Source organism: Suricata suricatta, chromosome 15 (genome assembly GCF_006229205.1).
Source record: "Suricata suricatta isolate VVHF042 chromosome 15, meerkat_22Aug2017_6uvM2_HiC, whole genome shotgun sequence".
Classification (NCBI taxonomy): domain Eukaryota; kingdom Metazoa; phylum Chordata; class Mammalia; order Carnivora; family Herpestidae; genus Suricata; species Suricata suricatta.
Window position 1 is genome coordinate 13,139,217 of NC_043714.1, and position 58,896 is coordinate 13,198,112.

At 42.1% G+C, this 58,896-nt stretch overlaps 1 long non-coding RNA gene and 1 pseudogene across 1 annotated transcript; both read right to left on the minus strand.

The window, feature by feature from the left end:
* Nucleotides 1-15,149: 15,149 nt before the first annotated feature.
* Nucleotides 15,150-25,126, minus strand: LOC115278783 (annotated as a pseudogene).
* A 3,384-nt stretch (nt 25,127-28,510) lies between these two features.
* Nucleotides 28,511-29,929, minus strand: LOC115278684. The gene is made up of 2 exons (XR_003903031.1): nt 29,659-29,929; nt 28,511-28,687 (listed from the first exon to the last, which is right to left on the minus strand). It is a non-coding gene; the product is annotated as an uncharacterized LOC115278684 (long non-coding RNA).
* Nucleotides 29,930-58,896: the final 28,967 nt, after the last annotated feature.

Below are 58,896 nucleotides of genomic sequence, written 5' to 3' on the forward strand. Positions count from 1 at the left end.
AAAGAAAGGTTATGATAAAATGATTAGTTCATTTACATTCACTTGTAGCAATTACATGAGAATTTGAATTTTGTCGTGTTTGGGTTTGTTCATTCCTGTGAATGATGGTACAGTTAGGTGAGATTTTCTGTTATGGTACCCAAACTCACCATTTGGTCCTCTTTAATCTTTGAGGGTTTCAATAAAAATTGTTCACTCATATCTGTGTTTTTCCCATTTTATCTTCAAAAATATGTATTGCTTGCCAGAAAACAGCATTTTTGTCTGTCCTGTTACGGGTTTCCTGATTGACATCTCTCTCGAGTACAGATAGATTGTATCTCTCGTTTTAGTTGGCCATTTCAATTAGGTGGGGGAATTAGAGAGGGAGGATAACCGTTTATCCCAATCTTACCCACTCCAGTGAGCTTATTGACTTATATGCTCTTAGTACTAAACTTAGAGGAAAGAGAGAAAGTTCTATTTGTTTTCATGTAATAGCAGCAGGTGGTGGTGCCAGCTGTCTAATAGCCCTAATCCCCCATTCCTGGTACCAAGGAATGCTTCTCTAACAGTCTGTATGTTGTCCTTTGGGAGAGATCGCGCTTACGGAGATCCGATCTGTGATGAATCTGGGTGGCGCATTGATTATTGGCCGGGCTCTTTATCTAAGGTACTTGTCCTGATGGGGAAAACTGAAGAGTTTAGTTTTGTGCTGTCAAAACTTTCCAGATGCACTGTTGGCCTGTGCACACGGCACAAGTTTACAGAATCTCCCCAGGTGTCCCACACTGTGGCATCAATTGGAACCTCCTTTTTACCAATCATTTCCTGAAGGGAGTGTTAGCATTTCATCAGCATATTTATATTTGAGGCTACTCATTTGTTGTTGGGGCCCTAATTCTCACTAGCCTGGCTGTATCTTGCTTAGTGATAGTAACTAAAATATTCTTTTTTTTTTTTTTAAGTTTATTTATTTTGAGAGACAGAGCACGAGCAGTGAAGGATAGAGGGAGAGCAGGAGAATCCCAAAGTAGCTCCACACTGTCAGCTCAAAGCCCGATGTGGGACTCAAACTCATAAAACTGAGGTCATGACCTGAGCAGAAACCAAGAGTCAAGATTCTTACCCAACTAGCCACCCAGGGGCTGTGGAACCAAAATATTCTTGCATTCGGAAGTTAACTGACCCACTCAAGGTCATTAGCTTTCTAGTTTTATAGTACTTGACGACTGCGTAATCTTAAGGTGTGTGTGCTCTCATTCCTCTTGGTGCAGTAGTGAGAAGTAGAACAATATATCCCATCACCTCCATGTGGTTGTGGCGGTTGAAGTGCAGGTTATGTATACTGCAGAAGTTCAGAATTTGTCTACTCCATAATTTGAGTTACCTGCGCCACATTGGGACTAAACGTAAATGAAAAATGTTTTGTAAAACTTAACATGCAAGGAAGGTGTAAGTGTGGAGTTCATAATGCTGATGGGTTCTCCATCCCTTCCTGCCAGCCCGCTTGCCTGCCCAGATACCCCTCCCCCCTTACATAGAACACATGTAGGGATGTCGATACTTGAATGTCATTTTAAAACATTGGCTCTATCTGACACCTCTGTAATCAGAATGGAATTAGCATATAAGGGAATGTCTTAGAATTGGAAGTTGAAAGACCAGATTTCGAGTTACTTCTAAGCTGCTAGACTGACCCTGAGCAAATCATTTCCTTGTATTCGTGCACTTACCAGGAGATTGGTATAGAATGCATCTAAGGTTCTTTGCAGTTCTGAGGTTTTGTGATTTATGATTTAAATAGCTTTGTAGGCTATGACATTCTAGCAATGGTGAATGTTTGGTCTTTAGAAAATAAGTTTAGAAACGAATATAATTTTTAATAAAATAATTTTATTTACAGAATATAAGTAACGAATACCTCAGATTTCATTCATTGTGTGACAACTTTCCTTCAATGATTTTTGAAATTCTCTGGTACAAAATTCTCATCTTTTCCATAGTGCTGATAAAAAGAGACAAAAAGAATTATGTGTTCCAAAGAAGTCCAGGGTTTTTTTTCTTGATTATCCCGTTATTTTATATTATCCTTATGGATTTTTTTTAATATGCTTTATTTTTTTAGAATAGTTTTACAGAAAAATTGGGAAGACAGTACAGAGTTACCACATACCTGGAAACCAGCTTTCCCTACTATTAACATCTTACATTAGTATGGCAGGTTTGGTACAATTGATAGACCAGTATTGATAGATTTTCATACTTTTTTCAAATTTTTAAAGTTTTATCTCGCGTCAGTTTTTTATTCCAGGATGCCATTACTTTGTTGCTATGTCTCCTTAGCTTCCCCTTGGCTCTGGTGGTTTCTCAGACTTGTTTTTGATAATCTTGACAGTATTGAGTACAGGTCAGCATTTGTAGAATGCCCCTCTGGAATTTATTTTGTGATCTTCTTAGGACTAGACTGAGGTTATGAGTTTTGGGGAGGAAGACCCCAAAGGGAACGCACAGGCATATTGATGTTGGCCGAGGTTGTGTTGGGTTTGTCCATTGCAAAGTCCCTCTTTTCCTCCTTTCCGTACTGTGCTCCTTGGAGAGAACCACAGTCCGCCTTCGAGTGGGCAGCTGTGTTCCCCCTTATCTGTGGGTTTTGTTTTTGTTTTTTTAAATGTTTTATTTATTTTTGATACAGAGAGAGACAGAGTATGAGCAGGGGAGGGGCAGAGAGAGAAGGCGACACAGAATCTGAAGCAGGCTCCAGGCTCTGAGCTCACTGTCAGCACAGAGCCTGACACAGGGCTCGAACCCACAAACGTGAGATCTGACCTGAGCTGAAGTCGGAGGCTTAACCGACTGAACCACCCAGGCGCCCCTATCCATGTATTTCTGAAGAGGAACATGAGCATATGTTTATTACGATTTAGCCTCATGCCAGCAGGCTGTGTCAATACATTTTCTTTTTTCTTTGTATTATTTTAGAACGCTTTTTCCACTTTGCCCCTTCCTCTTCTTTTCAACAGAACACTTGTGTAGTGGAGGAATTCTAATGGAGACTCCTATCTACTCTTAAGTTCTAAATGTGTATGTAAGATGATTTTAATAAGGGGATTGAAGATGTATTAATAAAAGATTTAGATGGTGGCAAAATATCTTGGTCTTACATGTATAGATAAGAATTGATGGTCATTCAGATTTGGCTGGGCTGAAAGCCCTGAGCTAGGAGCTAAACAATTAGGGTTACAGTGGTTCTTTCCTTCAAAAAGAAAGTGATTTAAATAGCTTGGTATCTGTTTTTTGATGGAATTCTTTTGAGATACTTTTTTTTAAATGTTTATTTATTTATTTCTGAGAGACAGAGCACGAGCCAGGGAGGGGCAGAGAGAGGGAGACCCGGAATTCGAAGCAGGCGGAGCTGTCAGCAGAGAGCCCATGTGAGTCTTGAAGCCATCAACCATGAGATCATGACCTGAGCCGAAGTCAGTCGCTTAACCGACTGAGCCGCCCAGGCGTCCCTTGAGATACTGAGGCTGCTGCATCATATTTTGGTCAAGAGCATGGACTTTGGAGGCCTCAGACCTGTCCTGGAATTCTGGGTCCACTAAACTAGATCCAAGCCTAGATTTTCCTCATCGATTTAAAAATTAAAAATGAAGACCAAATGTAGATCCTATTTCACAAGGATTAAATGAAATAACATTCATAAAGTGTGTAGCACAATCCCTGGGTTTGTTGCAAGGCTCTAAATGTTAACAGTTCTTTCCTCTTTTATTTCTTAGAGAGATTGTCACTGATTGTCCCTGAAGATTTCTCAGGATATCTTCTCTACTTACAGGTACTTGAGAGGTGGAAAGCTGATTACTTTTCAATTCATATTGTTATATCATTGAGATCCTGAGAAGAGTCACTTCCTAAATAAAGCTTACATTATTATTTCTCTTCGTTTGGCCAACTCTTAGTTTTCATACTTTTCAGTGACTGTCAGTTACGCTTTTTCTAAATAAGTGAAGTGTTAACAACATAGAGTTAGTTGGGCTAGGTTCGAGCAGGCAGACCCAAAGGCAAGTGAGACCAAAAGGAAAGCAAATATGGGGGAATAACATGAGAACACCTATGAACAATAGAAGAAAAATGAAGCCAAAGATGAAAATTAGGTCCCAAGAAGAAAATTTTTGCTTTGTTACAAATGCTCCTTAATAACGATACCATTTAAGTGTATTTGTATCAAATGACAAATGACGAAACTTAGCAATGAGTTTGAGGTCCTTCCTAGAAGGGAACATAATCCATGGGTTGGTGAGTACAGTGCTTCCCAAGGAGACTCCACTCCACTCTCCACTCTTCCTGAAGGGGGTTGTGCAGGTGCCGGGTTCATAGAATGCTGGCTTTGGCAACACGGAAACGGGTCAGGAGTGGTTAGCGGCTCCTCTTTTCTCGGGTAAGGTGCGCTAGCTAAGAGGCTGACTTGGAAGCTCGGGACTGGTGGTGTTGGGTTTCCTCGATGGGCATTTCAGGCAAGTGGAGGCTGACGTAGGTTTAGTTTTGTGACGGCCTGGCCCCCGGGGCCGCCTCTATTTCTTGGGGACCAGTGTACAAATTGCCTTTATCATTAGTAAATAGTAAGAGTTCGTTATGAATAGTAACAGGTCAGAACGCGAACACTAATGTGGATGTGTCGCCTCCACATTTCATCCACGGTATAGTGCAATTTGGTAGCAAGAGGTACTTGACATCCACAGAATAAGTCGGCAGTTTTAATTCTTCTAATACATATTTGAAAGATTCTATTTTGTGGTAAAAAGTTTACAAATAAAAATAGTGTTGCATGATAATATTAAGACTATTATCTCCAACTAATGTATGAAGCTTATCATTTCTGCTTGGGCTTGCTGTGCAGACTGACTGTTGTGTTCCTCTGTGAGGTACTCACCCTTCGTACTTGCGTCCCGTGGCTGTTTTCCTGTTTGTCCATCTTTGTATGCTTCCCAAGGGTCACTCTGCTTCTTTCCAAACTTGTTTATTCCAGTTGTACCTGTTTCTTTTATTATGTGATTTAAATATGTAAACTTATTAAAAAAATGTGACCGGAAGAGTTGTTTCTATGAAAACTAAATTGACAGTTTGGAAGTACCTGATAGACGTGAGTTGTCTCATTAGGTATAGATCAGAAAACTGTAAAAACATGTCAGGAACGTCATAAAAATGTGGAACTTCGCACATATTTGCAAATGGATTTTCAGTTCTCCAGTGGGAATCTTAGGCGATGGCTTAGAGGTAGGGTATGCGTCGTAGACAAAGCACATCGAGGCACTTGAATCAACACAAAGTCTTGGTGAACTAAAGGATATGTCTGTTTTAAATTAAAATGTTTGAAGTTTGTATCACTTCTTATGATTCTATTCCATTATTTAACACTGTTCATTTTTAAGGTTTTAACCTAAGTTACCCTTTTTTAAGGCCCAAAACTTGTTTCCCTCTGCATTAAACAGATTAACCGTTTTTGGCATGTGGTGGCATGTGTAATGATAAGCTGTTATGATATCTTGGCAAATAAATGTAATAAAGAGAAAGAAGTACTCATACCACTTAGAAAATACAATGTGCTAGCACTTACATATGTATTTCAATATCTAAGCTGTAAGGATTGTTTTCTGTATGAAATGTGGGAGAGAAGAAGTATACCCAGTAACAATTACTGCGTCTACATTTAGAGGCACCGAAACCTTGTCAAGTCTTGGGAATTGCCTCCGTAAACCATTTTTCTTTTGGAAAGGCACATGTTCAATTTCTGAGAGTTTGTATAATCTGATGGGTTTTCCTCCATTTCTCTCTCATTTAAGGAAAAAATTACTAAGGAAGAGCAAGTTAGCCATTAAATAGTTATATTGGAATTATGTAGCCTAGGCTTTCCAGATAGGCCCGTTTATTTGATTTTGTTTTTGTTTTTTAATTTTACTGCTTACAAGGCAATATTTGAAACACATTAAAAACAAAAGGAAAACCAGTGGAATGCTTCCCAATAGCATGTAGTTGCAGAAATAAGCTACTCATTTGCATCAGTATTTATTTTCAACTGGATTTTAATTTTTTTTAAGTTCATTTATTTTTTTTCTTGAGAGAGAGGCAGAACTCAAGCAGGGTAGGGTCAGAGAGAGAGGGAGACACAGAATCTGAAGCAGGCTCCAGGCTCTGAGCTGTCAGCACAGAGCCCGACACGAGACTCAAGCTCATGGACCACGAGACCATGACCTGAGCCGAAATCGGACACTTAATGGACTGAACCACCCAGGTGCCCCTTCAACAGGATTTTAAAAAGATTTTTACAGAAGACCCTTTGAACAGCTTTCTCATGAAGGTTAAAAAATTTTAAAGACATTAATACCAAATCTTATTCACATATGGGTACCTAGCTTCTCCTTTTTTAGTTGATGTTTATAGCTTGGTAAGGAAGCCCTATTCCAATTACAATGAAGCTGTAACTTACACTATTTTCTTTTCTTTTTTTTTTTCCAAATAAATTGCCTTAAAAAATACTTATTTTTGAGAGGGAGAAAGCACATATCAAAGCAGGGTCCGTGCTGCCAGCAGAGAGCTTGATGTGGGGCTTGAACTCACAAGGGAGCAAGACCTGAGCCACCCAGGTACCCCAACTTGCAGTATTTTCAAGGAAAACTTCAGATGATCGTTATTGTAGATTTTTTTTTTTTTACACAATTCAGGAACATTCCACAGACCCAACTGTAGACACACAGACTACTTACTCCCTTAGAGTGGTTTTTTGAATGATTTTGATATCTGGCTCTACTTCCCACTACTTAACGGACACTCCTAATACACCAATAATACCGCTACCACCAGTAAGTGTCATATCTGTGATACATAGTATCCATAATTTGTAATCATGTCACATTTACTAAAGGTTGGGAAGCAGTACTCAGGCGTCTCAGTGCCCCATTACACACATATTATTGAGGAACCCAAAGAGCTTTTGTTCATGTGGGTTCTAACTATATTTACCATACTGGAAGTTAAAAATTAAAAATTTAAAGCAACTTACTGTTTCATCTAATAGCAGCTATTTTTTCATCTTTTTTGTGCTCAATCGTTGCGGTATCACCACGTAATCCTCTGGAAAACGGGACTGCGTGTTTACGAAAGAGAGGAGTGTATGATTACGAGTATACATTTGGCATTGCAGACGCGTTTGGGGAGCTGCTTTGGGGGACTACACTTTGCTGATGGTCTAGGGGCGTTCATATTCCTCGGCGTACATAGGTGGCCGTGACAAGGTCGGGCAGGTCGCTTCTGGGGGAGCTGTACCGTGGCAACGTCCCACCGTCCCTCTCCCAGGCCTCCCTTACCTTCTTACAGACGTTCACGTCTTTTGCCTTCTTGATCTAGGGTCAAGTACACATCTCAACATATTCATTACAAGGGATGTATTGACTCACAGCTTTTAGTCATCATTGAACTTCTGTCTTTAATTTCCTATTTCTTCGCCTTATCAATACTTCCTTACCTATAAAAACAAGAACACGAATGGTTTAACACTAAAAGTTAGTTTTGGTTTGTGCCACACAATTAGTTCTGCTGTGTGTCTGTAAAGAGTTTTTATGAGGATACTTGTATCTGAAAGGCAATGCTTGTCTTTACTCCCGGTCTTCCTTCCCTGCCGTAGCCCCCGCCACCCCCACGCAGCCAGCATCCTCTCACTGCCTTTTTCTTCTGCTCTTTGTCCAGTGCCACTAATTGAACGTAACACGCTTCAAGCACAGCTAGTGGTGACCAGAGCAGGAGACATTGCCAAGTAATCAGTGATTCCTCTTCTCCGCTTCCCTCTGTTGTATCTTCATTCCCGTTGTTAACGCCTGGATTCTCGTGGTGGCGTCCCCACCTTCTGTCTGCCTTGTCACTCTGCTCCGGCCACACTGGCTTTCTTGTCCTCCCACAAACTTAAGATTTATTCCTACCTCCAAGTTTTTCTGTCCTCTGCCTGTATTGGATATTTGCCCTCTTTGCCAAAATAACTTTCAGAGAGTTTGTCCCCAATTCCCATATCTGAAGTAGTTATTCTTGTCACTGCTCTCTTACCTTCTATGTTCTTTATAAAACTTACCTAAAATTGTTTGTGGAGGGTCTCTGTGAGGTGAAGGGACTGTGTGTTCCCTCCTGCAGCACACACCGCCTGCCCTGGAGAGGGCTCACGAGCTGCTGGTTGCATGAGTCATGGACTCTTCCAAGCCAGGACTTACATTGTGATGAATGCAAACATTGCCACCAATGGCAGCCTTCATTGTTTGGGAACCAGAAGTTCTGGACAAGTGAGGCCTAGAGTAGGCAAAAGTTGGTGCTGCTGATTATTGCTTGAAAAAAGGCCATGCGACATAATTTTCCTTATCAAGGAGCAAGTTGACTGCCTCATAACATCCTCACTTACCTTTATTTTTTTTAAGTTTATTTATTTATTTTGAGAGAGAGGGAGAGAGAGAATCCCAAGCAGGCTCCATGCTGTCAGCACAGAGTCTGACGCGGGGCTTGAACTCATGAACCATGAGATCAGGACCTGAGCCAAAACCAAGAATTGGTTGCTTAACGGACCGAGCCACCCAGGTGCCTCTCCCCAATTTACCATTAGTGATCTCTTTATGCTCCTTTGAAGTCCACCTCCCTCCCTTCTTTCCTTCCTTGCTTTTTCCCACAATTTCCCAAAATTTCAATTCTCATTAAATCAGATTTTCGCTGGGTCAGATAATGCATTGGGAGTCCAGGATGACTTACTTGGAGATCATTTAGACTGCTGGCGGGGACCTGGGAGACGATTTCATCACCGTTTATACATGAAGAAACGGGCTGGAAGGCTCTGACTTTGTAAGATCCCAGTGAGTGGGAAAACAAGGGCTTCAAGTCCAGAATTTCTAGTTTCCACTTCAAACACTTCTAGCTCTGGGCCCCAACCTTTCACTTGACTGTTGACGGACCAAACATTTAAATGCGCCTGTTCATTGTCTTCTTTGTCACACGAGAAATATCCTCACCCAGATTTGTTAGAGAATGAAAGGCACACTGCATGGCATCTTGAAACCTCAACAGGCGGCTCTTCCCCCTCCTTCCCGCCTCTCTCTCCAGCTACCTGGCTGTCCTCACGAGGAAGACCATGGTCATTGCACCAAAATTTGGCTAGTGTTTCTTCCCTTCTCTGCGTCCAACTGTACATCCTATTCAAAGCCATTGGCTTTCCAGCCTCCACGCCACCCAGCATCGCCGACACCAGTGAAACTTTAAAATTTTTACTTTTAAACATTAGTCTTACTTTTAGAGATTCGTGTTTCCTTGTTATTGAAGCAAATATATCACCTTTCACTTCAGAAATGTAGTCCCTTCTTTAAATGACACTAACACCTCTACCATGAAGAACAGGTTTGATCATAAAATGATCATTATTCATGACACAGGAGGGATGCTTTCAATTGTAGGCAATGTGGTAAGGATTTTATCCACTGGTTTTTATGCCCCCCAGCTTAAAGTGGTTCCAAATTGAATAATTAGGAAATTAAACAAAGGTGAAACAAAAACATTTTAGAAATTAGCCAAAATGACAGCAGAGGGAGCTATTGAGGTTTGATTACATTTTTCATTGCCCTGGTTGAATTTTTTGTTTGTTTTTCCTTAATATTCTGACTTAGGCTTTCTCATCTCCATATTAATATGCATGAAAACCTTGATCATATTGGAGGATGTGTGTACAGTTTGGGGGGTTGCAGAAAATGAAGCTGTTTTCTATCTGCCCCCTTTTCACTTTCCTCACCGTCCCCGGGACTCTTACAATGGTAGTTGGTATAAGAAAAATCATTATGACTTTACAGTGATAATTTTAGCAATGAGTCTGCTCCCTAGTAAATCTAGGTCGTCAGGGTCAGCTGCTCCGTAGGCCATTGTCCCAGACTGTGCTTGGTCTAACTTCCTGGGACTTCTGTAGTGTTTTAAAAGTCTTCCAGGGATTGCTTGTATGATCCCGATTGCTCTGACGCTTCCACATAAGATGTGGAAGGGTTACAATTCACAGCATTCATTAGAATGGAGGTCAGTTATACTAGAGCTGCTGTGTGTATGTGTATGTGTGTGTGTGTGTGTGCATATGTGTATAGTATGTGGTGCTTAGGGAATAGATGTGCAAAACATTTGTTTCAGGCTTTCTCCACCATCTTCTTTAGGTCACATCCATGTTTGTGATCTACTTATGCTCTCTTTTTTTTAATGTTTTATTTACTTTTTGAGAGAGAGAGAGAGAGAAAGAGAGACAAAGCAGGGGAAGGGGTTTAGGGAGGGGGACAGAGGCCCAAAGCAGGCTTTGCGCTGATACCAGTGAGCCTGATGTGGAGCTCAAACTCACAAACCGTGAGATCATGACCAGTGCCAAAGTCAGACACTTAATCAGCTGAGCTACCCAGGTGCCCTATTTCTGCTCTTGATGATTTTGTCTTTCTTACACCTCCAACTTTCTCTGTGCCTCCTAACCAGACCCTCAGCCTCACTGCCCCCTCCCACTCCAAGCCCACAGTCTTCATTTATTCAATACTACTTTGAATTCTTCTTCTAGGAATTTCTTCCTTTGTGCGTAAGTGCAAAAAATAATGTGGGTAAGTGGGGATACTCCTCATGGTATTATTTATGATAGCAAATTATTAAAAAATGGGAGCAAATCTGTTCATCTAAAAAACAAACTATGGAATTCCTTACAGTGAAATACCATATAGCCATGAATGCTTATATAGAGAAATGGTGTATTTTCTTAAATTAAAAAACTCATGTCACATATGATTTGAATGATCTGCACCATGAATTTTAAAATATAACACGTAATTGACATACAAGATTTACATAGAATTTTAATTCATAATTTAAATTTCAAGCAAGTTTTAAAAGGATTTTATTGATAAAATTTCCAGAAATATACACAAGACATTCATAACAATGGCTGATTCTTAACTATGATGCTAGACTTGCTGGGTATGAGGGAGGAAAAAGGAGAGATCTTGCTTTTTGTCTTATATCTTAGAACTGTCTACCAAGAGCTGATATTTACATTGAACAAACTAATTTAAATTAAAAAAATTTTTTTAGAGAGAGAGAGAGAGAATGAGCACAGGTTGGGGAGAGGGGCAGAAGGCGAGAGAGAGAATCTCAAGCAGGTTCCATACTCAGCACGGAGCCTGACTCGGGGCTTGATCCCCTGGTTTTGGTATCATGACGGGAGCAAAAAGCAAAAGTCGGACGCTCAACTAGGCGCCCCAAACTAATTTAAATTTACATGAATAAATCTCTGACTTCTAAGATTGAATCCCAGCACCAGTGTTTCCCTGAAACCTTTCATGACTCCTTGGTCTGACTTAGATGGTGTTCTTCGTGGTCACTGACTCATGGTCCTCTTCTCTACTTGAGACTATTTCATGTAGTAGAACCAAGAGAGGCTTTGATGTCAGGCATCAAAGGGGCAAAATCATGTGATACTGGACAAAATGTTTAACCTCCTTTAGCTTGCCTTTCTCCACCAATAGTGTGGGAATATTGATGTCATTATTGCAAGATTGTTGTCAGGGCAGAGTGAACTTAGGCAAAAGCTCAGCACGATCACAGGTAGATGGAGGTGCTCGACAAGAGGTAACATATTTTTCTGAGGATGGAGATTGTTTTCTTTATTCTGGTAGCCTTGACACTTTGTTGAATAAATGCAGTGATGCCTTCTACACTGGGAATTTCTTCTGGGCATGACATCATTCTCTACACTTCCATATCAAATTATACCAGTACTACATCTCAGCTAGCAATATGGATGAACAATCTTGATTACGGCCTAATACTAAAGGCTGATATGTTTCCAGTGATCCACTGATGACTTTCCTTAAAGGTGAATCTAATGGTAACACCATATGAGGACAAGCACTGTTATAGAAAATTCACAATGAAGATTCAGCATTTTCAAACCAACTGCATAGGTAGTTTCTAGACTACTGATCGTGTGAGTTTAATCTGACCAGCGTGGAGCAGAGAGAGACGCTCCTGACGGCGTCACCACCCTGCGTCAGAGATAGTGGGTGGTCCTGTAATCTTAACGGTGTCACCCTCTCTTACCAGCTCCCCTTAAAATTTTTTTCCCCTTAAAATTTTTAAAAAAAATGTTTATTTATTTTTGAGAGAGAGAGAGAGAGATAGGGAGAGAGAGACACAGAGAGAGACAGAAAGGGAGACACAAATCTAAAGCAGGCTCCAGGTTCTGTCAGCACAGAGCCCAATGCAGGGCTCGAACCCACGAACTGCGAGATCACGACCTGAGCTGAAGTCAAACGCCTAAATGACTGAGCTACCCAGGTGCCCCCCAGTCCCTCTTTTTAAAAGACATTTCTCCTATACTGCTTTTTATTATGTTTTATTTCAAAACTATAAGCAGTATTTGTCCCTTAGCAGAGTCTTGTCAACACAAAATTTTGAATGAATAAATTAATCCATGATTTCTGCCCAAGTCTGATAATATACACAGGCATCTAATTTTATGTTATTTTGTTTAATGAGGTATAATCAAACATTTTCTTCTGCTTCTTGAGAAGCAAGAACCACTGATCAACCTGATTGTTCTGTAAAGATAGAAACACTACTGGTGGAGTTCACTTGTTTAGAAGATGCTTCTGGAAGTTGGTGTTGCATTAATGTGATAAAGCGATACATCCAGGTGAACGAAATACATGTCAGAAATAGACCCAATAAAAATTCAGCGCTGCCTGTCTCCTTTCCAACAACAAGCTGAAAGTGTTCTTAGCTTTAGCTTTCTGTTTCTTTTGACACTGTTTCTATCAGCAGTGAAAGATGTGTTGTTTTATTTTCTGTTTTTAATCTCTGTTTCAAACCTCCCACCACCACCAAGAACAAATTAAAGGTTTATTCTTCTTGATAGCTAAGATCGTTACCCAGGAAATGAGTCAGTGAAAATGTGTCCACATAATGTAGCTGTAGCAAAATCTTTTTTAATGGAATGCACTGTTCTAGCAAGAGCCCAGAGCTGAGCAAAGAGGTCACATAATTCTCCCAGATCCCCATGGCCAGATCTTCCTTAGGATGTTGCCTGCCCTGTAATGGCTTAACCAACAAAAGGCAGTGTAAGCAACACTTGCCTAAGTGGGGGTAAACCTTAAGAAGGTCTAGAAACTTCTGGTTTACATTTTTGGGAGTCTTGACTGGCCATATGAAAAGTCTGACTGCCCTGTTGGAGGGACCACATGACACTACATGGAGAGATGGATCCATCCCAGTATCTGAGAGAAGCCTCAAACTGATTCATTCTCATAACCTTCCCGATTATAACCTCTTGAGAGATCGGTCACAAAGATTAAAAACATATGGGTTAGACTTTGGCTTTGGCTTTGGGGTGGGTAGAGGCTGGAAGAGACTCAGGAAGACTAGAAATGAGGCGTGGACGGACAGAGAAGAAATTGCCTTTGAAGGTGGGAGAAAAGTTGACCCATCTTTCTGGTTACCCATAACCAAAAGCCTGGCAGAAAGTTGATAGTATGGAAAATTACAAATATATCTAATGAACTTGTGGCTAGAGCTTTATGCTCTCTACCCCACACAGCAACTCTGCAAGAATGACATCAATACCCCTATTACCAAGATGTGGAAATTTAAACTGAAGGAGATCTTTTCTCAATATCACACAACTGGTAAAAGGCAGAGTCATACTTTTAACATAGAATGGCTAACGGGATTGTCAGGTAGAGTAAAAAGGATCAGTGAGTTTCTTTTAGCTACATGTAAGAAGTATGAGTAGATAGAGGTGAACTGAGAAGAAACTGTTGAATTTTGGAGCAGAATCTAAAAAAAAACATTTTCCAGCAGGGACTCTTAGAGACTTGGCAGCTACATCTATTTGATGAGAAAGGCAATGGTTCTGTTGTTTGAGGGTGACTGGCAGCAACTGTATCACATGTGACCCAATGCCTCAAGCCACTATGCAAGCTATTCAGTTGGGACAAAATCATGCTCTATGGAAAGGATTTCTGTTTCAATGAGCACATCATGGTCAACTCATGGAGACTTTTTTGAGGCTGATACAGTCCCAGTAAATAATGGAATAAGTTATTCAAAGCATATGAGCGGTGGCTTCTCCAAACTGACTTGTACAATGGACAAACTGCAACTCAAATGAAGAGTCCCATACCCAGAGAATGACTGATGAGTTCTCAAAATCTGACCTTCGATGCAGGGAACTTTATGGATTTTGATGTTGGTACCTGCAGTCCTCATGCAGGAGACTGTGATAATTGCCCAGGATACTTTCTCACCCACGTTCCCCGTCCCCCCTCCCTCGCAATAAGCAATGTCTCTGGAATCTGATACAAAACCAGGAATGGGGGGAAAAATGATATCCCCTCAAAGGAACCCAGTAACAAGGCCACTTGGATATGGATGAACAGAGGTTTCCCAAAGAACACATTGACGTAGTGAGGGCTGGAGAAATTTGGCCTACATGCCAACTGGGGGAGGTGGTATCTAAGGGGCAGTTGTTCACCCAGTTGAAACAGAAAGTGCCTCTTTCTTTCTTTCTTTCTTTCTTTCTTTCTTTCTTTCTTTCTTTCTTCTTTCTTCTTTCTTTCTTTCTTTCTTCTTTCTTTCTTAGGTCAGGTTTGCATTTATTTAGAAAGTGCCTCTTTAGATCCAGATCCCTCTATGGTGATTAGCTTCCAGCTCCTAGAGGGAATAAGTCAGGGAGCTTTCTGACATAACATTCCTGTGTCCTGATTTGACAGCCTATAAGGAAAAGCCATACTAAGCATGGGACCAATAAAGAACTGTCCTTGGAAGAAACTCCGATGCTACAAAGAACTAAAGACCTTGTAATCTATCGTGAGCACAACGGCATAGGTGGAAGGGTTGAGCGTACAAGCTTTTTTGGGGAGAGGGGGAGGGTGTACAGAACTTTTATGGTTCTTTTGGATACCATTGTTCACATGATTATCTTGTCAGGTTCTTTTTTTTTAATAAAAGCAATCCCACAGCATTTATTATCAATGAGTAATAACATAAACGTAATCAAAACAATATGAGGAAATGTTTTAGAACTATGCCCCCAACAAAGGGTATCTTAAAAAACCAAACTGTGTGACCTTCTCAAGAACTTCTCACTTCATCGAGCATTTATAGCTGGAGGCAATTTGGAGCTGGGTAATATTATTTCCTTTTAGCATGATCCAACCTGGTTGTTTTTCTGATTTTGTTTTAGACTGGATCTCTCCTGCATCATCTAATACGAGGTTCATGTACTCATCGAAACCAATGGTATAGCCCTCCATCTACATGTTCACTTGCTCATAAAACCACAAGTGAATCTGAGATCTCTTCAGCAAGTATCTGAAGATGGGGTTGATGGGCTGAACTTGTGCACTTTTTGACGCTGGCCCAGGTATGCATGGTGGTAGCTGACTTCTTACCAGGTTCTTCTGAGCAGTGAGTGATAGCTACTTATTCAATTGGCCAGATTTGAAGTAGTGAAATGTGGGAGAGAAGTAATTAACCATCTGGACTGTGTGTTGAAATCACTGTTAAGCACTACTATTGTTGCTCTCATTGCTGAAAACATAGTTTGTACTGATGGTTTACATGCTTGTACTGTAAATGCTCATAAACTGCAAAAGGGTTTTCCCAATTGAGAAGAGTTGCTTGTCCAGAGATGATAGTGGGAAGAGGTAGTGGAAAGAAGGCACTGACTGGCTTCTAGTTCCATCCGTGTTATACAGCAAACAATAGAGAATCATAATGTAGAAGTCAAGAGTTTTAAAGCCACGATTAAGGATGTAAAGGCAGCAGGGGCGCTGGGATGGAATTCTCTCCCACAGCTCATCGTGGTCATTGAAGAGGCTAGTGGAAGCTGGATGCTTATAGTGGATTATTGCCTCTGAATTAGGTCATTACAGACCTGGCGATTCCAGCTATTGTATATAAAACAAAACTAAACATTGCTAATGCCTCTTAAAAATCTTTTTGGAAAAAGATCAAGATCAGTTGCCTTTCCCTGCGTGGGGTCTCACTACACAGTTATGGTTCTTACTGCAGTAAGAGTGTGCAAATCCTCATGTTATTTGCCACCAATGGGTAGGCTGGGACATGAAGTAAATCTCTCTCCATCCACATAGCTTAGTTTCACTGTGTTGATGAAGCCCTGTGCACAAGCCCTATATTCATCACTCATTTCTGGCTAACAAATTGCTACACATTAGTAGCTTAAAATGACAAAAATTTAGTATTTAGTTTCTTTGATTCAATATTCTGGCACGGCTTAACTGCACCTCTACCCCAGGACCTGCCATGAAGGCGGCAAGGTATTGGCCAAGACTAGGCTCTCATTTAGAGAGTCTACCGTGAAAGTATGTGCTCCCAAGTTCACGTAACTGTTGGCTGAATTTAGTTCGACCTTAGCGTTTGTGCACCACAGGCCCCACAGAGGACAGGTGGCAGGGACAGTAGAGCACGTGCTAACTCACATGAGAGCACAGAAGTGGCTTGTTAATTCTGATAAAATGTAGAAAACAGCCAGATTCTTGGGAGCAATGCGTTATGAGGCTCAAAGTGTGACTCCTGAGACAGTAAAGAGAAAAGGTATCTACCTTCTGGCCCTCACTACCAAAAGGGGAAGCCAATTCCTTATTTGATTATTTGAGTTGGAGACAATATTGCCTCACTTAGAGATTCTGCTGAGCCCAATATATAAGACAACATGAAAATATGCCAAATTTAGCTGGGGATCTGGGCAGCAAGCGAAGATAGAGGCAGTGCAACAGACTGTTTCAGCAGCCCTACACCTGGGGCCCATGAACTGGATGTCCTTGAACTAGAGGTGCCTAGTACTAACAACAGTGCGATTGGAGCCTCTGACAAAGAGCAGCTGGTTGTCTGAGGACCGAGTCGAATGTAAAGCTGATGGTGTCTATGGGTGGCAGCAGCTGGCCAGACCAGAGAGAATTTTGCAAGACTGATTGTGATAAGGTCAGGTCAGCACAATGGCCTAAACTGAAAGCACCCTCTGTTGCTATAGACAAAACTCCTAAGGGCCAGGTGTGTAATTTTACTGACTCTTGAGTCATGACTAGCGGCATAACTGCCTGGGTGGGCAGCTGAGTGGTGACTGACTGACTATATTAAAGACCATCTCTGTGAGGCTATAGGCTCTGGAAAGCCATTGCTGAAGTCAGATAGGACATTGATATATCTCATATGAACATTCTTAGGAAGAGTCCATACTGAGATAAGGCTCACTGAAATGATGTGGTTGAGTAGGCCTGCATAGCCATAGGACCCGAATATGTCCTTATATGCTAGATTCATTATCACTGCCCTCTGGGGGACCTGTTCTTATTGACTGAGCTACATTCTGGTTATAGGTCACACGTTCCTGCTACTTGGCATATCTGGAATGATTTTGATTGTCATTGTAATCTTCAGTGGTTGAGTTCTTGGAATTTTGTTGTCTTCTTTAAAAAAATACTTGAGTGGTTCAGTTGGTTAAGTGTCCGACTTCAGCTCAGGTCACGATCTCACAGTTTGTGGGTTCAAGCCCCGCATTGGACTCTGTGCTGACCTCTCAGCCTGGAGCCTGTTTCAGATTCTGTATCTCCCCTTCTCTCTGACCCTCCCCTTTTCATACTCTCTCTCTGTTTCTCAATAATCAATAAATGTTAAAAAAGATAAAAAAATAAAAAATACTTGAATTTTGTTTTAACAGGTTGGATATGTTACTTAGGGTTTAGCTTGATTATTTTGGAGGCTTGTTATTAAGCTTTATTAGCTTATTTGTTTAGCTGTAGCTCTTGAGAAGGGTATCAATGAAAAGTAAAAATTTCTTATATTCTCTGTGTCTCCAGTTCTACTCCCTGAATTAACCACCTTTAATTATTTTGGTTTTTATCTGGTGCTCACCTCTCTAACCCTACTTTTATCCCTAGAAGCTGATTTATTAATTTATAAAGTACTCATTTTCTTCCCACCCTGAAAAATGAGGAATTAACTTAGATTGTCCCACCTCTATAACTCCGTTTTTTATGATTTTTTGAGTATTAATTTTAATTCTCATCGATCACCTTTGTACGTTTAATGAAGAGTTGCGAGACCATCTTTAGGCAGGTCCTCTTGAGTCCCGCATATGCAGCGAGGAAGTCAGCCCGCCTACACGTCCCTAACGCCTCCTATGTTTCTTTAACTTCTCAGCCTAAGGGTACCGTGTTTTTCAAATAGTCAAGGCTGTAACATTTATATTCTGTCCCAATTTTCTTACATGGAAATCGGTTTAAAATCATGAAAAGTGTTAGACTTAGTACTATAATCCTCTTGTACTGCTATTTATCGCCTTTCTTCCCACCCCCAACCAATGGCTATCTTTTTTCTTATTGATGATAGAAGTTTCCACTGTATTTATCCATCTGATTAAAATCTTCAAGATTTTCCTTAGTTTTGCGATATTTTCTCCTTGTATTTGTTTATCTCTCATCCTCGTTTTACATATTCTCTATTATTAGATATGATTTAAACTTTCTACAATAAGCCATGTCTTTAGTTTTTGTTTCTTTATTAAACTTTTTAAAAATGTTTTATTTATTTTTGACAGAGAGAGGGAGAGAGCGTGAGCAGGGGACGGTCAGAGAGAGAGGGAGACACAGAATCTGAAGCAGCCTCCAGGCTCTGAGCGAGCCGTAAGCACAGAACCCTATGCGGGGCTCGAACCCACGAACCGCGAGATCATGACCTGAGCCGAAGTTGGATGCTCAACCGACTGAGCCATGCAGGCGCCTCTCTTTATCAAACTTTTATAGTCAAGTTCTACATTTTGATAGATTTCCTCACCCGGTGCTTCTATGGAATGTGTTTTCCAAATCTCTAGTGATCCTTTGTTGATTGTTTCTATTTATGAATGAAAGGGTAGGTGGACTATGATACCTGTGGCTTTTCTCTGCTATTGAGCTTCTTGAGTGAGAATTCTGTTTGCTTGTTCATTTACTTATTTACCTATTAATTCAACAAATATGTAATAAATGCTTATTGATTTTTTGGGAAATATTGAGACTCTCATGGTGACCAAAATAAATCATGATTCTTGTTCTCATGGACCTTACTGTTTAGAGGGGAAGATGTGGGGTGCCTGCATTGCTCAGTTGGTTAAGCATCTGACTTCACCTCAGGTCAGGATCTCACCAGTCCATGGGTTCCAGCCCCACATTGGGCTCTGTGCTGACTGCTCAGAGCCTGGAGCCTGCTTCAGATTCTGTGTCTCCTTCTCTCTCTGCCCCTCCCTGCTCATGCTCTGTCTCTCTCTATCTCTCAAAAATAAATAAGCATTAAAGAGTATAAAACTAAATAAAGGGGAAGACAAAACAAAATACATTCAAATAAATGAATAACTCACTGATGTATAAGAAAATGACCATAGTTATATGAAAGCACATACTAAAACAAACTGACATATTTGGACACTTGAGAATTTTTTTTTAATGTTTATTTATTTAGAGAGAGACAGAGACAACATGAGCAGAGAGGGGCAGAGAGAGAGAGAGAGAGGGAGAGAGAATCCCAAGCAGGCTCTGCACTGGCAGCACAGAGCCAGACATGGGGCTAGAACTTACAAAACTGTGAGAGCATGACCTGAGCAGAAACCGACAGTCAGAAGCTTAACCAACTGAGCCACCCAGGCACTGAGGACACTTAAAAAAATTTTTTTTAACATTTATTCATTTTGGAGAGACAGAGACAGAGATAGAGACAAAGGGAGAGAGAGAGAGAGGGAGACACAGAGTCCAAAGCAGGCTCCAGGCTCTGAGCTGCCAGCACAGAGCCCGATTTGGGGCTCGAACACACAGATGGTGAGATCATGATCTGAGCCAAAGCTGGACTCTTAACCAACTGCGCCACCTAGGCACCACAGGACACTTTAAAAAAAAAGTTTATTTTTTTTAAGAGAAAGAGGAAACGGGAATGTATGCACATGCAAGTGAGTGGGGGAGGGACAGAGAAAGAGGGGGAGAGAGAATTTCAAGTAGGCTCCACACTGTCAGTTCAAAACCAAAATGGGGCTCGAACTCATGAACCATGAGGTCACCACCTGAACCGCCCAGGCGCCCTGTCTCAGGATACTTTTGGCTACTAGTAACAGAAAACCAACTGAAGCTGAACCAAAAACACAAGAAATGGCTCATTTAGTGAAGAGTCCAGGTCTTAAATAGTACTGTTAGAACTCTCACTCTTTTCCTCATTTGTCTTCTTTTTCTGTAATTTTCATTCTTAAGAGGGCTTTCCACAAGTGACGACAAAAGAGACCACTGGTGGTCTGAGTTTACATCCTACAAACCTAGCAAATCCATCCTAACCACCAGGCAACTTATAACACCTGACTTAACTGTCTCCTACACATAAGCAAACCCAGTGAACACATGCGTCTCTTAACAATTTCATAATCGCCCCGGGGATTGTGTTTCATTGATCTGGTTTATGTCATTTGACCTTCTCTGAATCTCTTACTCTGCCTGAAAGCATGGCTAGCGTGGGTGTGTCCCTCGCTGGGAGATGGACGGAATCAGTCATAAAACCTTAGATTGAAAGACAGTTCCAAAAAGAAAAATCAGTCAAAATAATGGATGTGTAGTGGAAAATGCATATTTGGTTTGAGATGGGTTTGTGTTTAAGCCCCGTCTTTGCCGTTACATGGTGTGTGGTCAGGGGCAAATTAATCATCTCTCTGAGCATTTCCTTTCCCTTTTAAGGAGCATCCTATCTTGTATGGTTTTGAATATATGACCTAATGGATGCTATGTATCCTGCACAGAGTAGCTGCTCAATAAATAGTAGCATTACTATTTATATAGATATTATATATATAGTAGCGTTACTATTACTGTATAGAATATAACAAATACTTGTATACTTACAACCTGGCTTAAAAAGAAAGCGTTGCCAGTATTGTAATGCCCTGTGTACCCTTCCTTGATCACATCCTCCCATTTCCAATAGGATATCACTATCCTGAAATTACTGGTCCTCATCCTCATTATTAGTAGTGTTTTGCATGTTGATAAGCTTTACATAAATAGCATTATACTGCATTTTTATTCTGTAGCTTGCTTTTTAAAATTTTTTTTTATTTTATTTTTTTAATGTTTTATTTATTTTTGCTACAGAAAGAGAGACAGAGCATGAGACGGGGAGGGGCAGAGAGAGAAGGAGACACAGAACCGAAAGCAGGCTCCAGGCTCTGAGCTAGCTGTCTGCACAGGGCCTGACGCGGGGCTCGAACCCATGAATGTGAGATCTGACCTGAGCCGAAGCCGGAGGCTCAACCGACTGAGCCACCCAGGTGCCCCTGTAGCTTGCTTTTAAAAAACTTCTTAAAGTTTACTTATTTATTTTGAGGGATAGAGGGATCAAGTGGGGGAGGCTCAGAGAGAGAGAGAAAGAGAATCCCAAGCAAGTTCAGTGCTGTTAGCACAGAGCCCAATGCATGGCTTGAACTTACAAACTGTGAGATCATGACCTGAGCCTAAATCAAGAGTCGGATGACACCATGATTCACAGCAGCCAGACATGGAAGCAACCTTGGCTATGTGTAGAGTCTAAACCACCAAGTTCGCAGAAACAGAGAATAGACCAGTAGTTGCTAGAGGCAGGGGGTACGACTTAGAGAAAATGGGTGAGGGTGATCAAAAATACCAACTCCCATTTATAAGACATGTAAGTTCTGGGGATGTCATGTATAGCATGATGACTACAGTAAACAGTTTTGTAAATTTAAAGGTTTCTAAGAGAGTAGGTATTAAGAATTCTCATCAGAAAAAAAATGTGTAACTATATGAAGTAATGGATATTAACATGACTTATTGTGGTAATTGTATCATAGTATGTACATACATCAAGTCATTATGTTATACACCTTAAACAATACAATATTATATGTCAATTATACATCAATAAAACTGAAAAAATGTAATTCCCATTGTTCCTCATTACGTGAAAACATTTTTACCATTTTAGACGGCTGACAGAAGATAGAAATGTAAAAAAAAAATAAGATAGTACAATGAAATAAGTGTTTTCAATTTGTATAATGGGAACACAAAAGGAAAGTAATAAGAGATTCTCATTATCTAGAAGCATGAAAAAGTGAAAGGGAAAGAAGAGACAATGGGACCATCTTCTTTTTGAAATAAGGCAGGTGAAATCCGACAGGGTCAAGCTACTAAGTTGAGGCTTGGCAGGTCCTTGGGGTTTTTTCCACAATTCATAAAATGCAAAAAGGGCACATTTCCCTCATAAATTGTCATTATGTGCCTACTTGGCAGGGAAATCACTTTCACATAAGTCTTTGTTCGAAATATACAAATAGATCCCACCAATTCTAATGACATGATTCTCTTTGGTATCCTGCATCTCTGTTAACTGTGGAATATTACGTACAGAGGAGAGTTTAAATGATATATTTGGGTATCAGGAACTTTTAGTTTAACACTATGTGATCACCTCTCTCATATTTATATATGTATATGGGTATACACACATGCATACATACAAATACATATCATATAATGTAATTTTAGGACAGTCAAATTCCTTTAGTAGTTTTGGATTTTTCAAAACATTTTTTTGTTTATTTTTGAGAGAGAGAGACACATAGTGTGAGCAGAGGAGGATCAGAGAGAGAGGGAGACACAGAATTGAAACAGGCTCCAGGCTCTGAGCTGTCAGCACAGAGCCCGACGCGGGGCCCGAACCCACGGACTGTGAGGTCATGACCTGAGCCGAACTCAGCCGCTTAACCAACTGAGCCCCCCAGGCGCCCCGGGCAGTCTTGGATTTTAACAATGAAGCCAAGATCTTTGTTAATGGAGGGTGATGTGACCAAAGCAAAAATTTTCAACTTCAGTGAGTTTTAATATTACCCTAAGTCCAAAAAATTTTTTTATCTTATTACAGCAGCTGGGAAAGAAATGAATGTTTACTTTTGCTTAAATATAACTAAAACTGAAGGACAGAAAATGTGACATTGATACATGTTACTGGAGTAGGCTCAAGTTCCCATATTTGAAGAAAAAGGCTAAATTACGAAAGCTTAGATGTCAAATTAGCTTTTGAAACAGTTCCCCTCCAGCCCTGGCTAGGGAGTTGAGGAATGATTTCTCGAAGAAGCATAAAGAAACATTTGTGATTACCCTCATTAGAGATGTTGTGAGCAAGTTTTTCGAAGGAGACATGTTTCCCATGTGACAGTTTTCCTCAGTCTCTGAATTCAAATAATCTGCTATCTTACATTGCTATATCTTTTTGCAGTTGTAAAATGTTACATACATTCTTTGGTAATCTACTTCATGCCCCCAACTCTGAAAAGCAAGTTGAATTTATTTCAAATGGAAAAACCATGTAAGATCAAAGTTGACAACAAGAGGACCAGTTTGGGGGTAATGATGAGCAAACTGAATTGTAGGCACCGAGTGGCTCGTATTACTGTGCATGTGTGGAATCTAAACCAATGACCTAAAGGTACTGTTTCTTATCTTCGAAGTCTGCACTGAGTTTAAGCTTGTTTGCAAAGCTGCAAGTAGAGAAGTTTAAGAATATATAACAAAAATGGTGAGGTAGGTCCCCCCGTGGTCAAAATCCTTATCAGGCAAGTCAGCTGTCACAGCTGGATTGGAAAACCAATGAGAGGAAGTCGGAGGGAGGAAGAGATGAGGAGCATGGCAAATGGGAGACTGGTACTCTTGAGTTGTGCAAGTGAGAGAGAGGGAGAGAGAGGGAGAGAGAGAGAGAGACAGAGAGAGAGAGAGAGAGAGAGAGAGAGAGAATGGGAGAGGGGGTGAGGGAGGGAGGGGAAAGAGAATGAAGAATGGTGATGAGAACAGGGCCGAGTTTGCTTCTGTTTGGGAGTGAATCCTCAGAGAGAGGCCAGGCTCAGCTGCGGAAGGGGAAGTGGAAGCTGATGTTGCCGGAGAGGACGGAGGAAGAGCTGCCTTAACTTGCTGGAATCCAAAGACTCCTCCCTCCAGAGGAGAGAAAGAATTAGATTTTCCAGACCCCATTCAAGTGATAGTTGGGAAACAGCTCTAGTCCTCAAACTAAAGGTCAATCACTGCACCACGGAATCCAGTTCACCAAGAGAGAAGCCACCTCCCAGAGGGGATTTTCCGGATCTGGCCAGGGCAGAAGACGTTGGATCTTCAGGTTGCTGCCGCAGCGGTAGCGATGCCAATGTGCTACGGGAGTTAGGAGAACCCAAGACAACCCCGCTGGGGGGACAGGGAGGCCTGTGTGGATTTGGGGTTCACCCAACCTTTGTGGGGCTTGAGGCAAGAGAACAAATAGAGGCTTATATGACATTTGCCCAAATATTTAAAAGCTAAATCAAGGGAAAACACGTTTGGGGCGCCTGGTGGCTCAGTCAGTTAAGCATCTGATTTTGCCTCGGGTCATGATCTTGCTGTTCCTGAGTGCAAACTTCCCATCAGCTCTGCGCTGGTAGGTCAGAGCCTGACTGGGGTCTCTCTCCCTCCGACTCTGTCGCGCCCCACTTGTGCATGTGCTCTTTCACTCTCTCAAAATAAACAGATAAACTTAAAAACGTTTTTAAAAACAGAAAACACTTTTATCCTCCTGCCATGATAAATATGCGTTCATAATGAGCTAGAAAATCAAGGCTAACTTAGAATTCTCAGACTTCTCGGAGTTTTTTATCAGAACACGGTGGGATGGAGGGCTGACACAGCTCACGATGCCCCTTTAGGTCCCCCGCACCCTGGCTCTATCCAGCACCCACGCGTCTTTTCTGTGTGTGGGGGACCTCTCAGCTCGCAAAACCAACTGTCCACCATTCTCTCCGCCCGAATCGCCACCCCTCCCCTGAATCCCACCCCGGCTTGTTCTGGAGGTGTGGAGTGAGGTCTAGGGGCGGGCTCAGCCCCCGGGGGACCCCAGCCCGTTGTGAAGAGGCGACAGGAGCCCGACCACTACTGTGGATGAGAAAGCACTTTGTGAAAAAGTGCCACATACACGGCAGGGCAGGAGCTTGGATGCGGTTCCACTCTGTCCTCAGGTGCGGAACCAGATGAAATGATTCGCTGCGGGCAGGCATGGACACTAGCGTCCCTTGCTCTTGTGATTTGGGGAAAAGCCACATTAATCTTACGGGTTCTTACAGTGTTTCCACCATTAGTGTCATGGGTATAAGAGAAGTATTTTACTAAAATGGAAAATCCTGTTGAGACCTCCATGTTCTAGTGATTAATTCTACTCTGATTTCTTCTCACATCACCCTGGTCCCCGCAAGCCCTAATTTCTACCTCCTGATTCATAGTCTTGGGGATGTGCCCTCCACCTCCCTCCCCAGCGGCAGAGAATTTTCGCCTCTGTTTCACACAGAGCTTGAAAATTCCAGCCCCCCCCCCCCCCCATTCCAGCAGCATCCTACCTACTCTTTCCTCCTTTCCTTCTGTGCAATGAGACCCTCTCCTACCAAAGCTGATCCCATCTATGCACTGGATCCGCTGTGCTGCTGCCAACGCAGGGACTCTCTTCTGTTACTCTGTTACTTACCTCTCTCTTGTCTCATTTGGCCCTCCCTTTGGCTCTTTTTTATTTGTCTATTTACTTATTTAATGCTTATTTATATTTGAGAGACAGAGACAGAGCGCAAGCAGGGGAGGGGCAGAGGGAGGAGGGAGACACAGAATCTGAAGCAGGCTTTAGGGTCTGGCTGTCAGCACAGAGCCTGATGCGGGGCTTGAACTCCCAAATGGTGACCTGAACTGAAGTCTAACACTTAATCAACTAAGCCACCCAGGCTCCGCCCCCTTTGACTCTAATAGCACCCTGAAGTTTTCAGCTCTTTCCCACCATAGAAATCAACCACTCCTCCTTACGTTCTTCCTCCTGGTTTTTCTCCTCCGCGACAGCCAAACTTTGTCAGAGAGCTCAGTTCCTACTCATCACTCAGCCTCCTCAGTGTGGCTTCCCCGTGCCAGCCAAGCGGAAGGGCTTTCAGTGACGTCACCAGTCACCACTGGGTTACTAAGGCCAGTGTTTTCACTTCTTTATCTGACTCGAAGTCCCAGCAGCCATTGGTTGTGTGGACGACATTCTCAGGCAGGCCCGTTCTTTTCCTTGGCATAGGATACGGCACCGAACTCGGCTGATGTTACTCCTATCCTCTCTGGCGGCATTTTCCCAGGCTCCTTCGTTGGCTCCCTCTTTCCTATACATCCCTTAAATGACGGTTTCATCTGGTGCTTGAGATTATTCTTCATTCTCACTGTAACTTTCCTTACTAGACAACATTACTTTCTCTCATGATTTCAAGCATTTACATACACTGCAGATTCCCAAATCTGCATCCAGCCCTGACCTTACTCATGAAGTTCAGGTCTGGGTGTCCCCATTACCTTTTGGACACCAAGCTAGAAGGTCGCACGGATTCCTCAACTCATCACATCTAAAGTTGAATTCACCATTTTTCTCTACCCCCTTCTTTCCCTCCCCTATTTCATCACCACCCTGGCAGCTGTCAACTCCCAATATCATTCATTCCCAATATCTGATCAGTTCCCAGTTCCTGTTTTTGTCTTAAATATCTCTAGATTCTGTCCACTTCTCTCCATTTCAATGGTCAGTGCCTTTATCCAGTATTTCTCCTGCCCCCTGCCTGGTGCCCTTGTCGCTATCCTCGGTCACCTCTAATTTATGCAGCCAGAGTACACATTTAAAAATGCAAATTAGGGGCGCCTGCATGGCTCAGTCAGTTAAGCATCCGGCTTCGGCTGAGGTCATGATCTCATGGTTCATGGGTTCGAGCCCCACCCTCGGGCTCTGTGCTGACAGCGAGCTCAGAGCCCGGAGCCTGCTTCAGATCCTGTGTCTCCCTCTCTCTCTGACCCTGCCCTGCTCATGCTGTCTCTCTCTAGCTCTCAAAAATAAAACAAAGAAAAGCAAATTAGATCACGCCGTCTCTGCTTCAAACCCTCCAAGGCTTCCTCTGCTCCGAGGCTAAACGCAAACTTCTTAAGTGGTGCACCAGGCCACCGGAGATCTCAGGTCCCTCCCCAGGGTCAATTCTACCCACTCTTTCCTTTGTGCTTTATGTTGTGCCCATGCTAGACTTGTTTCAGCTCATGAAGATACCCTGATCTTTCTCACACCCTGTTCTCTGCTTGAACCTGTCCTCACCCGGGCCCCGTTTGTTTGGCTGACAAAGACTTACTTGGGAACATGTTCCCAAGGGTAGGAGTGAAGGGCTGCGGGAGTGGGACAGAAAGAAAACTAATGTAGGGCCGTCCACTGATTTGACCCCCACTGGGAGAAAATGGTGCCTGATCCTCCGGGACTTTTGGAGGAACCTTATGGCATATGTTTGCCTAGAAAATGAGAGAGGAAGCATGTATTCATCTACTTCTTCCCTTCCTTTCTCCTTCACTGGCAGAAAGGGGTCCCACACCCCCCCATGTCCAGACAAAGCTTATGTGTGTGTCAGTGTCAAGATGCTTCCCATGGATGTCACGCGAGTAGATGTCAGAGAAACCCCAAGGCAGGAAGCGGGAGGCACTAACAGACTAGACCCAGGCCATGAGGGGTGAAGTCTGCACAGAACTGGCTGTTTTAGCAGTGGCTGGAGTGAGAGGTGGGCTCAGGAGATGTGAAGGGAAGCAAGAGCGTGTTCAGTTCATGGGACTATCTGCTGGTCCACCACATGTCCTGCTCTTCTGGTCCTGTCTCCTCACCTGCTGCTCCCACCTCTGAGCACTTCACCACCTTTTGTCTATCTGCCAACTTGTTTATTTGTTTATTTTTATGAAATACAATAGAGTGCAGTGGTTCTCAAGCCTCAGAATCACCTGTAGGGTTTGTTAAAACAAATATCGTGAGGCTCTTTCCCACAATTTCTGATTCAAAAGGTCTAGGGTGGAACCTAAAAATTTTGCATTTCTAATATATTTTCAGATGCTGCTGATGCTACTGGTCTGGGGACCACACTCTGAGAACCACAGGTATAATGGTTAAAATACAGTCTGAGGTGGGACTGTGTGGCTTTGAATCCTGGCTTCACTGTCTACTGGGCATATAATCCTGGGGAATTAACTTTAAACTTATGAGCCTCAGTTTCATCATCTGGAAAATGGGGATAACAGCAATGCTTGCTTTGCACACTTGCCAGGAATAAATGAGTCAGTATCTGCAACGTGTTTAGAGGAGGGCTGTAGGAAGTGCTCTGTAATTGTTCACTGCTAGTCTCACTTTCATAACATCTCCCTTACCTCCCCAGGCAGAGCTGTTGCTCTTTGTCTGGGTTCACGTAACGACTTCTCTGCCAGCATGTCATATTGTGTTGAAAGTGCTGGTCCCACCTGTCTAAAGAGCCTGGTAATGGTTAGAAGGCAGAAACTACATTTGTTCATCTTTTTGCTTTCAGATCATCAGTGATTTGCACATAATGAAGTGCTTAATAAGTGTACATTGAACAAATAAATACTATTATTCACGAATATTTATTGGTCTCTGTGATGGTTAATCTTGTGTGTCGACCGGACTAAGGGATGTCTGGAGAGCTGATGCTCCATGACCTGTGGACCCATCTGTGGGGTGTTTCAAATCCGCGGACTGAGTAAAAGAAGATCATCCTCACCATCCTCCATCTGCTGAGGGCCTGAGTAGAACAAAAAAAGCAAAATAAGGGTGAATGTGCTTTCTCTGGGTTGGGACTTCCGTCTTCCCCTGCCCTCAAACCTCGGTGCTCCTGGGTGTCAGGTCTTCAGACTCAGGCTGGGAGGTACACTGGGTCCTGCTGGTTCTCAAACTTTCAGGTTTGGACTGGGACCCCCCCCCCCCCATCCCCTCTGCTGGGCCTCCAGGTTGCAGAACGACATCCTGGGGCTTAGGCTCCATAATTGCTTGGCCAGTCCCTCATGATGTATCTTGTTCTGCACATCTCTATACACTATTGTTCTGAGTTTCTGGAGAATCCTAATACAGTCTCCATTTAGTACTTGCAAAAGCTCCCTTGGATGCTCTGAGTTATTCGAAGACATTAAAGGCAATGCCACCAATTTAAGACTTCCTTTCACCTTCAGTACTTCTCAGACCAGTTGTGTCTACTTTCATATTCTTCATTTACTCTTCAATCTCCTCAGATCTTACTTCCGTCTCTACCACTCCACTAAAAATTCCTGGGCCAAGGTCCCCAACAACCTCCATCCTGCTGAATGGAGGACAGGCCACAGGGTGTAAGTCAGCTGCATTTGATTCCATTACCCGTTACTTGAAATGCTCTCCTCTCCTGGCTTCCCTGATCCTGCACTCCCGAATTTTCTCCTGCTTAATTCCTTTGTCGATCCCTCTTTCTCCTCATCTTGCACTAGGAACCTAGTCTCTAAATGACTCAGTACCCGAGCTTGCTGCTGGCCACTCTTTTCTTCTCCATCTACAGTCTGTCCCCAGGTATCTCATTTGCTCTCAAGGTTTGAAATGCCACCTGTTTGCTGATTACATCAGAATGGATATTGCCGACCTAGTTTGGTCTCTTGAGCTATAACCTTGAAAATGTCACCGCTAACACCTCCACTTGGATGAGTAATAGGCATCTCTTACAGTAGAGCCCTGCAGCCTTGCAGGCCATACCTGCCCCCATCCCCATCTGCTCTGCTCAGTCGCAGTAAATGCTCAACCTCCAAAGTTAGGGACAAGTCCTGGGTTCGAATTTTTTTTCACCATTCTCATTGAACCCTCAAACATATGTTTTGAAAACACTGTCCAATTCCGCTGTTACACGTTTTGTCTGAGCCACTCTCATCTGGCACCTGTCCACCTGTGACAGCTTCAGTCTGGGTCCTGGTAGCTCAAACCCCACCCATTTGCCACATGGGACCTAGGGGGGGATTAAAAATATACAAATCAGGGGCGCCTGGATGGCTCAGTTGGTTAAGTGTCCAACTTTTGATTTGGGCTCAGATTGTGATCTCATGGGTTTGTGAGCTCATGACCCACATGGGGCTCTATACTGACAGTGTGCTCAGGATTCTCTCTCCTTTTCTCTCTGTTTCTCCCTTGATCCCTCTTAAAATAAACAAAGAAATAAATAAAAACTAAAAAAATAAATTAGCTTATATCATTTCTATGCTTGAATGCAAATATATATACATATATATATATATTTGGGACTAAGTATATAATCCGAACACATATACCGCCTCTCTATACGGCTCTGTCTGGCGGGGCCTCTCCTCTCGAGGACCTGGCCTCCTATCCACTCCCCTCCACCGCCAGGCACCAGGAACAGGGACGCTTCTGCTTCTCAGTCAGTCAAACCCTTTGCCACAGAGGGTCCTTGTACTTACCCTTCCCTCTGCCTGGAATACTTTCTTTAGCTCTTTGGAAGTCGAATTCATTCTCATTCTTTAGAATTCAGGTCAAAAATCCCCTGCTCAGAAAACCCTTTCTTAACCACCTGATATAAGCTACACTCTCGGTTCTTATATAATTGTGTTGATTTCCTTTTCAGCACTTACCACATCCACCCTTATATTATTTATTTGTTGATGTGTTTATTGTCTAGTTCTCTCACTACAGAGTAAGTCCTATCAGGGCAGGATTTTTTTTTTCCTTATTCATCACCATATTCCCAGGGCTTAGTGTAGTTTCTGGGATGTAGCAGGCATCTCATAAATATGAGATGAGTTTCACATTTGCTTCATACATCACTTTTTGAAGATCTATTGTTCCTGGAAGGATGTTGTGAGTAGATAAGAAAGTGTGATATGAGATTCTGTTACTGCTGCCATCTCTGTGTTTAGTCATATCAGGGTTAAATTTTTTAGAATGTAAATACTAGACTGTAAGACCCTTCCATGGGTATATACACAGTGGTGGGCTAAATTCTTAATAAATGTTCTTTCAAGATGATAATAATGCTTTGTAGTTGGCTGTTTTGGGTAGCTGTTAATACAAAATGGCTAATTAAACTTTTGAGAGAATTTGTAAGTAAGCATTAGGGCTATTTATATCATTAACTTAGGGATTGGATTTACTCTGGAAACATTTCATAATTTGTTTCCAATGGTTGCCTAGTCTAACTTGAGGAAGATTTGTGGTTGATAGCCAATGGATCGATCATAAAGAATTTTTTTTGACAACTGGTTTTGTGTTCGCGTCCCACAAACAAAGCTCTTAAATATACTGTCAAGCCAGAATTAGGTATTTAGATTTCTCTTTTTAAAAGATATTTTATTAAAGATTTTTTTAAATTTTTAAATGTTTTTTATTTATTCTTGAGAGACAGAGAGAGACAGTGTGAGCAGGGGAAGGTCACAGAGAGAGGGAGACACAGAATCCGAAGCAGGCTCCAGGCTCTGAGCTAGCTGTCAGCACAGAGCTCGACATGGGGCTCGAACCCACGAACCACGAGATCATGACCTGAGCTGAAGCTGGACGCTTAACCAACTGAGCCACCCAAGTGCCCCTAAAAATATTTTATTTTTAAGTAGTTTCTACACTGAACATGGGGCTCAAACTCACAGTGCTGAGATCATGGGTTGCCTATTATACCGACTGAGCCAGCCAGGTGTCCCATGATTCCTAATAGGAATTTTTTAGAAATGGTAATTTTATGAATTAATTTTATATTCTTAAAGGAAAACAGTGAGAAATGGAAAGCAAAGGCAGTGTGCCAGGTAACTTCTGACAGTTTGTAATGACCCCACCTCCTGGCACGGCTGTCCTTGAGGGCGGTCCTCCTCTTCGGTGTGAGCTGCGCTTGGTGATTTGCTTCAAGTAAGTGGAATATGGCAACGGTTAGTAATGCCACTTCCAAAGTCAGGTTGTAAAAGACTAGCTTCTGTCTGGTGTGCACTCCTGTTGGCTCCTCTCAGGGGCTCGCCTTGACGGAATAAGCTGGAAAGGCCCATGCGGGAAGGACCTGAGCAGACGCCAGCTAATCACCACTATGGAGTTGAGACCCTCAGTCCCGTAGTTCTGGATGAACCGAGTCTTGCCAATAACCATCTCAGTGAACTTGGAAGCAAATCCTCCCCTCAAGTAAGCCTTCAGCTGAGACTATAGCCTTAGACAACACCTAGATTGAAATCTTGTGAGAGACTCCGACACAGAGTTCCTCGTTAAACTGAGCCTGGGTGAGAAAATAAGTACATGTGGTTTTAAGCCACTAAGTTTTGTCATAATTTGATACAAACCAATACATAACAAATATAGCAAACTTTTATAACAATGTTAGGGGAACTGGGGAAAATATTAATTGGAAGCATATTTTGTGCTACATCTTTATCTGTATTATCTCATTATTATTCAGATCAACCCCACCATTCACTTTTGAGTGGCAGGGTCATGGACTTTAACAGAATTAGCATAAACAGTTATTGCACCCAGGAATTTCCACCTGAGCTTTGTGCCAGTTATGCATTTATTGCCTCAGTTCCAAATTCATCTTTCAATATCCACTCTGCAATAATGGACAGGCTACCTTTAAACATTTTTTCATTACAGTGAGCAGGATATTAAGCTTTTTCATAGAGGGCACCTGGAAGGATGCTGCAGGAGAAAAGGCTTTTCATGTTGGTTCCGTGGTTGCCCTATCAGCTGTGTGGGTGTGAGGACCTCAGTGGTGCTCTGCCCCAACCATGAGTCCAGAGCGTAGGGTCCTTCGGTGATCTTGCAGCCCTGGTGTGGACTGATGATCACAGATCTTGCCTCTACATCCCTGTTCACCCTGGTACCCTAATTCTCTCTACTTGGCTCAGGTTTTCCACTATAGCTCTCCCACTGCAGACCTTGAGTTGCCCAGACTCCTTGCCTACACTGGTGCCCCAACATCCTCTGCACACCTGGGTACCTGCCCATCAGCCATAGTTTGTCTGCACACAGAGGGTTGCTTTTTGCCTGCCATACGACTGGGGACCAACAACCTTCCCTGCCATCCAGGGGGCTGAAGCTATGCCTCTTCCACTGAGATCGGAACCCCAGCCATGGAAAGGGGACTGCCTCTTGTTTCTCTTCCCCTGAGGACTCTCCCTTAGCCCTAGGGTACCAGATAGAGCCTTCTTACATATTAAAATAACCTTTAAGCCACAGTGTGGTATTTCTTTATATTAATTTTTCCCTGTTTAAATTACTGTAGATTTTCTCTCCTGACTAAACCCAGAGTGACCAAATATTTATTTTTGGGAGAGCAAAGATCAGGGAGGGGCAGAGAGAGGAGGACTGAGGATCCAAAGCAGCTCTGCATGAACAGACTGACAGCAGCAAGCCCGATGTGGGGCTTGAACTCAAGAACTGCGAGGCCATGACCTGAGCTAAAGTCAGATACTCAACCAACTGAGCCATCCAGGTGCCCTTGTTCTGTAGTGTCTTAATCAGCACATTGTGGCCCTCTTCCCAGTGGTTCAGAGAAGCAGCATGACAGAGAGAAAAGCACCAGAGGCAGATAATCAGGTGATCTGAGACCTAAGATCCTATGGCCAACTGCCTGTAAAAACTCAGGCAGGCCATACACTTCTTCAGCACTCCTGTCTGGAGAAGTCATTTTGTCCTTTCTGTTGTGCTCACCATAGGAACTTATACTGTGACTAAGACACCATCCTTATTTGCCTTCAAGGAACTCACAGTCCAGAAGGTAAGGGGAAGGATAGATAGTGCAGTGCAGAGCCTGATGCGAGGTTCAAACTCATGAACCACGAGATCATGATCTGAGCCAAAATCAAGAGTCAGACACTTGACTGTCTGAACCACCCAGGTGTCCTTCTATCATTATCATATGTACAAAGAAATCCTAGAGGAGAAGGAAGCCAGTATCTGTTCCTAGAAAAGAAGGGGAGGCTTCACAGAGAGATGATATTTGGAGTCCTGACAGTTGAGTAAGTTGGGGAAGTAGATAGGGCAGTGTGGACCAAGGTGCAGAGGTGAGATAAGGAGGTAATAATACTATCAACAGTTAATAAATTTACTGAGAATTTACTATTCAATACTCACTAGGCTAAGAACTTTATGTGGACTGTAAACCTCATTAATCAATTCTAATGAAGTAACCATCATATAAAGCCTCTGTGTTTGGCAAGAAAGTTCCCAGTATTGTTGAATCTCAATAAAAATATGTTAAAAGACTGAAAGTTAACTGTCCTATTTTGAAAGTGAGGAAACAGAGACATAGGCACATTAAGCAACTGGTCCTTTGCCCCTGGCTGCCCTGCGCTGAGCTGTGTGTCACCCCGGTGACATGGGTAACAGCGGAGGGCATGAGATGAGGTTGAAGGAGGTAGACGAGGGCTGCATCACAAAGGACCCCGGTCACCTCTTTGGGCCCAATTTCCTCAGCTGTAGAGTTAAAGTGCTGGTCGAGAGACCTGTAGCTCAGAGTCTGGGAGTGCTTCAACCCACAATGTTCTCAGGGATAAGATTCTGAGGCTGTATTTGTGACTCATTAGCCTTTAATATTCTTTTTCCCATGAGGTTTTCTGAGCTTAGGAGGAGAAGATAGGCTTCCAAAGAGAGGATATGGGTTCGGGTCATGACTGATTTTCTGAGGTCACTTGCTTGCAAGTCCCGGAAGTCTGCAATATTGACAGTGGCCCGGTGGGGGTGGGTGTGACTGACTGGGGCAGATGGCGTGTGTGTCCTCCCCTTAGATGAGCGCCCAGGGAGCGGAGCTGAAGGGATGTGCGGCTGTGCCTTCGGATCCATCCCCCGGACGTTGAGTTAACAACACCCATGGCCCAGTAGGAAGATGGGCACACCTTGAAGATACTGCGTACTTGGTTCCAAACCACCACAATAAAGTGAATATCACAATAAATGCATTTTTTGGTTTCCTAAAGCACATAAAAGTTATGTTTACACTATCCTGTAGTCTATTAAATGTGCAATAGCATTATTTCTTAAAAAAATGATATGCATACCTGAATTAAAAACTACTTTATTGCTGGAAGATACTAACCATCTTCTGATCTTTCAGTGAGTCATAATCACTGATCACAGATCATCATAACAAATATAATAATACTAGAAAAGCTTGAAATACTGCTAGAATTACCAGAATGTGACATAGAGACCTGAACTGAGCAAATGCTGTCGAAAAAATGGTGCCAATAGATTTGCTCAACACAGGGTTGTCACAAACCTTCAAGTTTTAAAACACGAAATATGTGCAATGCGCAACCAAAGGCGGAATGCCTGCAGTATGTCAGTGAAACTACGTGGCTGTGGATATGGCGAGTTCTCCGTGTTAGCCTGTCTCCTGGACAGGAGGGACTTAAACAGAGAGCCATGGCCTGGTGCAGAAAAAGCCCAGCAGTGACCTTAGCTATGACTATGGATCCATGCCCTGACACTTACTAGCGTTTGACCTTGACCATATTCACTGTACCTCTCCAAACCTCTGTCTTCTCATCTGAAGTGGTCAAATAAATACCTATTTCATAAAATTGCAATTATACTTAAATGAGATGTGATGTAAAGATATGAGCCGTCTTATAGAATAGGGGCTCAACCAAGAAGAGCTAGGATTACTACTAATGGAGGTATTTCAGGGTCAGTCCTCTATCCTTGCTAAAGCGGAGAGAAGATGAGGGAGGCAGTTTGAAGGAATGACTAGAGGAGGGTTGAATATAACATTTTAATGGATATAGATTATTTGAATGATACTAACCTCAGTTCAAGTTTTATATTAATTTTACTCTGCAGATTCAATGTCTGTATTAAAACCTCTTTCTCTGGCATTTGTATTCCCCGTCCATTGTTCTCTAAAACTATAATATCGTCATCACTCTTAATTCCTTGGTGACACCTTGTGCTAGCCCATAGCCTCAAAGTATGTCTGTTGTAATTACTTTCCCAAGATATTTGGTGACAAGTTTGATCTCATTATAAATTGCTGAATGCTTGCTGAAACCGATTCTATTGACCTTGATCTTTTGAGAAATTGATATCCTTCTTTGTTTTCTGCTTGACTTCATGGTGTTCTAACAATTACTGAGATTTATTAAGGTGTTTCAGAAATTGTTTCTTCTACGTTGAGAATGTATTCTCTAGCGTTTTGTAACTGAGAAGACATGGCAGCCTTTGTTTTGCAAGAGCAAGCTTTTCTTGGAATTGGACAGTTTTGCTTTTAGGAGAAGCCTCCCACCAACAGATGATCTGATAGCACACATCAGCTGAATAGGTTTGCACATGCCAGGTACAATTTCTGAGCCATGTACATGACATTCAGTACTGGCAATAGGTTGTTCCTGTTTTTAAAAGGGGAAGATATGGAAAGGATAGGAAAAAGAAAAGAAAAATTTAAAAAACTAGAAATACACTCACCTTTTGGATTGAAGTTAAAAATCTGATATTGTTGAAACCTGTCAAGATTACTAGCAAATGAGGTCAGTCGTTGATGTGACGTAATTGCATCATCATGATTGCCAATGGCAATTTCTTTTGTTTCTGTCTCTTCCTCTCCCTCTGTCCTCCTCTTTCGCTCCACTCTTCTGTTTTCCTCCTTTCCTTTCTCTCTCTTTAAGCTTATAAATTAAATTTTCTTCTCTATATGTATGCATGATACACAAATGCTTAAATGAAGTATAAGTGGGTATTTTTTTGGAGTTTAAGATACTTTATTTTTTTAACAGTTTATTGTGAAATTGGTTTCCATACAACACCCAGTGCTCTTCCCCACAAGTGCCCTCCTCCATGACCACCACTCCCCTTCCTCTCCCCCTCCCCCTTCAACCCTCGTTCATTTTCAGTATTCAATGGTCTCTCATGTTTTGCATCTCTGTCTCTCCCCAATCCCCTTCCCCTCCATATGTTTGCACTCATAGGTCTCACAGAAGTATAAGTGTTTAAGGTTATAATTTTTTTCTCTTCTTTGTTTGCCTTTTTCTGCTCTCCTTTCCTCCTCTTCAAATCAGGAAGAATTTACCCCTTACAGATGTGTTTTACTTCATGCTCTATAGTTGTAAGCAAACTATATATAGAGGTGGACACAACCACATATGCAAAAGTGTACAAACAGAAGGTAGCTTTCTAGTTGTTTTTAAAAATGGCATATTATGCATTATGTTATTCCTACTATTCTGCTCTTTTGAAGTCGGCTGCCTGCCTCTCCCTTCCTCCCTTCCTTTTCCTTCCTTCCTTTCTTCTTTCCTCCCTCCTTCCTTATTTCCTTCCTTCTTTCCTTCCTTCCTTCCTTCCTTCCTTCCTTCCTTCCTTCCTTCCTTCTTTCCTCCCTCCTTCCTTATTTCCTTCCTTCCTTCCTTCCTTCCTTCCTTCCTTCCTTCCTTCCTTCCTTCCTTCCTTCCTTCCCTCCTTCCTTCCTAGTTCTTTCTTTCTTTCTTTCAGCATTTGGATTTTCTCACTTGGTTAATACATTTCTTCTATACCTAGATCATTTATGCAGTCTCTTACATTTTCTTCTAACATTTTTATTTCTTTTATTTTATTTTACTTATTTATCCAGTTAACTTTTGTCTACACCTGGAGTTTGTTTTGTGTGCAGTGTAAATAGAGGCCCACCTAGCTTTATTTCCACCTTATGGAGCCCTGGCGATACCATTATGCTTTTTAAAGTAGTCACTTCTTTACTCATGAAATTAATGTACCCTTTGTCACATGTACATTAGAATCTATTACTGAGTTGTCAATTTTATTTCACTGCTTTATCATTTTGAATCTATTTTCATGCCAATACCATACTTATTTTTATTATAGTGGCTTTATAGTATATCTCCCATTGTCATTAAATTTTAAAATATTTTTCTCAGCTATTCTGGATATTTATTCTTCCACATCTAATTAAAGATAATCCTACTGAAATAAACGTTTCTTTTGGAATGTTAATTAGAATTCCATTGATTTACATTATTCCTTCTGGGAGAATTGACTTTTTTTATTGTTTCCTCATCCAAAGACGGTGCATTTTTGTACGTGTTCCTATTTTGTTTTATGTCTTTCAGTAACACTTGCACTGTTCTTCGTGTATGTATTGTGCTCATATGAGGGCTGTTTTACAGTTTTTGTCACTTCTGTGAATGGAATATTTTCCATTTGCATTTGTAAGTGCTATTACTACCGCAGAGAGAAGCGATTTATTTCAGAGTATTTACCTTGTGCTCAGCAGATGGATGGTTTCAGTGACTATACTGATCATACTTACCATTTGTTCAACAATTATTTATTGGGCCCTCTTTCAGCACTGGGATGTAGCAGTTGACAAAACGGGCAAAATCTCTCCCCTAACGGAACTGACATTCTCATGCGGACAGTGAGAAAAGGGGGGGAATTCGGTCCTCATCACTAGCAGCATGGTAGTCTGAAGGAGCAAACAATGTATTTACATGACCTCGTGGCGTCTTGCGGTGTGTGGTCAGCCGAGACAGCGATGCCCCTTCGCAGTCAGGGGCTTCCACGATCCCTCTGCCCTCAAATCCCTCGATTTCCCTACATCTCTTCTTGTCTGCATCCCATGCTTTCGCGCTTATGTGCTCCGAGACAGATCTTTTAATTTATGAAGATGGAATGCATCAAAAATCTGTGTTGCCATTTGGAGCTTAAGAAAAGGGATAATAGGCGACAGTACTGTTATTTGACTAAGCCTTTCTAGAAACCTATTAGTTACTCTGTCACCTTCAGCTTCTTTATCCACATATCTACAGACCTTCCATGGAATTTCATCACAAAACAGTGTTGAGTGCTTTGTTAGGTTGTAACTAGATTATCATCGCTCTGATCCTCCTGTGTACACATTCGGTTAGGTCAAAAGACATGATGTGGTCTGATGGTCAGGATCTTACGAATGTGCACTGATAATTTGCTACATATACTCCTTGCGGAGATAGACAAAATTAATTTCTTTGTTGTGTTTTCAAATACCTTTTGAGATACCGACATACAAGTCATTTTAGTGATTAACAATTGACTCTGTCTCTTCCGGAATTTGGCTCACACCATTCCTATAGCTCTGGAATAATTCCTTTGATGACTATAATAAATCAAAGATATCTTTTCCAATAATTTGCTGGCTCATAATGCTGATAAGATTGTTAATCTTTATTATTGCCTGTCTAGACTCTTGCATCTAGGGGTTGATTATGACAAACTTGAATTGTACATTAATCCCTCTTTAGTTTGTTTTCAAGCTTATTAACTGAAATTTATAAACCAATTTCTGTTTATATGCTCCTAGAACAAGACATTACACTGGACTGTTTCAGAGGCTCCGTGTACGTGGTAATTGGTGACCAATAAAAGGTTCTATAAGTAATTTAGCTATTAAGGCTTTGCTTGGGGAGGGCTTGCTGTGAGTGAGAGGCGCTCAAAGATTAGACTCATGTAAGTGGACTCTGGGTTCTACCTTCTCCATGTTGCAGAGAACCATGTAACTCTGCATCCAATTCAATCGCTAAGTATTTCTCTTATTACTGTTGGGATCTCCTAGCTAGACATTATGTTTCTTGAAAATAGCGATTATGTCTTATCTATTTTTTAAAAAGTTTTAAAGAACTATTTATTTTTGAGAGTGAGAGAGAGTGTAAGCAGGGGAAGGGCAGAGAGAGAGAGAGAATCCCAAAGGGGCTCTGTGCTGTCAGTGAAAAGCCCAACACAGGGCTCGATGTCATAAATGGAGAGATCATGACCTGAGTCAAAATCAAGAGTTGGACACTCAACCGACCGAGCCACCCAGGTGACCATGTTTGTCCATTTTTGACTAATCTTTATCGCCTAGTACAGTGACCCATGCACGCACCCATCTGACACTTAGTGAGTGTTACTGACTCGCAGGTCAGGGGAGCTAAGTCTGGCCAGGCCGTTCTGAGTGGGGTCACATGGTCACTGGAGCATGCCACGTCAAGAAGAGGAAACCTCTCGTGCTGTTTTTCTGTCACAAACATACGAACACAGACATGAGCACTTAAGGCCAAACATCTGAGTCAGATCCGTGGGGAGCCTAGCATGTATGGAACAACTCTCAGTGAGTCAGTACCTGGGGAGCAAATTACCTCTCTTAGGTCCTAGCAGGGGCCGGCAACGGCTGTCCTGATGATGCCCCCTTCCGTTTTGGAATGTCCAGACGTGTGGACAATGATCAGGGTCGGAATTTCCCTCTTCACTGGTCACTGGGAGGAATATCCTTGGGCCGAGAACTTGGCCCTTAACGGAAGTCATTTCAAGGTGTAGGTCAATTCAGTGGACGTTTTTCACCTTCCCCATTTTTAGGGTGAATTCCTTATGTTCTTGGCTATTTTGAAAATGCCAAAAAATATTTTACTTTTCAAGGGACAAAACTCATAGTATACGGAGTAGTTGCAAAGAAACTCTTCCTAAATATTTCCTTGGAAAGGACAGAAAGTGAGTGACTGATTTGCACTTTTGGTAAAAGCTGACTGAAAATTCAGGCTTACATTCCAAACAAGAACTGTACATTCTCCTTGAGTGTATTATATGTTGCTATTTAGGACAGAAATGATAGTAATTCCTACCATTAAACATATGCTTACTATGTGTCTGATACTTTATGTACATCCACAATTAACCCTCAGAACAAATCTGAGAGGTAAGTATAATTATCCCCATTTTCCAGATGTGGAAATAAGATACAGAACATACAGAGCAGCTGTGTGATTTATTAAAATTCACTCAGCTAATAAGTAGCAGTACCTTGTGTGGTCTGGATCAATGGCAATAGAACTGAAAAACCCATGGACTATTCAACTCTATATATGCTAAGAATATATCATGAGTGGGTTTAGCAAAGACTATTCCTTATTGTTTTGGGGTTGGACTCACAGGCAGAGACTTGCTCTGTACAGTAATTAATAAACTGTGATAGAACATGTTCAAGTGAAGAATTTCTTTAGGGGTGTTATTAATACAAATGTGCATTTATAAATTCTCTACATGCATTTAATTTATGGCAATACATTTAAATTTGCAACAAAAATACACATATTAGTAGAGTTCAAATTGTTTGGCTATATAGATTGAATTTAAAAAATATACTAGAGAACCACGTTTGGCCACCAGATGGCAGCAATGGAGGATTTTGAAAGCCTTGCGAATAAAATCTTTCAGAGACTATATACTTAAATTTTATTAATTCAGCTGGTACCTTATTGAAATATACCTTTACATTATCTGGGTATTCCCAGATAATGGATATTTCATTTTGGCATAAGGAAAATGAGCTTAAACTCTAAATTATTGGAAGCCTAGATTAATGAGATTTTAATATATAGATATGTTTACAATAATTAACAGGATAAATTCTAAGGAATCGAGTGCATTAGTTATAAAATGTAAATATGTAGTGTCAGCTATAGATGTTTTTTATCTTGAAGTAGAACAGACAAAGACTGTTATTTAGTTGCATTCTGTCAGCAGTAGCTTTGAGGGCTGCAGGTACACTACATTCTAATAACAGTATGATTTAGACGGTTCTCTCTCAGCCTGAACTAGTGTTTATTTTGTTACAGATTTCACCCCCAAATTCAAACACCTTAATAGTACAAGTAGTGATAATAGTGGTAATAATAATAGATCACAGTAAAGGAGTTTGAATAATGGACCAAGCATTTTCCTATATTCCATCTCATTTTGTGATTAATAGCCGGTAGACTGATTTACATATAAATTCAAAATGATATCACAATATTAGTTCAGGGAATACTTTCTTAACTCTTTCTTACTCTCCTAGATGATTATTTGGGGAAAATGCCATTGCATTCAATTAAGAAGTTGCTGATTTATGAAGGACAGCATTTTATTATTACCAAACCTGACAGGACGGCCTACGAGATGATGGATTGAGACAATTGTTTCATGGGGGCCCCTGAATCACAGAACTGCCCAGAAAGGAGCCAGGATGGACCCTCATCCAAGGCCCACAGGCCTGTGTCTCACCCTAGAGTCGCCACATGCCTATTTCCCTGCCTTTTAAACAAGGGCGTTGGGCTAATAAACTTTCTTTGTTTCCAAAAAGCCATGACCTTGCAGTATGACCCTCCGGACAAACAAACAGCTCAGTTTGAAAAACATGCAGGAAAATAGGTGCATTATTTCATCGAAGACCATGTTTGTCCCAAACTCTTAGAAGATTGATTCCTGAGGGGATCCCTTTGGTAGGAGGTAACATGTCCCTCAAGTGTACCCGTTAGTAAGGTTTTGTAAAATGACAGACAGCATTCTTGGATTATATTCAATTTAAAATTACAATTAAAAAAAATTAAAAATCACTTAGTGCCACGTCTAGTGTCAAACCTAGGACTTAACAGGTTTCCAACACATCTGAGAATTCATTAGCGTTCTTTTTCCTTTGTTCTTTGACTTCTCTTGACTTCACGCTCAGTGTACTGATTCTCTCTCAGCCATGCAAGAAGATCTAAAACTATCTGTCTACAATACTTAGTTTTAATGCGGAACAATTCCTCTCCCCAGGCTTATGTTAATTATACTGTCAGGATGCAGTGGTAGAATTAGCTCAGTTAAGAAGAAAGAAAGAAAGAAAACGCTATCGATAACTTGAGGCAAAGTTCTGAGGTTGAGAACACAGCAGAAGCACTCGGCGAGCTGCGAATTAAATTTCCATATGACCCTCTGTAAGGATGTGTGGACGTACAGTGGTCGGTGATTTAGTGAGTTAAGGATAATAATCCTTTATTTGCTTGGCTCCATATCTGAGGCTCTTCAACTGCTTTCCATCTTCAAAAATGTCCCTGTTTGTCTTGAGAGAATAGATAGGGCTCCCATATACTGGGTCCTCGGGTAACCGTTAGTTCTTCTCTAAAATCCAGCTGCTATCAGGACGCCCCACTGCTGCGGGGTCCCCCCACCACTTCCAGTTAGGGCCCCCCCCCATCTGACGGGTTTGGAGTAATCTCCTTAGGCTCTCTGAACCTGTTTTTTTTTTTAATGTTTTTTATTTATTTTTGAGAGATAGAGACAGCATGAACAAGGGAAGGTCAGAGAGAGGGAGACACAGAATCTGAAGCAGGCTCCAGGCTCTGAGCTAGCTGTCAGCACAGAGCCTGATGCGGGGCTCGAACCCACGAACCATGAGATCATAGCCTGAGCCAAAGCCGGACTCTTAACCGACTGAGCCACCCAGGCGCCCCCATATTGTCTTAACGTAATGATTCTCAGACTTTGGACTCAATGGACTTGTAAAACTTCAAGAAAAGTTTGAGGACTGCAATAAGGTTGCAAACATTTTATTTACCCAAGTATGTTTTTTAAAAAAAATCCATCATTGACTGTCACCATTGTTTCACAGAGGATGATACCCAAAAAGTAGGGAGGATGTGATTTTGACGTAAAGGACAGTCTGTAAAAGTAATACTTAGCATGACAGAAATGGAAGCAGAATGCTGTCATGGTCCTCTGAGGAGCCTGTGTCACCGGGAGGAAAGAGGACCCTGTGTCCCCTGAGTTAGGGGACACAGGAAAAGCGTCTCTTCCTGAAAACACACATACACACCCACAGACCAGAGGGGCTTGTGAGGGTGTGGGGGCTATACTGGAAAGGTTAACGGGCCCCTGGCAAGAAGAAAGTGGACAGGGTGAAGGAGCAGGAAAGATAAGGAAGTGGGTTGAGTTTAAGAGGCCACAAGGCAGGGGCACTTGGATGGCTCAATTGGCTGAGTGGCCTACTCTTGACCTAAGCTTCAGGTCTTGATCTTCAGGTTGTGAGTTCAAGCCCGGCACTGGGCTCCACACTGGGTGTGAAGCCTACTTAAGATAAATAAGTAAAATGAAAGAGGCTGTGGGGTAGAAGAGGGGGAAAGAGGAGTTTCCAAAGTTTTGTATTTTTTTCCACCAGAAATGGAAGTAAAAAAAGTAAATTATTTTTCAACTGTTTAGAATAGTAAGCTGATTGTTTTTTTTAAATGAGCAACATTTAAAATTATTTTTTAACATTTATTTATTTATGAGAGACTGAGAAGAAGTGGGGAGGGGCAGAGAGAGAGGCAGACACAGAATATGAAGCAGCCTCCAGGCTCTGAGCTGTCAGCACAGAGCCCATTGTGGGGCTCGAACCCACAGACCGTGAGATCATGATCTGAGCTGAAGTCGGATGTCTAAGCCATGAGCCACCCAGCTGATTATTTTTAATGAATCTGAGTAGAGGCGAGCTGCCTTGTTTTGTGCAATTCACTTTCATCTTATGTAAATTATTGCTATGTATTGTAGCTCTCCTCTTTGACAGAGATGGATCTGGGCCCCAGTGGGCAGGAAAATCACCACAGTCTGGCTGCCTTGGGGACACAGATGCCCCTCCCCTCGAGCCCCAGCTCTTACCTGCTCTCCCTACGTTCCCAGGCAGGCTCTTGGGTGGCTCTCTTGTTCTTGGTGGTTTCTTTTCTTAAGTGACTCTATTGTTGCCACCAGTGCCACTCTTGACTCCACATATTTGTGACCGCACTTAGGTCCAGATGGGGACAGACACTGCTGCTCTTTACAGATTTTTTTTTGAGATGTTCTTGACCTGAAGCATTATATTAGCTTCAGACATACAACATGATGGTACAATATATGTATATATTATGAAATGATCCCCATTATAAGCCTATTTAACTTTCATCACCTATATAGTTGCATTTTTTTTTCTTGTGATGAGAACTTTTACTCTTTAAGGGGCGGTTGGGTGGTTCAGTTGGTTAAACCTATTCCTGATTTTGGCTCAGGTCATGATTTCGCGACTGATGAGTTTGAGCCTTGTGTTGGGCTCTGTATTGACAGTGTGGAGCCTTCTTGGGATTCTCTCTCTCCCTCTCTCTGCCCTTCCCCTGCTCACTCTCCGTCAAAATAAATAAACCTTAATAAAAGAGATTTACTCATTTAGCAACTTTCAAGTATAAAATACGGTACTGTTAACTTATAGTCATCACGGTGTCCATTACATTCCTAGGCCTTATTAATTTTATAACTGCAAAATTGTACCTTTTGACCACCTTCCTCCACACAAATTTTGTATTAGGTTCTCCAAAGGGCTGCTGGTTTTTGAGGTTTTTAAGTCTCCGGAGGGTGGTCAAGGGTGCACTTGCAAAATGCCACTTGGAGGTTCTTCTAGGCATTCCTAAATACTGGGGAACAGAGTAAAAGCTGAGTCACTCTGAATGCTTGTCAGCCTGCACTTCCTTCTTATCTGCTGTAAACTGTTCAAAATATTTGGTCACTTGATAGGGGTTTCTTCCAAAGTAGACTCTGGGTAGAGATTTGGGGTAGAAGTGTCCTGGGGAGAACCCTCAGGGCAGAGTGAGGACAGCAGGCCTGACCACGGAGCAGGAAGTGTGGGGTGGCCCCCGCGCAGGCTCCCATTGCTGGGGCTCCTCGGCCTTTATAACCGACCACCAGCCAGTCGCTGCGTGCCAGGGCCCAGGGAGGGCGTGGCTCAGGATGCTCTTCGACTAAGGGCAACTTTGGGACTGTGATGGAGCTGAACGCTCCTCGCCACCTTAGCTCTCAGCGATGGGAGGTATCTCAGTCCTAATGAGGGCGTGGCTCAGGATGCTCTTTGACTAAGGGCAACTTTGGGACTGTGATGGAGCTGAACGCTCCTCGTCACCCCAGCTCTCAGCGATGGGAAGTATCTCAGTCTTAATGAGGGCATCTGGCCAGCACAGCCAGCAGTATTCACTATGGCTGGAATCTACCTCCTCCTTCCTCTCAGGGCGTCCGGGAAATTAGGATCACTTAAGTTCCCAGAACGGACCACAGATCCCAAAGTCCTTGTCACTATTATTATTTTTTTTTTCATAAAGATGCATAGTTGGACTTAGGCATAAAGGATTTTAGGAAATCTCAGAACTCCTGAGAGGTTCTTGGGTGGGTTTACCACCCATCAGTCCATTTTAATACTATCAGGACCTCTACAGGAGGTGTGATATGCCTGTGGCTTGTCACTACAGACTATCTGTTGTGTATTTATAGATAAAAAGACTGCGGTCCAGTATCGTTAAACAACTTGCCCAAAGTTGCGGAACTATGTCAGAATCAGAAGGATAGCTGTAAAACCACGCTGATTTTACCATCCCTGGCGGTGTCTTCTCCATCTGTCTTCTTCACTTCTAATGGGGTGAACACTGAGTATATGTCTCCGAAACGGCTTCTATTCAAGGGACTGGGAGTCTTATTTAGGCAAGTCCAAAGGACAGTTTTCGGTCTTATTCTTTTAAATGTTTATTTATTTATTTTGAGAGAGAGAGAGAGAGAGAGCATGCATGCAGCACACGCATGGGGAGGGACAGAAAGAGAGGGAGAGAGACGATCCCAAGCAGGCAGTACAGAGCCCAATGCGGGGCTTGATCTCACTGGCTCACAAATCTGACCATGTCAGTCTTAGTCTTACTTGATTTCTCTTCAGTATTTACTGATCAGTTTCTTTAAAGTACTTAATTTAATTTCTTCAGCTTCGTGATCTGACACTCTCTTGGTTTTCCTCTTTTCTGGTTCACTTCCTTATTTCCTTTCTAGTTCATCTTCCTCTGTCTCTGCATCAAATAGTTCCTGACCCAGAAATTCAGTTTTATGGCATCTTATCTTTTCACTCTGAACCTTCTCTCTCCAGATGATCTTATTTACACTTATGAATTTACTTATTTTTTACAGGCTAATGACTTTCCTAAAGCCATCTTTCTTTCCAAGATTTGATTTGGGGACCTTGGATCCATCCAGTTGCCTGTGGGTATCCTCACCTCAATGCCCTCTGGGCCCATCAGTCAACAGTCACACGCTTGGTACTTTGTGGTTGCAAATTCATATTGAAGAGAAATAACATGTAAACTTGCTTAGGCCGAAATGGGAAATCTATTAGATTATGTGACCAAGCCCGGGGCTCCTGGAATCAGGCACTCTAGTGCATTGGATCTCACTCCAGTCGTGGTCACTTGTCTTGGCTTCTCTTGGTTCTTCCAAGGATTTCCTGGCTCTTGGCTCACATCATCAGATCAGGGGAGGGAAAGAGTGCTTTCTTCAGCTCCATTTCAGAAGTACCTGGGAAGGACCCTGCGGGCCCATTCTGCACAGGCCATCTTGAATCCTGAACACTGTGGCATAATAATAAAAATAATAATAATTTTTAGGCCAGCTGACATTATTGAATGCATTTTATGTTGTAGGCACTGTGCTCCACATTTCACATGCATTATTTCCCATAATCCTTGTAGCAGCTCCTTATACAGACACTATTATTATCCCCACTTTATAGGTGAAGACTGAGCTAGAAATGTGAAGTAATTGTGCAAAGTCACTCACCACCTGGGGGAAGACGCAAGGATTTGAATCCAGGCGATTGGACTCCAGAGTTTGAACTCAAGAGCACCTCCACCCCCTTCAAAGGTGAGACGACTGCACTTCAAAGACGAGGGACGGTTCATCAGTATTTTACTCCTTTCTCTTCCTTTTTCAAAAAAAGTTGTTGTAAAATACATATATGATGAACTCGCCATTTTAAAGTGTATAATTCAGTGGCAGAAAGTACATCCACAGTGTTGTGCTGCTGCTATCAAGTTCCAAAACTTTCTCATCTCCCCAAATGGAAACTCTGTACCCATTAAGCCATCACTCCCCACCCTCACCCCGGGTCTGGCAACCACACCTGTGCTTTCTGTCTCTGCAGATTTACGTGTTTGGAGATTTCACATAAATAGAACCATACACATTTTTGTGCCTAGCTTCTTTCACTTAGCATTATGTTTTCAAGTCTTACTAACGTTGGAGCATGCATTATTAGTATTTCATGACTTTTCATGGCTGAACACTATTCCGTGGTGGATATCCCACAAATTGTTTAGTCATTTATTAGATGATGGACATTTAGGTGTTTCCACTTTTTGGCTATCATATGTAATGCCACTAGGAACATTTATGTAAGCCAGACACAAAATGTCCCATATTGGATGTGGTTTCGTGTATATGAAGTATCCAGAATAGGCAAAGCGCACAGATTCAGCAAGCAGATCAGTGTTGCCAAAGGCTGAGGGGAAGGGGGATGGGGAGTGATGGATAGGGGTTTCTTTCTGGGACAATGAAAGTGATCTGGAATTAGAAAGTGGTGATGGTGGCACAACATTGTAAATATACTGAAGGCCATTGACTTGCACAGTTTTAAATGGTCAAAATGTTAAGTTAAATAGAAAAAGGAAAGAGAGAACAGGGAAAACCAACGGAGAAATGTTCACTCCCCACCTTACTCAGAAACTGCCCCCAAAATAAATTCAATGCCTTCCGTGACGCTAAAGCCAGTTCCTTGTCCCATGTCCCTGCATACTGACTGTCAGCGCTGTGGCACGTAGTTGCCCAAGGCAGAAAGGGCAGGCCGTCCTTGCTCTCTCCTGCCTTCTCATCTCTCATGGCTGACAATCAAGAGGTGGTATGGATTTCCTCATCTTAAATGCATCTCAATCCGTTCTTCCCTGTTGGTGCATTATTATTAGTGCTACTAGTGATGCATCCCATTTATTGAGCATTTTCTAATCAACCAGTCAGTGTGCTAAGGGCTTTAATTCAGACCACTTTTGTTTTCCACTCAGATTTTTACACTTGTCTCCTAACTGCAACAGATCTTCATTTTCACCTTCCTTCTATTCTATTCTATTCTATTCTATTCTATTCTATTCTATTCTATTCTATTCTATTCTGCTCCATTCCATTCCACTCTATTCTTACTTGCAAAATGATATTTGTAAGTCACTAGTCCACTTATGTGACTTCGATTCTTAAAACCTTTTGATAGTTTACCATCACTCTTAGACCAAAGATCAAATTCCTTAATAAGCCTTCCGAGGCCTTATTTACTTACTTATTTATTTATTTAACTTTGCCATCTTCTTAGCTCTCAGGCCTCCCGTCTCCCTTTCCTGACGGCTCCTCCCTGCAGGCACCCTGAATCACCCCCTGTTTGTCAAAGGCACCGAGCCATGTCCCTCACCTTTGTTCTTCTGTGCACGGTGTTCCCTTTGCCAGGACTCTCCTCCCGTTGACTTTCTCTTCACTTGGACATCTCCCATTCAGCTTCGTGTCTCAGTTTAGATGGTGCTTTTTTGAGAAAGTCTTCTCTCTTAGGGGCTCCCCCAGTCCCTCCTGCTGTTACACTTACTTTGCTACATGGCAGAGGCCAGTGAAGCCCACTGTAAACTCCTTGGGACTTGTGTCCTTCGTCTGCTGTCCCAGCACCCGGCAGGACCTAGGCTGACATCAATACTGACCGAATGTGTCACAGAGCCAAAATGTAAGTTCTAGAAGGCTGAGCCTGACATTATGGGTGAGAACAGGACACCGTCAAAGTCAGGGTTCATTACGTACGTAGGCCTTCTCACCCTGAGATGCCTCAGCGTCTCCACATGTCGATGGGAAGGAACTAAGATGAGCGTCTGGGGCACAGGTCCCGGGCCCATACTGTGCCTCGTGCCACTACTAGGAATCCTACAGAAATTAGACAAAGGTAAATGAGAAGATGGTGGGAGTTTATTTTATTTTTTAAAGTGCATTTATTTATTTATTTTGATAGAGGAAGTGCACAAGTAGGGGAGGGACAGGGAGAGAAGGAGAGTGAGAATCCCAAGCAGACTCTGCACCATCAGCACAGAGCTGGACGTGAGGCTTGAACCTTTGAACCGTGAGGTCACAACCTGAACTGAAATCAAGAGTCAGACACTTAACCAACTGACCACCCAAGAGCCCCAAGAGTTTATTAAAAAAAAAGTGGCTGTAGAGTCCTTGCTCACTGAGTATGGTCAGGCTTTTTTTAAATAGCCTATCTTTCATTTTTCAAAAGAAGATATTTCAAAAACACTGTCTCCTCCTCCTCCTCACCACTAATAACTCCACATTGCAAATCTCTATTATTTCCCCTTCACTGAAAGCAAGTCATTCTGAAGGCATCCACTTCATGGACAATTATTACATATTATACTGATGCAGAGCACATTTAATGACAAGAAATAAAAAGGATTGACTGTTACTGCAGACTTGTCACATTTGATAGTCTAGAGAATTTTATTTCCCTGTTGTGTAGAAAAGACAGTGTAACATCTGAAATGTGAGCCACCACATTCATTATACATCCAATTCTTCCATCCATTAGCTTCCCCAGTTGATTCTGAGGGCACCTCAAAGTATAGAAAAGGTCTCTCCAGAAAAAAAGGCAGCCCACAACTATTTTTACCCTGGTCCCGGAAATCACACATGCTCTAATTGTAACACATAACTCGGAAAATTCTCCAGCAGGAAGGAGGAAACATACTAAAGGTTCATGCCTGCTTATCTCCATAGGCCATCCTATTGAAGGGGAGGTAAGACATTGACAATTTTCTGCTAGTGGCTTCCGGTAGCCTACGGAGGCTGAGAAGGAGATGGTGCAGAAGAGCTTTGATCTCATGAGAAAAGACAGCTTCTGCTCCCTGGAGGGAGGGCACGCTTGCTTAGATTATCACTGGTACTTTGCTTGTCTTGGTGACCTTTGAACACTACAGTCAGACGTGCTGGCCCTCACTGTAGCGGCCGAAAAAGAAGTCTAGCGGGCGGGGCTGGCCAATGACTACAGTGTCAGAGAATGAGAATTCTCGTGTCATTTCCCGAGGAGCAGTCGGGTATAGTGCAAAGATTCTAGACTTCAGAACCCACCAGACCCCGCCTTGCCTTGCCAGCTCTCTCAACTCTTTGTTGTATCATAGTTACTAGAAATCTCTGAGTCTCGGTTTCATCACCTGTAAAATGGGCTCAGGAACTCTGCCTTGAAGCTTTACTGTGAGGAATCAGTATAATAAGAAACAGTTACCACACACTGAGATCTTGCTCTGGAACAGCTCTGTGCTTGTCTGTCACAAGCACAGCTGGCACACACAGATGCATGAGCATGCCACCCTGCTGGTCGACTGTGGTTCTCATGTCACAAGGGAAAAGACAGGTTTGGAGGGGTTGAGTATCTCACTTTACATCAGAGCCCAGGGGAACCCAGATTGGTATGTCCCAAACTTGTGGCCATGACATTGACACAGGTTTTCCTCAAGTTTAGGGACTGTCTAGCCCCTTTCATGGGGAGCGGTGGGGCCAGGGGATTCTCGATCCCGATTAGGGATGTAAATTATTTTTATTAAGTGTTACTAAATGCCCATGTGCTGAAAATTAGTACATGTTCCATAGTATGTGACAGACACTGCTGCTTTGCTCTTTATGGAGTGAATATGGGCTGATTACGGAAGGTATAAGAGCTTTTGAAATCAGTGTTAACTCTTCACCGCCTGCTTTGTGATAGTTCAATCCCGCCAGTTTCTCCAGACGGAACTGCCGGAAAGCCTTTTGTCTTCCAGCTTTTGATGTCTTTGGTCTTCCTTTGGCTGAAAAGCAGGATTTCCATATTAAATTCACTTCTGTTGATTTTGCATTAGCCTTTGATGTAGAGCAACTTGGTGCCGACATTCATAGAAACCTGCTAAGATAGGCACATTACCGGCCCGCTCAAATTTTAGCAATGGACACAACTTTTAAAAGAAAAGCAGTGTTTCTTGGTCCTGTTAGGTTATAAGGTTGTTATTCATATGATTCAAAAATATGCTTTTAGTGCTTTTTGAAAGACTCTTAATTTAATGGAGGCACGACATTGAAATATTTTGCCAGGAATCCGCATGCTATCAGCAGCACAGCTCAGCAAGGATGTGGAGAGAAGGGAGACTTTGTGCAGTGTTGGTGGGAAGGTAACTGGTTCAACTTCCATGGGAAACAGTATGCAGGGTCCTCGAAAATTGAAATCAGAACTACTATGTGTTCTCGCAACTCCCCTCCTGGGACTAGATCCCAAGGAAATGGAAACACTATCTGGAAGAGGTATTTGCACTGCCGTGTTCATTGCAACGTTATTCACAACGGCCAAGGTACGGAAACAACCTCAGCGTCAGACAGATGAGTGGATAAAGAAAGTGTGGTATATTAAAAAGGGAAGGAAATCTTGCCATTTGCAACAACATGAATGGATTTTGAAGGCATTATGCTAAGTAAATAAAATAAGTCAGATAGAGAGAGAGAGAAAAAGACAAATACTTTGTGATTTCACTTATATTGGGAATAAAAAAACGCAACAACAGACTAACAAACTTACAGAAACAGAGAGTAGAATGGAGGTTCCCAGGGCCTGTGGAGAGGAAAATGGGATATGTTGGTCAGAGGGAACAAACCTCCAGTTAGTGAGGTACAGAAGTCTGAGGCTCTAAGTACACCGTCATAACCATAGTCAGCAACACTGTATTGTGTACATGGAAGTTGCTAAGATGGTAGGTCTTAAGTGTCTCACCACACACAAAAAATGGCAACTGTGGGGTGATGGATGTGTTAACTAATCTGACTGTGGTAATCATCTCGTAATAGATACATATATCAAGTCATCATGTTGCACACCTTAGCCTTAAATTTATACAATGTTCTCTGTCAGCTGTGTCTCAATAAGGCTGGGGTGAGGGAGAAGAATAGAGATGAAGACTGTTCCCAGTGGTCTGTGCGCTCCATACTGGGGACATGTTTTTTCACAACACTGCCCAACAGTAAAGGTACAAAGAAAGTGTTTGCTCCAGCAAATGCGTGGCAAGTGTTGCAAATACAATTATATATTTATTACATTACATTTGTAACTATCTTTTTGGACTAGGCAATATGTGGTGCAAACTTTTAAAAGTATATAAAGGAGATTCAATGTTTGACTGAACATACTTATACATTATACAACAATTGGTTAATATTATTATTTTTCATCTTTCCGTCAAGCAAATACACGAATAATCTTAGAAATGGTATGGAGAGCCTATGGATGCCAGTGAAGGGAATTGTTAAAAGCATCGATAAATAAGTTTAGTATAATACACACCTATGTGTACCTACCTGGATTCCCCCCTTGAGAGCAGCAACTGAGTTTTGGGTAGAAGACTCCCAATATTGATGAGAAAACACACGATGTGTTGGAATGGACTGATCTTCAGTTGGTAATTGGCATGTTGCTGCTGCATCGTCTAACATTTCAAGATACTAAATCGAGGAGTTAGATTTGTGTTTGTGGGGAGGTCTGAGAGAACAGATGTGAAATGGTAAGCCAAATGAGTGTGTGAGGTTTTCACATCTGTCCCTTTAATTTTCTGTATTTTTGCTTCATTATCTGCATCGTTGGAATGCTGTATCCGTCATATGCCAACAGATGGCAATATTATAAGATCATTTTTTTTCCAAGATGGTTAAAATGAACGACATTTTCTGCAGCTCCCAGATTAGTCAGATGGAAGAAACAAGATCTTTATTGGTTGTCTCTTTGGTATTACAAAATCTTGTTTTTCTAAATTTTTCATAAAATATCAGCGAAGTTTTTTCACCTTGTGTCTGCCTCCTCCTGACCAGTTTTCTTTTTTTCTTTTGCTTAACTTTTAACTTCATATCTAAATCTGTCGTTGCTGTATTCTATGTGCAAATCTTTATATATTTGTTAATAATGAGAGCAACATATATAACTAGTGGTGTAACTAGTTAATTAAGTAGATGAGGCATATAAAATATGTAATTCAAATGAAATTTCTTCATCTTTTTTGAGAACAAAGTATAAATAAACCACACTCATGCTGTCCCTCTTTTTTTAATTTAACCGATATTTAGACTGGCAGAAGTGTTTTTATTCCAGAACCACGTGTTTGTTTAAATAACACCCGAAGAAAGTATATGCTGTATTGTGGATACTAAGCTTCTCTTCTCAGAGGGTTAAGTTTCTTGTGGTCACCTGCGTGGCTCCATCAGTTAAGCATTCTACTTCAGCTCAGGTCATGATCTCACAGTTTGTGGGTTCGAGCACCACGTCGGGCTCTGTGCTGACCGCTCAGTCTGGAGCCTGCTTTGGAGTCTGTGTCTCCCTTTCTCTCTGCTCATACTCTGTCTCTCTAAAATGAATAAATGTTAAAAAAAATTAAAAAAAAGAATCTTGTAAAATCCGACCCATGTGATAGGAACTCTGAAGACACGTAAGGAGCTCTGAGGTCTGGCTGTTGGGAGGAACTTTGGACAAAAGCTAAGACGAGAGAGACATGAGCTCGAAGGCGTGGAGAAGGAGCATCATTCTGCATCGACTTTATGCAAACCAAAGTCCTATTATGCCATAACTCCTCTTTATGTCTGAGCTGGTCCCTTTCCATCTGCCTAGTCACCTACCTGGTCCTGGGAATATTTCACCTGACGTCTCTTCTAGAGGACGTCATTCATGTTTACCCACAGATTTTCAAACACAAACCATACGTCGGAGTTCAAAACACACCCCTGGCCTGATGGCCCTCTTTGAATGCCATTCCTGCATTTTCAGCGGCCTCCTGGACTCTGGTGTCTGATGAATGCACCCGCTGGCACCTCACAGGCAATGCACCGAGAGACTCATTTCCCTCCCCGACCAGGTCCAATTTCACAGAATCCATTTCTCACCCTGCACAGATTAGATAACTCTCCCAAAGTGAGTTCCTGAATATCTGAGTCCTGAGAGATAGTCTAAAAGAATGTGTGAGAAAATTCTGGATCTTTTTCATCCCTTTGAAGATTCACAGTACTTACTAATGTAGTAAAAACTCGGAGAAGACTTCACATCAAAATGGCTTTCACTCAGTTTAGCCCGACATTTTCTAAGCTTATTTGAACAAGGAGCCCCTTTTTAAATGTAACCCCCCATTGACATCCTGTGAAGCCAGTGTCTGGTGGGAACCCTGAGACACACAGCCTAGGAGTGTCGCGTTGTATTCTTCCTCTCCTCTGCCTCTACTGCTTTAAAAATTGAAGTAGAATATGCCTATAGCATAGCACCCAAATATTAAACATAAATGTGACTGTACCTAGATGCTGACCTGTGTAAAAACATGCAGACAAAAGTAAAGATCCTACTGTATGGTTTTGCTGATGTGAAATTTAAAAATAGGCAAAAGTAATCCATGGTGATGACAAGCAGAATGATAATTACTTCTGAGGATGGGTGCGGGGGTGGGGGTGGCAGGGGGTGCAGTACAGAGGTGGGGAGGTGCCTGCTAGAAAGTTATGGGGTTCTGGAAATATCCCACGCCCTCTCACCTGGTCCACACTCACAGAATCTATTATGCTGCAGATTTTTTTTAAAAAAGATTTATTTATTTAAGTAATCTCTACACCCAATATGGGGCTTGAACTCACGACCGTGAGATCAAGAGCCACAGGCTGCATGGACGGAGCCAGCCAGCTGTCCTCATGACGCTAGGGGACATGTAATTGGAATGGCCCTCAGAGTCTTCTTGCTGTGTGTTCCTGCTGCACCTCCTTTCTCCCCGCTGGGCCCGCGGCCCTGCGCTCTTCCATCTCCCCGACGGCCACCTGCGCTGCGGATGCTTCATCTCTGCCCTGTCTGAGGGAGGATGGGGCCTGCAACCAACACTGAGCTCAAAACCTCTGTTTTGCACCCACCACCTTCCAGGGTTTCTTCATTTCTTGCATTTATCATGCTGCGCTGTGGCAGCCTATTTACACGTCTGCCTCCCATTGGACTGTCGTTTCCTTGGGAGCAAATATCTTGATCATGGCTGTAAGTCAGGTACATGAATGACAGACGTATTCTTAAAAGTCAATTCAAAACATCTTAATAAAGTTTCCCGCCTCCCGTCTCATTCTCAAGGTTTTGTCTCATTTTCAACCCAAGTCCTTTCTAAAATCTATCCCTTACTATGTTTGTTACTCTTCCTACCAGTAATCTCCAGTGGCTTCCTGAGCACTGAAGTCCAGAATTCTTCAGTTGCCGCTCAAGGACCACGTGCACTTGCTTCTCTCCAGCCCACAGGCAGTGTTCCCCCGCTCTGCCTAATCACCTCTGTCCAGGGACTCGGGCCCCTCACCAACTTCAAAACTGTCAGGGACTCTTCTGCTTCCCAGCCTGTGTCCATGAGCTTTCCTCGGCCTTCCATGCCTCCTTTTAGGTTGTTCAGGCCCAGTGAGAAGACTCATTCATCCTACGAGTGTATTTTCCTTTCTGCTAGTTTCCAGAGACTACTGAATGTGCTGAGATACAGAGGTGAGCAAGGCCTGTAAGCCCCACTCTCATGGAGCCTACAATTTAGCAATGAAAGCAACAGTAATGATTACATGAGCCAGATAATTAACTATTTCAGAAAAATGCTGTGAAGTAGTGTTTTGTGTATTAAAGACTACTTGTAGAGTGTTCTTTAAAATGGTGCAGTCATCAGCACTTTTTTTAATGGAAGGAAAACATTTATTTTTTTGTTACTTTAAAAAAAATTTATTTAAATCCAAGTTAGTTAACATATAGGGTAATAATGGTTTCAGGAGTAGAATTTAAAGATTTATCACTTACAAATAACGTCCAGTGCTAATTAGCACTTGTTTTCATTGAAATCATCTTACCAGTTTGTTGAACTTTTAAGTTAAATTCTGTGACCTTCCATATCAATATATTTGCCTCTTTCACATGTTGATTCTCTCAGTGGTTTAAAAAGTACCCTATGCACACCTGTACCTAATATCATATTGTATACAACTGTAAGTCAATAAAAATTTATTTATTTATTTATTTATTTATTTATTTTCTAGTTTATTACCAAGTTGGTTTCCATCTAACATCCAGTACTCTTCCCCACAAGTGCCCCTCTCCATGACCTCCTTCTTTCCCCCTCCCCCCTCCCTCTTCAGCCCTCAGTTTTTGCTCAGCATTCAAAAGTCTCTCATGATGTGCCTCATTCCCTCTCCCCATCTCTTTTTCCCCCTTTTCCATTCCCCTGGTCTCCTGTTAGGTTTCTCCTGGTCTCCTGTTAGACCCAAGAGTGCAAACATATGGTTTCTGTCCTTCTCTGCCTGACTTATTTCTCTTAGCATGACACCCTCGAGGTCCATCCATTTTGCTGCAAATGGCCAGATTCATTCTTCCTCATTACCATGTAGTACTCCATTGTGTATATATATATATATATATATATATACACCACATCTTCTTGATCCATTCATCAGGTGATGGACATTTAGGCTCTTTCCATATTTGGCTCTCGTAGAAAGTGCTGCTATGAACATTGGGGTACATGTGCTCCTATGCATCAGCACTTCTGTATCCCTTGGTAGATCCCCAGCAGTGCTGTTGCTGGGTCATAGGGGAGTTCTAATGATAGATTTTGAGGAACCTCCACACTGTTTTCCAGAGCGGCTGCACCAGTTTACATTCCCACCAACAGTGTAGGAGGGTGCCTGTTTCTCCACATCCTCGCCAGCATCTGCAGTCTCTTGATTTGTTCATTTTAGCCACTCCCCACAGACTTTTTCTTAATAACACTCTTACTGGATGACTCAGTCAGTTAAGCTTCTGACTCTTGGTTTTGGCTCAGGTCATGATCTCGTGGTTTGTGGGATTGGGCCCTACATCAGGCTCTGCACTGATAGTGTGGAGCCTGCTTGGGATTTTGTTGCTCTGTCTTTCTTTCTCTCTCTTTGTCACTCCCTTGTTTTCAATTACTTTCTCTCTCTCAAAATAAATAAATAAACTTAAAAAAACTTTTACAAGTATTTAAATATGAGAAAGCACAAATGAATTAGAATTCAGGTGAAAGAGTGGTTAGTGATACTTAATACTGCTATACAGCATTTAGGATTTTTAATCAGCACCGTTAAGTAGGATATCAAAGAGGTCATGCATCACAGCAGAAAGAGCCATAGGTCAAGACTTCTTTAGTCTCATTCTGATTCCTCAGTCCTCTACTAGCCAACTCTGTGACCTTGAGTAATTTACTTGGTTTATTGTGCTCATCTATAAAAGAGATATTCAAAGTTGAAAATCCCTGAATTCTTTTCCAGTGTTAAAATATTATGATCAACTGTGGCAAGCAGAAAATACAAATAACTATATCCTGTTTCAAGGAAACTTCATTTATGAAATTTTGGCTATCATTACTCAAGAAGTTAAGGTTTACATTGTTTTTGCTCTACTGTTTATGTGGTGCTACTGTAGTAATAATCTCAGCATTGCTAGTTCCAATGACAAAGTCTCAGATCTCATCTTGCCTGACTCACCAATAGCCCTTGACCTGTTATCATTTCCTCCTCTTTGTTGAATCCTCTTCCATACAGTCACCTTGTTCTCCTTCCAAGACTACTCAGTTCCCTTGCATTTTCCTCTTCATCTTGCTGACTTCTAAACAGTGGTGTGCCCAGGGCCATCCCCAGTTCTCTCTTCTATCTATATTTATTCTAATAATCTTATTGCTGCATAACAAATTGCCCCCAAAATTAGCAGCCTGAAACAATACATACTTATTATCTGACAGTTTCTGTGGGTCAGTAATCTGGGCACAGCTTGGCTGGGTCTTCTTAGCTTAGGATTTCTCACAAGGTGTCAGTGGACACAAGGCCTCATCTGAAGGCTTGACTGGGGAAGGATGAGTATCCAAGGTAACTTAGTCATTGGCAGGTTTCAGTTCTTTCAGGCTGTTGCGATCAAGACCTCAGTTTTAGTTGGCTATTGGCAGGGGTTCGTGTACAGTTACTGTCACATGAATTTCTCCAACATGGAAGATAACTTGCTGTTGTTAATCATAAAATTAACGATGTGTGATAGCTACCTCAAACCGAACATGTCTAAAACTGAATTCCTGATTTTCAGCCCACTTCTCAACCCCAAATATGCTCCTCTTGCAGTTTTTGCCATCTCAGGAAATGGTAACTACATTTTTATGGTTTCACATGTCAAAAAAATTTACAATAATTTGACTTCTTTCTCTCTCTCATACCCCATCTCAAACCATTAGCAAATCCACTAATTCTACCTTTAAAAGACATAGCCAGAACTCAACCACTTTTTGCTATGTCTCCTACCATCATTCTGGTTCAGGCCACCAACACCTCTTCCTAGATTGT